Source organism: Sorex araneus, chromosome 6, assembly GCF_027595985.1.
Source record: "Sorex araneus isolate mSorAra2 chromosome 6, mSorAra2.pri, whole genome shotgun sequence".
NCBI lineage: Eukaryota > Metazoa > Chordata > Mammalia > Eulipotyphla > Soricidae > Sorex > Sorex araneus.
In genome coordinates, this window is record NC_073307.1 from 104,316,198 (window position 1) to 104,388,286 (window position 72,089).

Here is a 72,089-nt window from a genome sequence, read left to right on the forward strand (position 1 = left end):
GGGTCTCTCCACAGTAATCATCCTTAAGAAGCTTGGGATCTTCTGGTTCAATCTCAGAGAGATCTTCTTCGAAGCCTGCCTTACCCAGATGCTTTCTATTCATAGATTGACACGTGGAATCAGAAGTCCTTTTGTCAATGGCTTATGACTGGCCATCTGTAATCCACTTCCATACGGCACCATTCTCACCAACAAGGCTGTTTCTCTAATTGGTCTTGCTATATCAGCGAGGGCATTTATTTTTACCACTCGAATTGTATTTCTGACTTTGAGGTTGCCTTTCTATGGGAATCATATAATTCTTCATACCTATTGTGAACACATGAGTCTTGCTCAACTCTCATGCCAATATCAAAACCAATAGTAGCTTTTTTAAACCAGTATTCTTAGTTTATTTTTTAATACACTATCCTCACTTTAAACTGTATTACTTTTTGTTGCAAAATAGTTTTAACAAAATAGATTTAAAGAAAACACAATATGGTTATTTTAATCCCATAAATTTACCAAGACTGATTTTCTTTGTTTTGAGCCACATCCAACAGTGTGTAGAGCTGACCCTGATCCTGTTACTCTGATTCTTAAGGATCACTCCAGGCAGGTGTATGGAAACCAAGTGGGATTCTGGCGATTGAAAGCAGGTCAGCTCCCTACCCACTGTTTATCACTCTGGCCTTCAAATGGCTCATTTAAAAAATTATTTAAGCTATTAGGCAAGAAAAAGATATTAAGGGCATTCAGGTAGGAAAGGAAGAAATCAAGCTCTCACTATTCACAGATGATATGATACTATACCTAGAGAACCCTAAAACCTCTACCAAGAAACTCCTAGAAACAATAGACTTGTATAGTAAAGTTGCAGGCTATAGAATCAATACCCAAAAGTCCATGGCTTTCCTATATGCAAATAGTGAGAAAGAAGAAAGTGACATGAGAAAAGCAATCCTGTTCACAATTGCGCCTCAAAAAAATCAAGTACCTCGGAATCAGCTTAACAAAGGAGGTAAAGGACTTGTATAATGAAAACTACAAAACACTACTTCAGGAAATAAAACAGGACACGAAGAAATGGAAAGACATCCCCTGCTCATGGATTGGAAGAATTAACATTGTCAAAATGGCAATTCTCCCAAAGCATTGTACAAATTCAATGCGATCCCTATAAGGATACCCTTGACATTCTTCAAAGAAATGGAGCAAGCGCTCCTGAAATTCATATGGAACAATAAGCCCCCACGAATAGCTAAAGCAATTCTTGGGAAAAAGAAAATGGGAGGAATCAACTTCCCCAACTTCCAACTCTACTACAAAGCGGTAGTCATTAAAACAGCATGGTACTGGAACAAAGGCAGAGCTGCAGACCAATGGAACAGGGTTGAATACTCTGACATCCCCCCCCCCCCAGCAAATATATGATCATCTAATCTTTGATAAGGGAGCAAGTAATGTGAAGTGGAGCAAGGAAAGCATGTTTAACAAATTGTGCTGGCAAAATTGGACAGCTACATGCAAAAAATGGGCTTAGACCTCCACCTATCACCATGTACAAAAGTCAGATCAAAATGGATTAAAGACCTCAACATCAGACCAGAATCCCTAAGGTACATTGAAGACAAGGTCGGTAAAACCCTCCACGACATTGAAGCCAAAGGTATCTTCAAAGCTGACATGTCATTGGCCAAGCAAGTGAAAACAGAGATAAATAAATGGGACTATCTCAAACTAAGAAGCTCCTGCACCTCAAAAGAAACAGTGACCAAAATACAAAGACAATCTACAGAATGGGAAAGGATATTCACCCAATACCTATCAGATAAGGAGTTGATATCAAGGGTATATAAGGCACTGGTTGAACTCTACAAGAAGAAAACATCCAACCCCATCAGAAAATGGGGCGAAGAAATGAACAGAAACTTTCCTAAGGAAGAGATACAAATGGCCAAAAGGCATATGAAAAAGTGCTCTACATCACTAATCATCAGGGAGATGCAGATATAAACAACCATGAGATACCACCTCACACCACAGAGACTGGCACACATCCAAAAGAACAAAAGCAACCGCTGTTGGAAAGGATGTGGGGAGAAAGGGACTCTCCTTCACTGATGGTGGGAATGCCGACTGGTTCAGCCGTTTTGGAAAACAATATGGACGATTCTCAAAAAGTTAGAAATTGAGCTTCCATTTGACCAGCAATACCACTCCTGGGAATATATCCCGGAGAGACAAAAAGGTATAGTAGAGATGACATCTGCATTTCTATGTTCATTGCCGCACTGTTTACAATAGCCACAATATGGAAAAAAACAGAGTGCCCAAAAACAGATGACTCGCTAAAGAAACTCTGGTATATCTACACAATGGAATACTATGTAGCTGTCAGAAAACATGAAGTCATGAAATTTGCATATATGTAGATCAACATGGAAAGTATCATGCTGAGTGAAATGAGTCAGTAAGAAAGAGACAGACATAGAAAGATTGCACTCATATGTGGAATATAAAGTAGCTGAGAGGTACAAGCTTACAATGTTGCAATTTCTGACAGATATTTCTCTGGACTTAGTTACTGAAATACTAAAATACAGAAATCCAAAACCGTGCAGCTGCTAGTGCGGCCTCTCGACCTCTTATCTCTTTATTCTCGGCAATGGAAAACAAATTATCAAATACTTTCTTTTCAGCACATCGACTTTAGGGGGGAGAAACTCCAAATCAATAATAGTGAGTTTTTTGTTGAAATATTGAATATAATCAAAGTAAAGTGAAAGTAAAGTGAAATTTACCAGTTACACATGCGGGGTGGGGGGCTGGGGAAGTGGGGGGAAGGGAGGAGGTATACTGTGATTCTTGGTGGTGGAATATGTGCACTGGTGAAGGGATGGGTGTTCGAGCATTATATAACTGAGACTTAAACCTGAAAGCTCTGTAACTTTCCACATGGTGATTCAATAAAAGAATAATTAAATAAAAAAAGAAAATATTTATGACTATTTAACAAATTATTTCTGTAAATGATGTGACTTAATCTAAAATATAAGAATTCTCTGTAGTTAAAAAAATAAAAATAAAAAAAATATTTATTTTTTATTTATTTTTATTTTATTGAATAACCATGAGATATAGTTACAAGCTTTCATGTTTGAGTTACAATCACACAATGATCAAACACCCATCATTCCACTAGAAACCGAGAGGTTATGTTTGGTCCTTCATTTACTTTCAGCAGACATCTCCCATCCTTTTCGATTCCTCCAACCATCATTTTTATAGTGACTCCTTTTCTATTCCAGCTGCCTTCTCCCATCCCCACCCTCCACTCATGAGGCAGGCTTCCAACTATAGAGCAATCTTCCTGGCCCTTGGGTATCAGTCTCATGACATGTTATTTTATACTCCAGAAAAGAGTGCAGTCCTTCTATATCTGTCCCTCTCTTTCTGACTCATTTCACTTAGTATGATATTCTCCAGGTCTATCCACTTATAAGCACATTTCATGACTTCATTTCTCCTAACAGCTGCATTGTATTCCATTGTGTAGATGTACCAAAGTTAATCGGTTGTCTCTTCTCAGAAACTTGGGTTGTTTCCAGATTTTGGCTCTTGTGAATAGTGCTGCAATAAAGATATAGATACATATGTCATTTCTACTGTGTTTTTTGCCCCCTTGGGATATATTCCTAGAAGTGGTATTGTGATGTCATATGGAAGCTCATTTTCTAGTTTTTGAAGGACTGTCCATATTGTTTTCCAGAAAGGTTGGGCCATTCGGCATTCCCACTAACAGTGAAAGAGTATCCCTTTTTTCCTACATCCACCCCAGCACTGGTTGCTTTTGTTCTTTTGAATGTGTGCCAGTCTCTGTGGTGTGAGATGATATCTCATACTTGTTTTGATTTGCATCTTTGTGATGATTAGCAATGTGCAGCATTTGTTCATGTGCCTTTTTGCCATTTGTATTTTTTTTGAGGAAGCTTCTATTCATTTCTACTCCCCATTTTTTGATGGCTTTGGAGGTATTTTTCTTTTACAATTCTACTATTCTCTTGTATATCCTGGATATTAATCCCTTATCGGATGGGTATTTGGTAAGTATTCTTTCCCATTCTGTGGACTCTCTCTGTATTTTGATCACTGTTTCTTTTAAAGTGCAGAAACTTCCTAGTTTGATGTTGTCCCATTTGTTTATGTTTGTTTCCACTTGCTTGGTCAGTGGTGTTTCATCCATAAAGGTGCTTTTAGCTTCAACGTTATAGAGGGTTCTGCCTACATTTTCCTCTATGTACCTTATGGATTCAGGTCTGATATTGAGGTCTTTAATCCACTTTGATCTGACTTTTGTGACTGGCATTAGACAGAGTTCAGAGTTCATTTTTTTTGCAGGTAGTTATCCAGTTTTCCCAGCACCACTTGTTGAGGAGGCTTTCCTTGTTCCACTTCAAATTTCTTGCTCTTATGTCAAAGGTTAAGTGGTCATATATTTGGTAGCCTGTGGCAGAATATTCAACTCTGTTCCATTGTTCTGCGTGTCTGTTTCTAGCCTAATATCATGCTGTTTTAATTACAGTTTGAAGTTGAGAAAGGTGATGCTACCCATCTTCCCCCTCCCTCCAGAGAATCTCTTGCCCCCGTGCCTGGCTGTCTTCACTGGGACCCCTAGGAGAGAGTGGGCTTCAGTTTCCCTCCCCGCCCTGAGCAGAGCTCCCAAGCCTGAAGACCTCTGGAGCCTAGCCACAGCCATGCTCAAGGCCCCTCTCCACATGTTTGGACAAGCCTCACGCTTGAAGCAACCAGCAGAGGAACCCAGGTGTGTGGGACCCAGGGCTGAGACCTCCAAGCCTGTTCAGATCAGAACTGGGCCTCTTCCACCCAGATTCCCCATTTTCCAGTAGTTTGGTGGTCATACCAAGTTACTGCCCCTGAAGCCGTGTAATCCCACCAATGGCCAACATCCAGAGTCTATAAAACCAATCTCCCAGAAGAGAATGACGCAAAGAATCTCTTAGACCCACTGAGCACTAGCTATTTGTGAACCTAGTATAACATCTGTCTAGTAGACATGTTTTAGAAAAAGAGTGAGAATATTTATAAGGCATTTAGTATAAATCTATTTTAATTTTAAAAAGATAGCTTTATTGAAATAAAACAGAAAAAGAGCTAAGTATGAATCTGTATTTGGTTGAAATGAATTGGTAGACTGATTTGGTATAAACGTATTAATCAACTGAAAAATGTGCTGACCTCATACATATTTTCTGTATATTTATATACTATATATTTTATTATAGTTGTATATTTATATTTCTATATATTTATTTGAACAAAAATATTTATAAGTGCCCTATTCATAGTTGAATATGCTTAGGGCTTACTCCTGACTCTGTACTCAGGGATTACTCCTTATTCTACCTGGGGACCATATGTTGTGCAAGGTATTAAACATAGGTAGGTAACATGCAATCCAACTTCTCTGGTCCCTCTTAACATTTTAATTTTTTATTAAATCTATATGAAAATTATTTGCTTTACATATTTTAGTTTGGTTCCTAAAATTATTAAAATATGAGATTTCAAAATAAACTAACTTTTCATTACCCTACTCTGAGCAAATTAGAGAATATAATTCTGTTTTACCTTTATCTGTTCTACTGTATGTCTATACCAGTTGCTTGCCTAATCAAGAATTGTATATCCTTATAGAAATATTTAAAAATACTTTCAAATTTACATAATTTAAAAAAGTTTTGTTCATTTCTGTTAAACATAGTTTAGAGCAGCACTATTTATACACATGTATTAGCTCTAATATAAATAACTTTCATGGAGAATATATCTAATTACTTCTGAAGATTCCCTGTCACTTAACACAATGCATGTAATTTGTTAATAGATATATTCTGTATTAAAATATATGCTCTCTCCCCTTCATATTGAAAGAATATGTGACATTATGTAATTTTGGAACATAGTTTGATTTACCAACTTTTTCTTTAATATGTGTTTGTTTGTCTACATGTGTGTGTAAGTGTGTGTGTGTGAGTGTTTGTGTGTGTATGTGTGTTCCTTGAAGTGCCTAGGGGCCTGGAGCTAAATAAACCTACAGATTCTTTGTTTCAGATTCAGTGTTCTTTCCTGGCAAAAGGGTGCTACTGGTCCATTGTCATGACATGGAACATCTAGGATCAGACCCTGTGATGTTACAAGTGGGGCACGTGGTGGCAGGAGGCATCTTACATCTTTTATGAACCCTTAAATGATCTTCATCTACTTAACTTTTATTTTGTACTGTTTTGGAGCTACACTCATCTGTTTAGAACTTATTAAATAATAACAAATTTATTACTTTTAGTGCTACAGGGCTATTATTATTAAAAACTAAGGGTATTTTTATTTATTTTTTTTTACTTTTTTTTTTCTTTTATTAGTTCACCATGTGGAAAGTTACAAAGCTTTCAGGTTTAAGTCTCAGTTATACAATGCTCAAACACCCGTCCCTTCACCAGTGCACATATTCCACCACCAAGAATCATAATATACCTCCCCCCTTCCCCCCATCTCCCCAGCCCCCCACCCCGCATGTGTAACTGGTAAATTTCACTTTACTTTCACTTTACTTTGATTACATTCAATATTTCAATAAAAAAATTCACTATTATTGATTTGGAGTTTCTCCCCCCTAAAGTCGATCTGCTGAAAAGAAAGCATTTGGTAATTTGTTTTCCATTGCTGAGAATGAAGAGATATGAGGTCCGGAGGCCACACTAGCAGCAGCATAGAAAAACTAAGGGTATTTTTAAAACAAACTAAAAATTATAGTAAGTATACATTTACTTGGTAGTATATGAAATATTAAAACTGTTTCATATTTTAATTATTTGATATTTATTAACATAAATAAATTTAATGATCAAGATATTAGAAGGTGAAAAAGAAAGATATTTCATAATCGGTGTTTGATTTTTAATTTTAAATTGTGCAAAATTAGGGGAAATAGTCTATTCATCATTTTATTCCCAATATCTGGAGCTTATGAAAGTACACACTGAAAAATAATTACATTTGTAAAAAACCCCATGAACTGCAATAGATCTAGTAACCATGGGTACATACAAATTTTTATGTAAAATATCAGATATGTATATAGAAAATGAAATCTGGCATAAATTTTTAGATAAAACTATAGAAAACAATGAGAAAAGAGCAAATTATACTAGATTGAGGTCAGAGCAATGGGGAACTTAAACACACTTGAATATAGACGAAAGTGAACAGAGAAACATCTTTTAAACTAATTTTATGAATCTTTCGTTGACTTACATTTTCTTCAAGTATATATTAGCATTCATTACTAATGTCCTATTTTTCTACTACTTGCTTGTGTAGTAATATTTTCTTTACACTGGTATATATCTGTTTAGTTTTGACTCCACATGTGACAGGGTTAAGCATTGGTGGCACTACAACATAAAGATTAGCTAGGAGAATGTGAAAATATCGGGGAACATTTCAGCCAAAATGGTGTGTCACAAATGAAAAGAGGGCTGGTGTGTAGAAGGCAAGGATCACACATACATGTGACCCACATGTGCTAAAGGACTTGAGTCGAGCATCAGGAGAAAGGAGATGGAAGACAGAATGGAGGATTTTTCACCTAGTTGTAAACAGCTGGTAATGAATTTCCCTTGAGCTGAGATTTCTCTATTAATTTCTTTCACATGAATGCAATCACAAAATACATGGCTTATGGAGACTATTTTCTTTAATTAGCAAATTTATGTTTCATGTTATATTTTCTGACTTTCATGAGTGAATAGTTTTTTCTATGCAAATTAAATGAGTTAAAGATGAACCATTTATATTGGTTTATATAATATTATAGCATGAACCTATAGCTCATATACACCATACACGTTCAATTTGCTTTAAATGCTCCCCTAAAAATCTAGAACTACATAGAAAATACCTTATTTCAACATCTCACAAAACCACATTCAGTCTTTGTCAGATACAGATAAGACAAACTATGAAGCCATAAAAGACTGTGAAACTAGTTCTGGCATTCTGTACTCCTGACACAGACCGGAGTTAATGTTTCTGAAAGATATTATGAAAGCATATTTTCTCTCAGTTGTGCAAATATAATGGCACACATATGGACAAATAACATATTAATTTAGTGTTCTAATTGTAAATAGCACAGTGGGTAGGGTGTTTGCCTTGCAGACGGCCAACCCTGGTTCAATTCCTCCATCCCTCTAGGAGAGCTGGGCAAGCAATCGAGAGTATCCTGCCTGCACTGCAGAGCCTGGCAAGCTATCCGTGGTGTATTCGATATGCCAAAAACAGTAACAACAACTCTCACAATGGTGCCCACTCAAGCAAATCAATGAACAATGGGACAGCAGTGTTACAGTGCTACAATTGTAAATAGCATCAATTGAATAATAAGGAGCTGGATATCTGTGAACATAGAAGTTGAATACTTTGGTTACATTTTGGCAATTTCATTACATTAGGATTTTCTAAAATATATTAAATATATTAAAATATAAATATATTAAAGCTAGTTATCTCTTTATAAGAAATTACTATGCAAAAAAGGCTAATGCAATTATGAAGATTGCATTGTCTCTCTACCATCTAAAAAACAATACATTCAATATATGCTGATGACTAGATAGAAAAACTGTGCTGTAAGTGCTCAATACTGCTCCATGAGGAACAGAATCAAGAGGACAGGACAAAAACTGTCTCCCACTTGTAGTGATCAGACAGGAAGAGTAGTCTTTTTCCATTTTTGAATACTTTTGTGTTCTCTTAGACCTATATAGAGAACAGAAAGCTACTTTACCAAGCCCAGAAATTTGCATTCTACTTCGCATTCATCTGGAAACACCTTTCAGACACATCTAAAGTTAAATGTAGCCAAGTATCAAAACATTTTGTAATCCACAGAAGTTGACATAGGAAATTAAACAGACAAATCCTAGCCATAATAAACAATGTGATTTTATTAACATGAAAGTGCTTTCTTCACAAAGCTTATGAATACAGCATACACTAAAAATTAACGTAATTGAGTTATACCCTATGTGCTCATTTGCAAATGTACACCACAATTTTATGGTATATTGAATACAAATAACAAAGTTCTTAAAAATTGTTCCTCGTTAAATCTACTTTTGAACACATAGTATGGACCTCTGAGCTAGGCCTCTACTTTCACCCAGTCAAATCGATTGGCATTGCTGCTTGCATACATGCAGTAACACACACACATACTCACATACATATTGTATTGAAGTGCTTTATGAAAAGTAAGATATAAATTCATTTATTTCAATATTTCTTTTCTATGTATTCATTCAAATATCAAGGCAGGGTAAACTTTCTGTCTTGTAGATTTCAATGGGAGGTAAACATGGTATCATGTCCCATGAAACTGACTCCTGACTCTGTGCTCAAGGATCATTCCTGGCAGGACTCAGGGGACTATATAGCATGCTGGGGTTCAAACCCATGCTGGCCTCATGCAAGAAAAGTGCCTTACCCACTGTCTGTTTCTCCAGTCCTAATACCTATCACTTTAAAGGGATGTAATTTAGTGGATTGTGTGTGTACATGAAAGCGTATTATTATATGTTACAAAACTTTTCTATGATCAACCATATGGTGTACTCCAGTATACAAATATGGGGCATAATCTGAAATGGGAAATCAGAGGAAACTTAAAAAATGGTTTTGTGCAAAAATAAATTTTATTCCTTTTTAGAATGTTGTTTTCTTTACTCTTGTGTTCCTCAGATTCCCTTTAGGGTTGATTTGCAGAGTTATAATTTCCTCAGAGGATTCTAGGCCCTGGAAACCTTAGGGAGACATGCATAAATTCAATAGATTAGGATAAATTGATGCTACTGAGTAGCAGTGAAATTCTGATGACATAGATCACTATTTTGTGCTTCTTCTCATCTCTGGACCCTTGACTTCCTATTACCTTTCTGGTAAGGTTTCTTATGTTCACAGTTACCTGTAGCATGTGAACTAGTTCATCATTTCCAAGAAAAATTATCTGTCTTTGCTATTCATTAAGATGAATACTAGTACTCTAACCTTATAAGTAGTCCAGTGATATCTTTGAAAGTATGAACACGTTTCATGGTCTAAGCACAGAAATCAAGAAGTTTCTGTTTCTTATCATCAGGTAGAGAAAAAAAATTAAAGTTAGATAATTCCGCTTAACTCTGAGGTGACATATTTTACAGGTAAATTTTTGCCTTCCATGTTGGTATGAGTCAATTCTGGGCACAGCATGTAGGACGCTGAATTTGTAGATCAGCGACACTGCATGGGGCTGTGTGGGGGTCAAAGCTCACTGAGAGCCTGGAGGAGACTCACTGTTCTTTGATGTAATCTATCAGTTGTCTCTTGGTTCTCCTCAAGGCCTCCTCCGTTGCCTTTTTGCTCCATTTCTGTTCTTCCATTATTGCCGCTAAGGTATCATAGGCTACATGAGGAATAAAGGACTTCAATATTATCAACAAGTATGCATTAAACACTGTTACAATGACTAATTTTTCATGATCACAAAGCTTGTGGATTAATCTTTGTCTCTTCATTAAACAGGCAGGATTCAGGAAAAGAGAAGCAAACTCATAATAACAGCAAAATGACTTGGTTTCCAAGCAGGAGAAATAATCAATGTTCTGCAAATTTTATGGCAAAGAACAGGAATTAAATCCTATCCTACACTGCTCTATAAAATAAAATCATACCATTATAAAAAATGTAAAGATAATTTAAAGAAATTATTGTTTTCCATCAATGTCTATAGTTTTTTATTTCATATTATGAATTTAAGCAATAAGATATAAGCAAGGGTTGTAAGACGTGTGTGTTTAAGGCTACTCAGCTCAACTTTTGGTCACAGAGGATGTGTATAGGAGAGCATATTTAAGATGCTGGGAATATGTGTAGATGACATGGGAGAGGGCAGAACTTTTTATGTAAGTCATATTTTTAATTTAGAGATTAACAGTCATTCTGACTTCTGTTAAAATAGAGTAGGAATGACTTACTTAATATTACTGGAAGACAAATTTAGTTCCTGGAATGAAGGGAATTTGTAACAAAACCAACAAAATGTGTAGACATATAATATCATTGATACTAGTGGTGAGTGTTTTTAATAATAAATTTAATAATTGCTGCATAAATAGGGTCTATTTTTCTTCATGCTAATTGCTTTTAAAATTCTTTCTGTAATTTCTAATAATTAATCTACTATTCCATTCTCATTTACTTAACATTTTTTTTCCCCGTGGATGTATTTGTCATGAAATTGCTACTGAACAAATTAGAGTCATCAGTAAAACTAAAAAAAGCGTTAAATTTAGGGAAGTTATCTTAAACTCAAGAAACATCTCTGACGCTCAAAAGAAGTGAGAACAGGAGTAGCAACTCAGAAACACAGAAAGTATATGTAACAATTTAGTGATGGTGATTCTATCAGCAAGAAAACGATTCAGGAGAAAGATAGACAGAACTGATATATTCAAGAAAACGGTAGAAGAAAGACTATGACCAAATTTTATGTTTGGGAAAGAGAAAAAAGAAAAAAAATAGTATTGATTTATCAAATAAAAATTCCAAAGACCGGGGTTGGAGCAATAGCACAGCGGGTAGAGTGTTTGCCTTGCACGCGACCCGGGTTCGATTCCCAGCATCCCTTATGGTCCCCTGAGCACCGCCAGGAGTAATTCCTGAGTGCAGAGCCAGGAGTAACCCCTGTGCACTGCTAGTTGTGACCAAAAAAGCAAAAAGCAAAAAAAAAAAATTCCAGAAGACCTTTGCAACATTTGTGAGTTAAGGCAACAAAAGAGAACAAGGAAACAGTTGACTTATATAACATGATATACTATAGCATAAATTGCCTGGTAACCAGGAATTTGCACAAAATTAAAGTAAGTATGGTACGTGTATATTTCTTTGCACTGTGCCTCTATAGAAGAATTATAGTATTTTATCTATGTTTTGTCTTCTATATAGAAAAATACACATTATTTATTCCCCTAGTGTAATGTGCCTACTTTTTGGAAATATAGACACAAAAACATTTCCAAATATGGAAGACTTTTTTTTTTCATTTAACCCTACTGTCCATTTCATATAACAAGATCTATTCTGCAATCTGTAGGAATTCTAATTTTTTAGACTATACTTCCATTATGAAAAGTTTTATTTTGGGAGCTGGAGCAATAGCACAATCTGTAAGGCATTTGCCTTGCACGCGGCAGACCCGGGTTCGATTCCCCGAATCACATATGGTCCCCCACACACACTCCAGCACCGCCAGGAGTAAATCATGAGTGTGTGAGCCAGGAGTAACCTCTGTGCATCGCCGGGTATGACCCAAAAAGAAAAAAAAAAAGTTTTATTTTCAGCATTCTAGATCATATTATCTAAAATGTTAACTGTGATTTTACTATAAATTTTTAATCCTTTTATTAAATAATTAATAAATTATTATTTGTAAATAAAAATATCTCTGAAATCTATGCTGTTTTATGTGCTTCTTTAATATGATCATGACTGAGCAAAAATTATGCAGCATAACCAAAATTTGAAATAAAAGGAATTTTAGTATCATTATTAACTTGTAAATTTTGCATATAACAGAAAAGAAAGTCTATGTATTTGGGATTAAATATGCTATTTTTCTTATCTAGAACAAAATTGATTTTAAATTATATTGTACAATAGATTTTCTCTTTTATTTTTTTATTAATATTTTTATTGAATCACCATGTGGAAAATTACAAAGCTTTCAGCTTAAGTCTCAGTTTTAAAATGCTCAAACAACCATCCCTTCACCAGTGCACATATTCCAACACCAAAAACACCCCAGTATACTTCCCACCCACCAGCCTGCCCAGCCCCCAAGCCCCCCCAACCCCGCCTGTGTAACTGATAAATTTTACTTTACTTTCTCATTACTTTGGTTACATTAGGTATTTCAACAAAAAACTAACTATTTTTGTTTGGAGTTTTCCCCCTAGAATCAGGATGAAGAGATATGAAGTTTTGGATTTCTGTATTTTAATAACTAAGTCCAGGGAAATTTCTGGCAGAAACTGGATCATTGTAAGCTTGTACCTCTCATTAGTGCTCCTCATAAGCTGGCGGTCACCATGCCCTCCCCACCTCCCCTGCAAGGAAAAGGTGAGAGAAAAAAACCTTTCTCCTCCTGGGCAGGCATGGGGCTGCCCCTTAGTTCACAGTCGAAAGACATTTCTGCAAGAAGCTACCGGTACCAAAAGAAGTTTAGCTGGCCTCTGGAATCATGCTCATGCAGCTGCGGAGAGGCTGAACACGTGTGGCAACAGGGTCACATCTCGGTGGCAATGTACAATAGATTTTAGTACTTTCACAGAATCAGACTAAAATGGCGATTTTCAATTTGTAGATAATGCCTACTTATACTGAATGCTCCCAGTCCTTCAAACCCACAAATATGCTGCTTTCTTTTGTACACCAATATCCAATTGTTCATCACCTCTTAAATAATGAAATTTCTAAAACCTTTTATATTAGAAAAGACCAGACTTATTGTACAGTGCCTAGTGCATTTGCTTGCATATGGCTGACCCAGGTGTCATCCCTGGCACCCAACATAATTTTCTGGACCTTGCCAGGTATGATCCCTGAACATAAAGCTAGTATAAGCCCTGAGACAGTCAGATGGCCCCCAAACCTCACAAAGATTTTGTATTACTGACTGCAGTGTAGTTGTAGTGAATCATTTTATGCAGGTTTTAATGTGAACCAGTATTAAAGCATGCACTTTCTAAATATATCATGCCATGATCTAATAAAATTTATTACAAGAAACAGGGGCTGAGAAATGTCAGCTTCCTTCCTGTGTGCTGATACCAAAGAAAGATTTAAGAATATTTGTTATCTTTCTATTGGTAAATATACGTGGCGAGTATACTGTTTACATATTTTATGTGTCATGATATTACTATCATTCATATTATTTTGCTTTGGGTTTATTTTGTTGATATCTTAGTTGTCTCAAGGGTTTCTCTTACTAAGATATGGTTTGCTTTCATTGTTGTTCTGGGACCATGACGTACTCAGAAACATCCGGGCTTCCATGCAGGTCTGATAATTATCTCTTCTATTTCTTAAAATAAATGTTTTAGTCCTAATTTTTACTGCAGTATTAGTGGAATTTCAAGATTTACACTGATCAAAGAACTCAAGATATAGCTAAATTAAGGCTAAGTAATTTCTATCATGCAGGAAAGCTCTTCTAACAACCATATCCAGAACGCCTCACGTTCCCGTAATGCCAGTCATAAATACTTCTGATGTGGAAATCTCCACTTTCTTCCTCATTGGGATTCCAGGGATGGAGCATGCTCACCTTTGGATTTCCTTCCCAATTTGCTTCATGTACCTCATTGCCATCCTGGGGAACTGCACCATTCTTTTCTTCATAAAAACAGAGACCACGCTGCATGAACCTATGTATTATTTCCTCTCCCTGCTGGCCTTCTCTGACCTGGGACTGTCCCTCTCCTCCCTTCCAACCATGCTGAGAATCTTCTTGTTCAATGCCACTGGCATTTCTGCTGATGCCTGCTTTGCTCAAGAGTTTTTCATTCATGGATTCACAACAATGGAGTCATCAGTTCTTCTTATCATGTCTGTGGATCGTTTTATAGCCATCTACAATCCTCTGAGATATACTTCCATCCTGACCACTGGTAGAGTCGTTAAAATCTGCCTTATATTCACAATTAAAGGTATCTTATTAGTTTTCCCTTTCCCTTTCATTCTGAAGAGGCTGAAATACTGTAAGAGAAGTCTGCTGTCCCACTCCTACTGCCTCCACCAGGATGTCATGAAGCTGGCCTGTTCTGACAACAGGGTCAATATCATCTATGGAATGTGTGTGGCGCTAACAGTTACTTTAGATTTGTGCTTAATTTCTCTCTCTTACATGTTCATTCTGAAAATTGTTCTAGGAATTGCCTCACACAAGGGTCGCCTCAAGGTCTTCAACACTTGTATTTCCCACATTTGTGCTGTACTGATATTTTATGTGCCTGTAGTCGCTTTGGCAATTATTCACCGCTTTGCCAAAAATGTTTCTCCAGTTATTAAGGTATTACTAGCTGATATCTTCCTTCTGGTCCCCCCTTTAATGAATCCAATTGTGTACTCTGTGAAAAGTCAGCATATTAGAAATCTGATCCTTGCAAAATTATGTGATAAACAAGTTTGATGGGAAAATTCAGGTTTAATGGATGTCCATGTCATGTGGCAATTTCTGAACAAATGTCGAGAACTTAGTTTGACAATAAAGGGTCAGATAAAATGCAACAGTGTGTTTCATATACTCTGAAAATTCATGAAAATTTATTAATTTAAATAAGGAAACAATATTCTAAGATAGATGCTTAGTTTTGAGCTTCAAATTGATTTAAGTACTTATAACTTTGTTTCTTACTTCCTTTATCTTTTTTACATCTTTACACAGTCTATCGACACCAACTTGAATAGCAAATCCTGAACATATTTAGATAATTTCAATGTACTTTATATGTAAAGCATTCATTTTGGAACAAAAATTCATGAGTCTAGTAATTCAGGAAATGCAAACAGAGGCTAAACATGCAATTTCACACACATCCTTTGTGCACATATATGAGTTTTACATTTCAAGTAAACTGAAAAACTTGTTCTCTAATATTATGAAGTATAATTGTGAGAAGTAACCTCACATAATCTCAATAACTGAAATTAAATGAAAACATAGTTGCATAAAATATTGCATTCATTTGTTAATTTCATGTGTCTGCAATAAATTTTATAAATTATATTTATTAACTTTCATATTGAGGTTTACCTCACTCATTAAACTTACATTACATCTTTCACGACCACTATTATGGCCCTCACAGCAGTCTTATTATTTATTGTTTATATAAATTAATGCTATGGAAGAAAATTGAAGGTAGACATTATCTTTTATTTTCAGTAGGGGCTTTTAAGCTACCCAGAACATGCTAGTTATTTATTGTATACTTGTTAAAAAGCACCAACATTTTAGCCAATTTTGAATTTGTAAATTAAAAAGTACTATAATTTATTTTGAATATAAATACTACAATTATAAATACTAGAATGCTTAAACAAATACTAGAATTTCTTTAGAATGTGAAGACGTCTTCAGACCAGAGAGATAGTACAGGGGCTAAGGCACTGGACTTGAATGTTGCTGACACCATTTTGATCTCTTGAACCACATATGGTCCTCAGAGTACAACTAGGAGTAATCCCTGAGCACAGAGTCAGGATAAGTCTTGAGAACAGTTAAGGCTTACTTGGTTGACTTATTTATAAGGGTTCACAGAATATGAGAACCATGTATATGGGCCAAATACCAGTCAAAGAAAAAAGGTTGAAAAGAATGTGAAGATACCATTGAATTCTATTAGGCATAACAAAACCTTAATTAAGATTATTTCACAGTGATCATATATCTTCATGGAAATATTGTCATATACTGAATGGTATTGAAGAATACTAAAATATTTGAAATCTTTTTTGGCAGAACTCATACAAAATTTCTCCACTATATTAATTATTTACTCTATTCATGGAACCTGATATATATTTAACATATTTAAAATCTTGATACCCAGGGATATCACTAATAAAATTGGAATATTACATTCACTTTTCTACTTATGGATATCAAAATTCCTTCAAATTTTAATTATTATAAATAAAGTCATATTAAACATTATTATTGTGTTTGATTAAAAAATAAAATGAGTTATCTTGAAATGGGATTGTGTGGTCACTGTACATATGTGGTCTAGCCCAATATAATCCCCCAAAAGTGCATATGGTCCCTGGAGCATTGCTAGGTGTAACCCCTGAGCACAGAGTCAGGAGTACATCCTGAGTACTTCCATGACTGGTCAAAAAACAAACAAAAATTTCAGAAACAAGGTGGTAAAAGATGAGCAAACACAAAAAAGGACAAATAAAAAACTAGATATGTGTGTATATAAATGTGAACAATTCCATTAATACATTAATGTTTAAACAGAACAATTTAGGATAAGACAGTCTTAAGACGTTTAGATAATAGTTTAGATAATAGAGGAATCTATTCATAGAATGCTTCAAGAACTTTATTAATATTATAAAAGTGATCATGTGATAATGCTGAAAGACTGAATATTTTTACTCCCCAAACAGAAAGTAGGAAATGAATGTTGTCCAAACTGTACTGACTTTTGCTATAAATAAATATTTAGCTCACACTTATCAAAAGCCTAAGGAGCTGGAAGTGAGGGCAATTGACATGTAATTTTATCACATGATTGGAACTCTTGTAAGTGATGCCTGGGTGCTCCATTTTCCCTCCTTATACATAAAAATATGGTAAAGATCTTTTTCACTTAGAGGGGAGGAAGACCACACAGATGATACAGGGATTGTGCCATCACTAGACAGGACTGAGTACCTTACAAGTACTTGCCCTTACAAGTTTCCAGGGCTGTAAGGAATACATGGATGCTGCTTATAAGTTATCAAACTCATAGTATCCTGTTATAGTAGTCAAACAATGAGGTGATTGTAATGGAGGGTTTAATCAGGACAATATGCAAAAAGTAACACTTAAGATCTGTAACTTAGAAACAAGATATCCCAAACCTTCTAGGTTTACAGAAGTCAAGACTGTGCAAAGTTAGCACAAAGAAAGACTAAAGTGGGGGTGGAGGGATAGCACGGGGGTAGGGTGTTAGGCTTTCACGAGGCTGACCCGGGTTCGATTCCCAGCATCCCATCTGGTCCCTCGAGCACCACCAGGGGTAATTCCTGAGAGCATGAGCCAGGATTAACCCCTGTGCATCACCGGGTGTAACCTAAAAAGAAAAAAAAATGGCTAAAGTATCCAGGAATAAATCTGTATGCAAATGACTACTTGACATAGAACACGTATTCAAATCAAGCTATGTTGAAAAATAGAGCTTTAAGGAAATTTCCCTGGAAAACTTGGATTGTTATCATACAAGCAGTTGTGCTTTGATTTTGATCTTATACCATAAGCAATAAAATAACTCACAATGAATCATTAAGTTTTGTTTAAAGATAAAACTGCAAAATATCTGCATCTAACCTCATTTTACATTTTTAATAAATGTTTTAAAAATATAATAGCACTGTAGCACTGTTATCCTGTTGTTCATCGATTTGCTCGATCGGGCACCAGTAACATCTCCGTTGTGAGACTTGTTACTGTTCTTGGCATATTGAATACGCTACATGTAGCATGCCAGGCTCTGCTGTGCACGCGGGATATTCTCAGTAGCTTGCTGGGCTCTCTGATAGTGATAGAGGAATCGAACCGGGTTTGGCCTTGTGCAAGGTAAATGCCCTACCAGTTGTGCTAAAAATATAATAAAACATAAAAAACAAAATTGCCAATTGAACTTAACTAAGTTAAAAATTTGAACTTCAAAGGATGCTGCTATAAAAATGAAAAGGGAAATACAAAAACTGTATGGGAGAAAAATAAGCAGCTTACAAAAATTTATCAGTTTTGGACTGCAGCATTCTTAAATATTGTCAATTCAAGGACATAGCATTAATATTTGTATAAAATATTTGAAATGATCAGATATTTTAGTAGAAAGATATATTTTTTAATATTTATTTCTAGAGTATCATTTCTTACATTTACATGTTGTCTTAAGAAAGTGTGGAGGTCAATGTGGAGGTCTTGTCCTGCTCAGCAGGGAGAACCCTTCCTGGGGCTGAGAAGGGGATGCAGCTGAATAAACAGAAGCAAAGTCTCAAGGAGGGAGAAAAGGAGTTTATTCTAAGGCAGTTACAGTATTTACACCTCCCTGCTGGGAGGAGGTGGTATATTATGCATGCCTGGACCCTCAATAGAAATGCAGGGTGTGGCATTTAGCTAGTGATAAACAAATGGTGATAGGATAAGATCAGTAAGGTAAAATGGCTCCCTACAAGAAAGTTGCTAGAAACTTCATCCATGTAATAAGAAGGCATTTTAATAAAAAAATCATATTATAGTGAGAAGGTATACAAATATTACAGAAAAAGATAATTAACCATTATATATTTCAGGAAAATATAAACAAATAATGTAGTCATTTTGAAATTATTATTCAACTTAATTTGCATGACTAATACTGTTTTTGTTCTTATTTTCTAAGACTTAATATTAGTGTTAACAACAAACTGAAAATAAACTGTAAGTATCATAAGTGTCTTGTATCACTTGTATCACTTGTCATCCCTTTGCCCATTGATTTGCTTGAGCGGGTGCCAGTAATATCCCTATTCATCCCTGTCATGTGCTAATGTAGCCCAGTGATGTCTGCTTGCTCCAGGAACAAGAAGAACTGCAAACCGTTTGTTCAGGGTCTTGACGAAGAAGTCTATCTTGCAGGTGGGCGGCCATGGGTTCTTTTGACATCCATGGAATCTATTCGGTAACAGCTCTAGTCCAGTGGTCATCTCCAAATCACATTGTGTCTGGCCCATCTGATTTTCGACGCCTTGGCAAAGGAACCTGTGTCCCTGACTCTCAATTATCGACAGAGGCTGAAACTCCAGATTACTTCTCTCATTTGAGTGAAACATGATATTCTAAGCATAGCTCTTTTGATTCTCTTTCGGAGACCCAAATGGAGTTCTTATCCTGTTTCACAGGGTCAAGGTCTCTGAGACGTATGTTAGTGCATGAAGAACGATGGAATCGAAAAGATGTGCCTGGAGCCGGAGTTTCTTGGTCCTTTTAACAACTTCTTTGACACTCTTGAAGGCATTACACGCCACTCTCTTCCTCCTGAGCAGCTGAAGTGCCAGGTCATTCATCATGTTGAGTTCACATAACTGCTGCATTTGTAGATGTTGGTTTCATTGAGAGCAAATGAAATGTCAGGAACTAGTCCATTTCTCATGAACATTGTCTTCATGAGATTCAGCTGCAGTCCAACCTTTCCACACTCATTGTCGAAGTCAGCCAGCATTCGTGCTGCTTGGCTAATGTTTGGTGTTATAAAAACAATGTCATCAGCGAAGTGGAGGTGGTGTAGTTGCCAACTATCTTCACTCCCATTCCTTCTCATTCTGGTCGAATGACATTCTTGACTGTGGCACTAAAGAGTTTTTCATGAAAGGATATTGCCCTAAGAAATATGAAGTGGAGCAAGGAAAGCATGTTTAACAAATTGTGCTGGCAAAACTGGACAGCTACATGCAAAAAAATGGGCTTAGACCTCGACCTATCGCCATGCACAAAAGTCAGATCAAAATGGATTAAAGAGTGAAGGGACTCTCCTTCACTGCTGGTGGCAATGCCAACTGGTTCAGCCCTTTTGGAAAACAATACAGACAATTCTCAAAAAATTAGTAATTGAGCTTCCATTTGACCCAGCAATACCACTCCTGGGAATATATCCAGAGAGGCAAAAAGGTATAGTAGAGATGACATCTGCATTTCTACGTTCATTGCAGCACTGTTAACAATAGCCACAACCTGGAAAAATCCAGAGTGCCCAAAAAACAGATGACTGGTTAAAGAAATTCTGGTACATCTACACAATGGAATATATGTAGCTATCAGAAAACATGAAGTCATGAAATTTGCATATAAGTGGATCAACATGGAAAGTATCATGCTGAGTGAAATGAATCAGAAAGAGAGACAAACATAGAAAGATTGCACTCATATGTGGAATATAAAGTAGCTGAGAGGTAAAAGCTTGCAATGATGCAATTTCTGACAGATATTTCTCTGGACTTAGTTACTAAAATACAGAAATCCAAAACCGTGCAGCCACTAGTGTGGCCATTCGACCTCATATCTCTTCACCTCTTCATTCTCAGCAATGGAAAACAAATTAATCAAATGCTTCCTTTTCAGCAGGTCCGGCTTTAGGGGGGAGAAACTCCAAACAAAAATAGGGAGTTTTGTGTTGAAATATTGAATGTCATCAAAGTAAAGTGAAAGTAAAGTGAAATTTATCAGTTACACAGGCGGGGCGGGGGGCTGGGGAGGTGGGGGGGAGGTATACTGTGATTCTTGGTGGTGGAATATGTGCACTGGTGTAGGGATGGGTGTTCGAGCATTGTATAACTGAGACTTAAACCTGAAAACTTTGTAACTTTCCACATGGTGATTCAATAAAAGAATAAATTAATTTAAAAAAAGAAATGGTATTGCCCTACTGAACCCCTCTCTTTACATCAATGATCACTTCCCTGTAGAATGGTGAGATCCTGGTCGTGAATTTGTAATACAGCTCACAAAGGATCCTGATGTACTGAGTTTGATTGCCCTGTTTGGCTAGGACTTCAGTGACCACTTTAGTCTCAGCATAATCAAAGGCCTAATTTAAATCAACTAACGTTAGACAGAGCGGCATCTTGAACTTGCAAAACATCAATGAGCTTGATCACCCGTGTGGATATGGTCGATCATGCTGAATCCTTTTTGAAACCCAGCTTGCTCACTTGGTTGTTCTTCATCTAGTAATCTGCCAATGCTATTCAGGATGACTCGAGTGAATAACTTGTAGATGACAGACAACAGGCAGATTGGACGATAGTTGCCGATGTTGTGAATGTCTCCCTTCTTGTATAATAGGATGGTCCTGCTGGTTTTCTGTTGGGACGGAACCTTGCATTTAGACAGGTAGCATGTGAAGAGCAGAGCCAGTGTATTTACAAGTACCAGTGGCAGATTCTTCAGGTGCTCGGGTTTGACCTTGTCTGGACTGGGTGATGTATGCTTTGTTACCAATGAAATGGTGTGTCGGATTTCAGTAGGGAGAACCCTGGGAATGACATATCCATCCTGCAGAATTTGGAATGTGGCAGGTGGATGTGACTATTGAAGAGATTGAGTAGAAGTCGTGGATAAGCTTCTCCATTGTCCTTCTGGAAGCTGTGATAGATCCATCAGGACATCGGAGGGCAATCACCTTGGTCTTATTGTTGGCTAAGAACAGGAGGATGCTGCAAATACTTTGCCTGACTTCTGCCGCATCCGTCAACGCTGCTGATCTTCTCTCTTTGAGGTCTTCCTTTATTGCTTCTCTGCACAGCTTTGTGAGCTTGGACATTAGCTTGTGATTGGCTGAGGCTATGCCAAACCACGTTGGCAAATGAGCTGGAGTTTCCAAAGACAGGCATCTTTTTGTGGCTTTCTCTCTCTCTCTCTCTCTCTCGGCATTCCTTGAACAATTGTGGAGGTGCTGAACCAGTCAATCTTATTCCTCGTTGATATTGTCAACGAAGATATCTGCCATATTGCCGCAATAGTGCCAAAGAGCTCCCAGTTGATGCTCTTAAATAATTTTTAATAGCTATGTCACAATTCACATGTATTTAAGCAGAAACACACATAAAACAGGTTATGAAGTTGTTAACTGAAATCTAATTATATTTTAATGTTTGTATTTAGAAAGAATTGATATACATCTTATGTTAGTTTTAGGCATATAATACACTTAATTTATTGTATAATGATCATGAGAATACTAGTTAACATTAATTATCGTAGGTAGTTGGAATAAAACTTTTCATATGCCAGTTTAATAAATGGCAATGATACAACAGACCACAAATTTTCATTGTTATACACGTGTCTTCTACTTGGTTAATTTATTCCTTTTGTACATCATTAACTACTGATGCCATTACAGAATATAATTATTTGAATTATCATTTCAGCTCTTTTTTAAGTTTTTATTTATTTTTTTATTTTAAAGGATCACTGTGAGATACAGTTACAGGCTCAGAGACTATCATGATTGCATTTTAGTCAAACAATGTTCTAGTATCCATCCCTCTACCCGTTCCCATTCTCCACCACGAATGTTCCCAGAATCCCTCCCCACACCCACAACCACACCCCTTTCCACCCCCTGCCTCTGTGGCACATTCTCTCTTACTCTCTCTATTTTGGGGGGTTAGGGTTTTGAGCTCTTAAAAATATGTAAACTTTCTTTCCTTTAACAGCAAAAATAAGAACTGTAGCTTACTTTTATTCCTTAACTATGATCATCTTACCTCTTAGCCAAAAAAATTTTCCTGATTACTTAAAGTATATTGTATGTGGGTATAATGAAAATAGGGAAAACTAACATCTAAACTAAAAGGGGTATGGTGCTGCCTACAGGTCAGGCTGTACTTGTGGGGCGAGTGCATCAGCAGCCTGATGGTGCCTTCAGGTTCCTGATACCCCAAAATTGCCACTGTGCCTTTGGCCAGAGCCCAACAACTTGGGACCAAGTTTACCAAGAAACTAATGCGCCACAAGTTAGGTTTGTGGGAGCCACACCTATAAACTACCTCTGGCTCAGCTATACAAGCTCATAGCTTTCTCAGAGTTGGGATCCACTACCTCCTCCCACTTCCCTATACACATTGAAGCACTGGCAGTCACCCCCATAAATCAACTCCAGCTCCACTCTGTAAGCTCTACTACTGGCCTTGCTTCAGAGACCCCTAAATAAATCTTGAAAGAGATCAAAAGCCACAGTTAAACTCAGAGACCCATGCATGGTTGAACAGACTGAAGTAAATTGGAGGGGGCAGGTTGCCTTGTTACCACCCAAGCAGAGTCCCCTGTAGCCATTAGCTTCCACAGTCCAAAATCACTGGCATACCCCCAGCCTAACTCTACTGTCTCTAGGATGGATCTCACCAAGATCTGCCAAAAATTTTGTGATGTGAAACTGAGCGCACCAACAGCCCTGGCTCAGAGACATAGCAGTGAGTCCTGGAAGACATCACAGTTGCCAGAGATCTCTCCAGGCCCCATACCATGCCAATATCACCAGGCCACCCCAGATGGAGCAGGTGCAGCTTCCCCACCTACTACAGATGGAATCCCACTGATCAAGACATTCCACAAGCAAGGCCTTGGGTATGGGGGTTCTAGGACTAAATCTCCAGGAAGCATGGTGGCAAAGGACCTAGGTTATTCCCTCCCCGGGTCCCTGCGTGCCCAGAAGACTGGCTGTCATGCCCACAGTTTGCCTCTAGCTGCCGTCCTAGCGCACCAACAGTCTTGCCCAGAGACTCTCAATTTAATCCCAAAATGGATTAGTGCCATACAGAGATGTCTCTGGAACTCAACCATTTACAATCTAGGAATTTACATATAAAATCATGGCCACACAAGTTCTCATGATACTCAAAATAAGCAATGGAAAATAAATTATCTAGCATCTGCCACTGGCAAGTAGGCTTGAATGGTGGTGGGAAAATTGGAGGAAAACATAATACCCCAAATTTGTGAGAGAGTGTTGGGGAGATTGTCTGCCATAGAGGCAGGGTAAGGACTGGGATGTGGGGTGGGGGATACTGGGGACATTGGTGATGGAGAGTGTGCACTGGTGGAGGGATGAGTGTTCCATCATATGGCTGAATCTCAAACATGAAGGCATTACAACTCTATCTCATGGTAATACAATCAAATTAAAAAGTAATGTGGAGTTCATGCCCAATTAAATCAGCTTAATCATTGGCTGAACAAATACCAGTAGCACTGTAGCACTGTCCTCCCATTATCCAGCGATTTGCTAGAGCAGGCACCAGTAATTCCTAAATTATTAAAAAAGTCAAAAAAGAGAAAATAGGGAAAAATTTATGGTTATATAAGAATTATTAATCCTAAAAGTACCTTGTCTTGACATTTACATTAAAGTTCACAGAAATGTGATTCCCATAATTTAACTATTTGATAATTAGTGGTATTTATTTTATTCATTTCAGAATATTCACTATTCTATTACAAATTTGCTAAATTATAGATGAAAAACTCAAGGACATTTCACTGAGTGTATGTTGCAAACAATACTTACTTTATTTTATCTTCTTTTCAAATATTTACAATTTCTCTCTCTCCAAGTTATCTATTTCTTTCTCATATTATACTGTTTCCCAAATTATTTATCACAGACACAAAGAACATCCTTCTTGAATTACTTTTTGAATAATTAATATCTATATAATATCCATCCTGTTATCACTGAACCTAATATTAATCATAATTCCTACTGTTCCTTTGGAAATTTGTAGTGATGCAAAAATATAGAAAGTTATTGACAAAGATTAATTATGTGAAATTTTTGCACATTCCATTCCACAAATTCTCTCAAAGTCTTCTCATTGACTACTTAACATCCTCACTTTAGACAATGACTTTCTTGTATAATCTAAATGAGAAAGACAAAAGTGCTGATTTGTATGGGTTCTTAATCTTCTTTAGGTTTAAAACATTACAGTTTGATGTGAGGCCCTTCAGACTAACTAATAACTATGTGTATGTGTAACTATGTGTAAGGGCCATGAGTGATGCGTTTCCAAGCATGATGTCCTGTCTCAATGACACTCAGTTCCACCCTACATCCTTGATTCTGGGAATTTCAGCACTGAACACCACGCATCTGGACTGGCATTCCCTTTTGGGTTCTGTACATGATACACTGTGGACAATTCATTATTCACTATTTACTTCAGGCTAAGAGCAGCCTATAGTGACCGATAGTTTACTTTCTGGCCATGTTGGCTACCACTGACTTGGGTCTACCCACAGCTATCATCTCTAACATGCCTGGGATCTTCTGAATCAACCACAGAATGATCTTCTTAGAAGCCTGCCTTACTCAGAAGTTTTTCATTCACAGATTGACCCTTATGGAATCAGCAGTCCTTGTGGCAATGGCTCATGACTGCTATGTGGCCATGTATAATCCACTTTGATACAGCACCATTCTCACCAGTAAGGTTGTTGCTCTAATTGGTCTTGATGTATCAGAGAGAGCATTTGTTTTTACCACTCTATTTGTATTTCTGATTTTGATGTTGCCTTTCTGTGGGAATCATGTCATTCCCCATACCTACTGTGAACACATGGTCTTGCTTGACTTTCTTGTGCTAGTAGCACTGCAGCACTGCTGTCCCATTGTTCATCGATTTGCTCAGGCAGGCACCAGTAATGTCTCCCTTATGAGACTTGTTGTTACTGTTTTTGGCATATTGAATGGGGCACGGGTAGCTTGCCAGGCTCTGCCTTGAGGGTGCAATACTCTCTGTATCTTGCCCGGCTCTTTGAGAGGTATGGAGGAATTGAACCCGGGTCAGCGGCATGCAAGGCAAACACCCTACCTGCTGTGCTATCGCTCCAGCCCCTTGTGCCAGTATCAAAATCAATATTATCTATGGCTTATGTGTGATTTGGAACCTAGTGTTTAACATCATAACCATTGTCATGTTCTATGTCAAAATACTACATGCTGTTTCCCGTATTCCTTTTAATGAAACCTGACCCAAGTCCCTTAGCATACGTGTGTGTGATCCTTGCCTTCTACATACCAGTCCTCTTTTCATTTATGACACACCATTTTGGCCGAAATGTCCCCCACTATATTCACATTCTCCTGGCTAATCGTTATGTTGTGCCATCAATGCTTAACTCTGTCATATATGGAGTCAGAACTAAAATCTATATACCATTATAAAGAAAATATTGTTGCAGAAGCAAATAGTAGAAAAGGTGGACATTAGTAATTAATGCAAATATATACTTGTATAAAACTCAAGTCAATAAAAGACTCATATCGAAAAATCTGAATTATTCAGACAGTTTTATAATTTTAAATTATTTAAGTTTTTATCTTCAAAATGAAGTAGCAAGGATGTTGTATTCCCAGTATAAAGGTAAGTATATAAAAGAAAATACAATATTATATATTAACATCACTGTTATATAGGTATAAATAGCATTCAAAAGTTGAAATATAAACAACTTATGTCTCATCCTAATAAATTAAAGTGTGCAAACAAATACATAATTTAACTTTGTATTTGCATACAAATGCATAATTTAACTTTGTTTTATTTTTTGTGGGGGAGAGTGCTGGGACCTATTCCTTGCTCTCCATCAGGCATCATTTCACGGCAGTTCTCAGGAGATTATATATGGTACCAAGTACTAAACATGATCAGTCTCATGGAAGCCACATAATCTACTGTATGTATTTTATCTCTGCCCAATAAGTACATCTTTTAGCAGGCAATTATATATGAAACTAAGAGCAAAAATATCAGATCTTTGTATCTATGTATGTATCAAAAATGTATCAAATAAAAAACATTATGAAACAACAGATGATTTGATTATTAATATATCCAGTCATGTGAGATCTTTTTAATATTTCAGCAACAACAATCGGTTCTTAGGTAACTCACACATATTAAAAAAATAAGTGACTTACTCATCATCAGACAACTATTATGTAATAAATATTTTAAATGAATGATTTAGTCAAAACAAATTCCTTAATCTTTTTACTATCATTTAATATAAACAGAAAGAGAAATTTAGATATCAGTATCTTACTATATTACTTAAAATACTATATAACTTTTTAAAACTATATAAAGCAGTGAGTATAATTGCTAACTTAGAAATGTGAATAAAATATGAGTAACCACTAACATAAAATGAATAAAATTATTTAAAAAATTAGAGTTCCTAAAATATGAGAATTCAGATAATATACATATAAGATCAATGTACCTAAAAAACAAAATATAGAAAGCATTTCCGGATACCATCTATACAGGTTTTAACTACCAGACTTAGAATTACTTGGGATCTAAAATATTCTTCTCTCTCAGGAGATTATCCCAAGGTTTCTCAGGGGACTTATGTCTTCTGCATAAAATGTCTGTCTTGAGTGACCCTGGATATGAAGGCCTGTGTGATGCTCTCAGAGGCAGAAGATTGTCTTTGAGCAGGTAGATAGATTGCATTTTTATATTATGAGCTTTCCAACAAGAAAAAAACAAATGTAGTAAAGCAAAGTGGACGTTGAGAAGAATTTCCTGAAGTAACATTAGGCAGTAACAGTTATAGATATATCATAGATAAAAGTGCACATCTTCCTTTATTTCAGCGACAGTGAGAAAGCCACCACCCAGGCACTGTTCAGTGTTCTTAACTGTGAATATGAGCAGAGGTGAGTATCAGAGTTCAGAATTATGAAAATCAAGGTGGTATACAGAACAAGTAAAATTGTTGTGATATCTTAGTTGTAAGTTTTGAACTCCGAATTCAAAAATTACTCTTGTTCATTTTTTCCTTCTCTGTATCACTGTATCACTGTCATCCCGTTGGCTTATCAATTTGCTCTAGTGGGCACCAGAAATGTCTCCATTGTGAGGCTTGTTGTTACTGTTTTTGGCATATCAAATATGCTAATGGTAGCTTGCCAGGATCTGCCGTGCAGGAGAGACACTCTCAGTAGATTGCCGGGCTCTCTGAGAGGGGCAGAGGAATCGAACCCGGGTTGGCCGAATGCAAAGCAAATGCTCTACCCACTGTGCTAACACTACAGCCATACTTTGCTTTCTCTTCATATTGCATAAATTTTTTCCTTAGTGTGTAATTTCAGTAAAGATATTTTTCTTAACTGTGCTTGAGGACAAGATTCTATAACAATGATAGCATTTCTCACATTTGAGGAATTAAAATAGGAGAATTTGAGTTCTAGAATTTCACTGTGTTTGAACAGAGTCAAATCTAACATTCTGGCCTAGGATTCAGAATAAAATTCATGTAATTTATGTATTTATTCAAGGGAAAGTCTTTCACAAATAGGTGCCAATGAAGGGATATGGGAAGTTTTATTATATGTTTTCTACTAAATGTACAAAATACACTTTTAATATCATGCATACTCGAAACAACTTCTCATCCAATTAGATAAATTTTAATTTTGACTGGATGGTAGGAATTTATATTGCATGCTTCATCATTAGGCTATTGATAAGCTGCTTTATTTTATTAATAAAATAAACAGTAACACCAAGTCTTACAATAGAATGCAAAATTGGCAGATTCTTATAATATTATTTTTATTACTAGGAATCCAAAATCAAGATATTTTTTGATGCATAGCATGCAACACATACTCTTTTATTAATTAAAATTAAAGAAGCAGGAAACAGAATGTTTTGGTACTATAATTATCTCAGTACTTTTAGGTAAATTTTAAAAAAATATTCATAGTGGTTGAAGATATAGTACTGTGGGAAGGGTGATTTCCTTGCACATGGCTAATCTGATTTTGATCCCTGGTGCCACATATATGGTTCCTTAAACATTTCTAGGAGTGGAACCTGAGTGCAAGCCAATAGTAAGCACTGAGTATAGCAGGGTCTGGCCCCAAACAAACAAACAAAATACATCGTTTGACTCTCCTAAATTCATGAAAGACTGGCAAAAATAAATCTGTGTTTGTCTAGGTTTAAAGGATGTGTTTTGGAATGCCAAATATATTTTCCTCATAACAAATGAATGGATTCTGAATAGATATAAAAAAAAAAACAGCACAAGGAGGGTTGGATTTGACATAGAATGGATGGCAATTAGCATTTTAAGTCTAGAAAGACCTAAATTACCATATAAATGACATGTCCTTCAAATAAAATTGCATCTTTATAATCTTTGAGAAGGAAGCAGGGGTAGGAAGGAGGTGCCGCTTCACCTCTAAGATGAACATCCCATTAATGACAGTGAGTATCAACAGCCCTCTACTGAGACTTTGGACACCAACCGTACCCAAGCACATAAAAATTAATGCAATAAAGTTTGTCAGCTTTAGAAATTAGATGTAGGATGTTTTTATGTTTGAATATGTCATCTATTTTTAACCCTAAATTAGAACTATTATGATGATGTCAGAATCAGAGATAAAAAGAACTGCCTTTTCCTCTGACCATTAAGAGGATTTTGATCAGAAAGCTTCAAAACTTTCTGAGATATTTCTGAGATCCTAAAGTACTCTCAGTTATTGAAATTTCCTCTTTGCTCTACTAATAATTTGATTTTACACTAAGAATTTGCTTATAAGATAGTATCCTCTGCATAATAGCAAATAGGGGTGGAGATGTTATTTTAGATAAAATAACAGGCCTCACTTTCTACATTTTATTTTATGTTTTTAATTAATTTTTGTTTGCTTTTTTTTTGGCTATACCATGCTCAGGGCTTACTCCTGGCTCTGTGCTCAAGGATCATTCCTGCCAGAGATGGGACCACATAATGTGTCTCCATCCAAGCTGGATTGGTTGCATGCAAGGCAAATCAGCTACCTAGGCTGTGCTATAGCTTCAGTTCCACTTTTTATCTTTCAGTTACAATTCCCTTTCTTAGCCAATCATGCTCCTGAAACTTATTTACCTTTATTTTATGCACTCTACAAAGATTCAACATATTTTCATTGTTTTGTTCAAATCTAGAAGGCTTTCTTTCCCTGTCTCACCTCTTCCTGGTCCTGGAATCACACTTAGATTTTCCCCACTGTCTTTTATTAGGTACTTCATGTTCAGACTGTTCACCTTTTCCTTTTGTTCTAAAAGAATACACACACAGAGACATACACACACATTTTTAAAGTTTGACTACTAAAAACCATGAGTCATACAGGAAAATTTTAAAGCATTAACAGTAATAATATTTTTCTAAATGTATATAATTATTTCCATACTTTTCTTAATCTTTAAATAATTACATTTTCATTGGAAGCTGTTTCTTATAAAAATTACCATGACTACAATGTTATTCATGATTGAATCTCAGTTATGCACTGCTCTAACACCAGTGTCTTCACCAGTGTCTGCTTCTGTCCACCAATATCTCCAGTTTCCTCGCACTCAACATCCTGCCTCTAAGACAGGCACTTTTTTATTTTTAATTTTAGGTACTGTGGATTGTGTACTCAGAGGGTTTCAAAGTTCCTTCTTTTGGGGGCTGTGGAGCACAATACCTTTGGGTGCTCAAGGGTCATACCTGACTCTGTGTTTAAGTACCATGCTTGGCAGTGTTTGGGGAATCGTAGGCGATGCAGTGCGTTAAACTAGGGTTATAGCTGTCACCTCATTCATACTAGGCAAGCACCTTAACTTCTGTACCACCTCTCTTGCCATTTAGGAAAAGCAATACTCTCCAAATAAAATTTGCTAATTGGGAGAGAAACACACATTTAAATTCTAATTGCTCAACTTATGTTGAATCTATTTTGAAATACGTTTCTTAGACCCACTGAACACTAGCTGTTTGTGAATCTAGTATAAGATCTGTGTGGTAGACCTATTTTAGGAAATAAGTGAGAATATTTATAAAACATTTAGTATAAATCTATTTTTATCTTTACGAAGAAAGAGAGCTTTATTGAAATAAAACAGAAAAAGAGCTAAATATGAATCTGTATTGAATATTATGCACTCTAAAGATAATACTATATATATTCCCAGTTTGCTAGGCCTCTGACTTCATAAAACAAGTTTGAATCCCAATACTGAATAATAAAATAAATGTCGAATGTGTTACAAAATACATTTGATTCTATAAGAACATGAAACTCTTGTATTATTTGCCAAATAATGAAAGTCTAAAAATTTTCTGAGAAGAAATTACAGAACATATGATAGAAAAAATCATTAGGATGCTTGATAGTTGTCAAATTTTTCATTACTCAGAGTAAATTTTATCATCAATTAATATCAAATAAAGAATATATCATAATTGACATTTAACTTAAAAGTTTCTTGTATGGATAAGAAGGAAGATACTAGGAGTTAAAACTAAATAACACTCATAGTAATAGTCACTAAAGATATTTAGTCTTAACATAGATACTTTTAATATTCTCCTTTCTTTCTTTCTTTCTTTCTTTCTTTCTTTCTTTCTTTCTTTCTTTCTTTCTTTCTTTCTTTCTTTCTTTCTTTCTTTCTTTCTTTCTTTCTTTCCCTCCTTCCCTCCTTCCCTCCTTCCCTCCTTCCCTCCTTCCCTCCTTCCCTCCTTCCCTCCTTCCCTCCTTCCCTCCTTCCTTCCCTCCTTCCCTCCTTCCTTCCTTCCTTCCTTCCTTCCTTCCTTCCTTCCTTCCTTCCTTCCTTCCTTCCTTCCTTCCTTTCTTTCTCTTTCTTCTCTCTTTCTTTCTTTCTTTCTTTCTTTCTTTCTTTCTTTCTTTCTTTCTTTCTTTCTTTCTTTCTTTCTTTCTTTCTTTCTTTCTTTCTCTCTCTCTCTCTTCTCTCTTTCCTTCCTCTTTCTCTCTTTTCTTTCTTTCTCTTTTCTTTCTTTTTTTCTTCAACTTCATTAGAACCTCCAACACAATATATAATATAATTAACATTATAGCACAGTGGATAGGACGTTTTCCTTGCACGCGGCTGAACAGGGTTCAATTCCTCCACCCCTCTCAGAGAACCCAGCAAGCTACTGAGAATATCCCACCCACATGGGAGAGCCTGGGAAGCTTCCCGTTGCGTATTCGATATGCCAAAAGCAGTAACAACAAGTCTCACATTGGAGACGTTACTGGTACCTACTCAAGCAAATCTATGAATAACGGATGACAGTGCTACAGTGCTACAGACATTCTCTTTATTCCTAATCCTATGATCCTAAAATTAAAGTTCAGTGTTTAACTATTTGTTATGATATTAGCTATAGGTTTTTAATAGAATTTTTAATCAATTTTATAGAATCCAACCTCAAAAACACCTTTCTAGTCTTTTGAAATAATCTTGGCAATATTATGTTTGAGTTCTAAATTTTATAACCAGTTATAAATAAAAAAATATTTTTTTCACATACTTTAAAATTATCTCTTTATATGGTTAATCAAAGTTTTAAATTTATGTGAAAGGGAAAAAAATCTTGGTAAACAACATATCTAGCATATTTAAGACCTGAGTTAAATACCCAGCACCACATGCTCTCCAATGCAGTGCTACAAGTAATTCCTACCAAACAGAAGGATATAAAGTCTAATAATAAATTCAGCCACCACACCACAAAATCCAGTAACATTTGATACATATATACTTGTGTATATGTATACAGTGTTACTGAAGAAGTTATGAAAAGTAAACCTTGAAAGAGGGTATGATGTAAGGCAGATGAGTCTCATAAATTGATAACTTCTTGATTATCTTATACAAATTTTCGTCCAATTACAAATCCTCACCCATTTTTTCCTTAACATTATTGAATCTTATTTTTCATATTTTGCTCAAACAAGTAACCAAAGTATCTTGAAATTGTTAACCCTATGCAGGTTACTGGTATTATTTTATCTGACACTATAATATATAGATGAACATTTTATGATAGAAATATGAAGATTATTTATCACTATGCCAAATCACAAGAAAATCTGAGTTTTGCCTTCTATAATCTCTGGTGGATTATTAAATATGATAAGCTTTAATTTAAATATATCTGAGGTTAATTTTTTTTTTTTGGACTGGAGCGATAGCATAGTGGGCAGGGTGTTTGTCTTGCACACAGCTGACCCGGGTTTGATTCCTCTGTCCCTCTCAGAGAGCCCAGGAAGCTACCGAGAGTATCTTACCCACACAGCAGAGCCTGGCAAGCTACCTATGGCATATTTCATATGCCAAAAACAGTAACAACAGGTCTCACGATGGAGATGCTACTGGTGCCTGCTCGAGCAAATCTATGAACAATAGGAAGACAGGGGCCTGAGCGATAGCACAGCGGGTAGGGCGTTTGCCTTGCACGCGGCCGACCCGGGTTTGATCCCCGGCATCCCATATGGTTCCCCATGCACCGCCAGGAGTAATTCCTGAGTGCAAAGCCAGGAGTAACCACTGAGCATCGCTGGGTGTGACCCAAAAAGCAAAAAAAAAAAAAAAAAACCAATAGGAAGACAGTGCTACAGTGCTAATGTTTTTGAAATTCACTTCTATTATGTTTGTAAGACTTTACTAGCCATTCCTATATATGTGTATGCATATATAAATATGTAGTGATTCACCTGCCGTATATTCCCTTATGTCTCCCCAGAAATACTGAAGAACTCATTGTTTTATAAACGTCTCCACCAGGATGTCTTCTGTCAATGACACTAGCTCATATCCCTCTGCATTCCTCCTGCTGGGCATACCTGGTCTGGAAGATTTCCATGTCTGGATTGCATTCCCTTTCTTTGTTGTTTACTTAGTAGCCTTTGTGGGGAATATCACAATTATGTTCGTGATCAAGACGGAACAAAGTCTTCATCAACCCATGTTCTATTTTCTGGCTCTTCTTTCTTTTATCGATCTAGGCCTCTCTACTTCGACCATCCCCAAGATGCTCGGCATATTCTGGTTCAACCTTAGGGAGATCAGCTTTGAAGGCTGCCTCATCCAAATGTTTTTTATCCACACCTACACGGGTATGGAATCTGTTGTACTCCTGGCCATGGCAATTGACCGCTTTGTTGCCATCTGTTACCCACTGAGATATACCACTATTCTCACCAACAAAGTGGTAGCCCTCATGGCCTCTTTTGTAGTAGGGAGACCGGTGCTTCTTGTTATTCCCTTCTGCCCTCTTCTTAAACGACTGCCTTTCTGTGGACACTACATTATACCACATACCTACTGTGAACATATGGGAATCGCCCGGCTTGCCTGTGCTAACATAAGAGTCAACATCATCTATGGTTTATTTACCATTGCTGCGCTCATCTTTGACTTAATCCTTATTGCCCTTTCTTATGTTCAGATACTTCGAGCTGTGTTCCGACTTCCTTCTAGAGATGCCAGACTCAAAGCACTTAGCACGTGTGGTTCACATGTCTGTGTTATTTTAGCTTTTTACACACCTGCATTTTTCTCCTTTATGACTCACCGGTTTGGTAAAAATGTTCCTCGCTACATCCATATCCTTCTTGCCAATTTATATGTGGTTGTCCCTCCATCTTTAAACCCAGTCATTTATGGGGTTCGGACAAAGCAAATCAGGGATCGAGTTGTGAGAATATTTATTAAAAAAGAGTGATCTAAATGTATCCAGTAGTCTATACCATTTGTAAGGATAAACATTGGCTTTTATATCTCTTGATGTGTCCAAAGCTAAGGTTACATAAAACTCAGTTAGTTATATCTTCAGCCTCTGATAGACACTCCTAAAATCACATTCAAGGATTCATTTATGGAACTTTCTCCTTAGCTCTCAGGTATACTGCCTGTTGTTACTGAAGATGGCAGAAGTTTGTAGAACTAAGTAAAAGATGCAATGTATTTATAAATGTGTAGGGACAGGATGTTCTCTATCTCAACCATAAAAGTATGTACAGTTTGATAAAAAGAAAGATTCTGAGGACTAAAGTAATAATATAACAGGTAGGGTGTTTGCTTAGCACATACTTGACTCAGGTTTAATCTTCAGCACTTCCTATGGTTCCATGAATACTGCCAGAAATGATCAGAGGGTAGAGCTAGGTGTAAACACTTTGGTGTAAGCTCCCCGAATATAGCACTGTAGCACTGTCATCCCATTGCTCATCAATTTGCTCTAGTGGGCACTTGTAACATCTCCATTGTGAGACTTGTTGTTACTGTTTTTGGCATATTGAATACACCATGGGTAGCTTGCCAGCCTCTGCAGTGTGGGCGGGATACTTTTGGTAGCTTGCTGGGCTCTCCGAGAGGGACAGGGATAGAAGAATCAAACCTGGGTTTGCCATGTGCAAGACAAATGCCCTACCCGCTGTGCTATCGCTCCTGCCCCCCACCCAAATATAAATAAATAAAATTTAAAAATTCACAATGGAAAATTCTGGTGGAATAGAATTTTACACAAATTGGTCCATGCACCAATATTTTGAATCTATCTTTTACATAGTATAATCAATACTATTTTAGTTAGGTGATATTTTTAATTTTATTCAGATGATTATTGCAATCTGTAATATTACTCAATTTATCTTTGAAAAAATTAAAATCATTCTAAGTTGCCAACTTAATAATTAAACCAATGCCATAGACAGACATTCATAAATTTTAAATTAGTTATCTAATTCCCTCATGAACTTAGTAACAAAAACTGCTATCAAGAGGAAAATATGTACACATTATACACTTCATGAACAAATTGTCAATAAAAATATTATACTAAGCATATATATCATATATATATGAGAAAAATGGATACCAATAATTTAGTAGAAGTGGATAATACATCTTAATGAGCTCTTAATCAAATTATATAGATTAAAATTGACATATGAAACATCCTCAATGCTATTGACAATTAAAAATGTAAGTGTTCACCATATTTAAATAATCATCATATTCAGCAAACTATTGTGAGGTCCATATTGCAAAGCTATTTATTTGTTTATTCATAGCAGTTTTAAAGTGGAAACTATAGAAGTTCTTTCTTAACCTCTTGAACTCTCCAAAGAGTTCCTCATGTTCTCAACATCCCTTTAAAGAGTGATTTTTTTGTTATAATTGATGAAGCCATTTTGGCAAATAATTGTCACAATGTACATGATCTGACTTTCAGTATTGAGCAGCCCATTAATGTGTACCAATGTATCTGCTCTTTTTCCAGTAACACAATGTCTTATTGACAATGTCTTATTTTTAGTAAGTCTTGAAGTTGTATCTTCTAAAACTTTCATCATCTTATTTTTTAACTATTTAAAATATTTTCTTTTATATGCAAACTAATTAAAATTAGTTTTATAAATAAATTTATAATTTCCTTCTGGGATCTTCATTTGGATTATAGTAAATTTATGCATTATATTTGGTGTATCTAACACCTCAACTCTACACTCTTCTAATCTGTGAGCAGGTGATAATTTATTCATTTCTTTGATAATTTTCTTCATGAAGTTTTATAGTTTTCTTAAAACATTGTACACACTTAAAAAATCATATTTGGTCATCTTCAGTTTCTAGAATAAACTGCATTACATTTGATATCAAGATCCACTTTTCCATTGCCTTATAGAAAGTGATTGATCATGTACATTCACCTGTGTCCTGGAACATTACCATCAATTTCTTATTACTACTATATCAGTTTAATTATGCAGGTTTATGATCATGGAATATTTTTGTACACAATAATTTAGCTATCACTGTCACTGTCATCCCGTTGCTCATCGATTTGCTTGAGTGGGCACCAGTAACGTCTCCATTGTGAGACTTGTTTGTTACTGTTTTTGGCATGTTGAATACGCCATGGGTAGCTTGCCAGGCTCTGCCATGTGGGCGAGATTCTCCCGGTAGCTTGCTGGACTCTCTGAGAGGGGCAGAGAAATTGAACTCGGGTCTGTTGCATGCAAGGCAAACACCCTACCACTATGCTATTGCTCCAGCTGTAAACAAAAATATTTTATTTTAGCTGTGAACAAAAAATACTCATCAAAATTATTTGATAAACAAACATTTCCACATGATTTCCACATAATACTTATTCCATATTCTAACTAAACTGCCTAGTGTATACCATATGCAGATGAATCTTAATATACTCAGTAAGAGACAAATAAACCAGAAGATAGGAATTATACTGTATTATTGCATCTATACAATTTCTCTGGGCAAAATCTTGTTGATGAAGCCTTGGAAACAGGGTATATTACAGAAAAAAGAATAAAAAATTTATTGAAGCAACATATATGAAATATTATGTGTCTTACAATGACAATTTTCACAGTTGATAGCCCAGCGGGTAGGGAGTTTGCCTTCCACGCGGAAGACCCGGGTTCGATTCCTCTGCCCCTTTTGGAGAGCTAGGCAAGGTACTGAGAGTATCTCGCCCACATGGCAGAGCCTGGCAAGCTCCCTGTGGTGTAATCGATATGCCAAAAACAGTAACAAGTCTCACAATGGAGACGTTACTGGTGCCCGCTTGAGCAAATCGATGAGCAAGGGGATGACAGTGACAGTGATAGTAATATATATCAAACTATTTTAAATTTTACCTTTAAAAAGTGTTCACATTGCTGTATACTAGATATGAATAAAGTTTTGAAGATATTTTTAAATACTCCTCCAAGAATTGTCGCATTCTTACTCTTAAAACAAAGACATTAGAATTGCCTGGTTCTCTTACATGACAGAGCCTTTAAGTATTTTCTCTTATTATTCTCTCCTTAGCATAACTTCCTCTGCTTAAAATAGTTTTCAGAGATTACTTTGTTATGTCCTTTGTTATCCTCAAATATTTATTCACATATCATTAATAAAATGATACTTTTCCTAAGAATCCTAATTTAAAATATGGTTTTTTTGCCATGTAATCAATACCCTCTCAGTCCTCTTCCATTAACTTTTCCCAGTAGTATTGACTCCAACTGTTAGACAATATTTTTGGACAAAATTTTAAATGAATAACGTAGTCTAATATCGCCAAACTATAATGAGTCTCCTATAGTCAACCTCTCCTATAGATTATAACCAAAACAAGTTGAAATAGCAAATTTAAATTTGAAGAATACTTGTATCATATAGAATCTCATTATGATTCTTCCTATATTCTTTTCTTTCATTGATTAGATTGCAAGAAACAGTTTTTGCAATCAAGAAGCAATGCAAGACGTTCTCCATATTTTACAAGCCAGAATATCAGAGAAAGGTCACTATTTGGTGGAAAAAAAACCAAACAGAAATACCCTTCTTGTTTTCTATTAGACTTGATTGATGGTTATGATCCAGTACAGAATAACAATCAACCAAAACTCCAAAAGAGTTTGATCTTTCTGCCCTTATTTATACAAAGTCAAGAAAAGTATTAAGTGGTAAAGCTTTAGATGAGATGGTTATTGGAATTAATATTCTTCTAGGCACAATATTAATGGACACAAATATAAACCTATCTTTATATTAATGGACACAAATTTTAAACCTGTTTTTAGCCAACTATTATAATATACAACAGAATAAACTTAAGAAGACTAAGCAAAATAATTGAAAATTCAACTACAACATAAACTATCTCAATATTTCAAAATAAGTGACATAACCATTGGTCAGACTCAAAGTTTTCTTTACAACTACCACAGGAAGCAAAATTTGTGGTCTGAACCTAATAAAATTAATCATGTGGCAAAACAGAAAAAGAATTGCAAGATACAACAAATGATATAAACAGGATCAAAATTTAAATGCTGACAACAAAATACAAAATAAAAACAAGCAAGCACATTACTTGGGAGTGAACATTCTTGAAATGTGTGAAAAATAGAAGTCATTAATAAAGAAATAGAAAGTAAAAAAAGAAGACAAACGTAATTTTACAACTTTGTCTTATATGAAATTCATTTGATGAATCAATGGCAGAATCTAAATAGTGGCAAAAGAGACAACTTTACCAAATTTAAAAAATGTCTGTGCCTAAAAAACAGGCTTGGGTGGGCTTTATGTTTAAGGTAGAAAATCAGAGAATATTGGTGTAAAGAAATTTAAACTGGTGGTGGATCGGTGTTGGAACATTGTAGTCTTGAAACTCTACTATGAATAACTTTGTTTGTGATGGTGCCTCAATAAAAAAAAAAAAAGCACAGGGGCGGGAGCGACAGCACAGTGGGTAGGGCATTTGCCTTGCCCGCGGCCGACCCAGGTTCAATTTCCAGCATCCCATATGGTCCCCTGAGCACCGCCAGGGGTAATTCCTGAGTGCAGAGCCAGGAGTGACCCCTGTGCATTGCCAGGTGTGACTCAAAAACAAAAAACAAAAAAAAAAGCACATACAATCTGAAGAACAAAAAATTTTTTAAAAAATTTAAACATTTTTATAAAGATTCATAGAACCTTGGATATGTGGAAATCACATAAAAATTTCTAATTTTAATGTAACTGTAATATGAGGAGCATAAAATAATAACAAGTACAAATGCCCAGGAGTTTGATCCCTGGTGCCACATATGGTCCTCTGAGTACCACCAGGAGTGATCCCTGAGTGCAGAGCCAGGAGTAATCCTTGAGCTCCACCAGGTGTGACCCAAAAAACAAAATAATGAAATTTAAAAATATAATATTGAGTAGAGAAATATCTTTGAAAAAATAATATTAAGATGTTTTCAAGTTTACAAAAAGATACAGCTTCAGAGATTTGTACCATTGTGTGTACTGTTTGTGGATAAACATAGAATCTTTATATACTTATATACTTACCTATATCCCTTGGATTTCTCTGCAATAGTTTTATTTGTTTGTAAGATACAGTGATGCTTAAATGGTGTTATCAACGTTAGTGTAATGAGCATAGATGAAAGTGGCTCTTTCTCATATTTTCCTTGAGTTGTGAGAAACAGTGTATCCCAAACACATGAGACGTATAATAAGACATATATCTATTCCTAAAAATTTAAATTGAGTTCAATTAAATAGCATATAAAATAGCATATAAAATAATAGTGAAAGAAAAGCTGTTGATGTCAGAATTAAATATCATGCTATATACACCTATATACACACCTATAGTATGCAATACTATAGTATAGTGCATATTAATAATAATTAGAATAATTAAAAAAATTATCATGAGAATGAGTAAAGGTAAAAATTAAGGGAATGATATTTTAATGTATTAAATTTATTTAAAATGAATAAATAATTTTTATAAAAAAAACTTATTTCAAAAGTGTAAGTGTGTCCTGGATGGTAAGATCTTGAATTTGTAACCAGCAAGCCTTCTGAAAATAAAATTCTGCCATATTAGTTTTTGTTGAAGAAAAGTTATACATGAGAAAAAAATCAGAATATCACTAGTGAAGGAACAATAGCAGAGATTACAATTGCTTGTTTCAATTTTAGGCTCATTTTCCCAAGGTATTTAAATTATTAAGAACATAAAATCAAATGTTGTAGCAGATTTTTTGTTTTTATGCATGCAGATATACAACTGACAATGTAATATTCAGGGGCTCACATAATATTCAGTAATTGTGAAATTCTGATATTTTCCTTAAAAAGGTATAATATTATTCTAAAGTCTAAGTTGATTGTGAAAGGCAAAATCTTGTATGTATATATATATATGTTATGCACATAGATATACATATATACATATACATATGTACACTTTTATCTACAGCACTGCCCACAATTTTACTCAGATTAGACATATGCAATTTTACACCCAATAGGCTATTTGACAATTCCTATTACTGTCTGTTATCAATATTCAGTAGGAACCAATCAAGTTGCTGCCAAACCTCCTGTAGACCCTATTTAGCCTTTTCAGCAAATCTCAATTTGTCTGAATATCATAATAGTGGTACAGTTGGAAAACCATACTTTGGAGTAGTATTGCTCAACCTCTCCCAACCATGACCCCTTTCTTATTTAATTTCCTTATTGTCCACTCCATGCTGTGAGTTGTCCCCGCTCCATAGCCTAGTCGTGTCCCTCCTCCCATTAATGCAATTTTCATCTGTGGCTACCTTGAAATTCCCTGACCATAGGACTGTTAGATGAGAAATGCTGCTGTAGAGCATGACCTAAATATATATATATATATACATATATATATATATAGAGAGAGAGAGCTAAATTGGTAAATAAAATAAAATTCAATGCTAAAGTTATTTTAATCAAAAAATTGGCAGTGCAAAGAGAGATAAGAAAAGCTGTGACAAATAAAATTTATGGAAAACAAATATCAAAATGTTATTCTGAAGTTCATCTACATATTGATTATATTAAGTGGAATTAGTTTAAAAATACTACGTTTTTATTTTATTTTATTTTATTTTTAGTTTTGGAGACACATCCAGCTGTGCTCAGGACTTACTCTTGACTCTTCACTTGGAGATTACTCCTGGTGGGACTCTGGGAACTATAGAGGGATTGCTGCCAGGGATTGAATCTAGGCTGTCCTTACCCATGCCTTACCCATGGTACTTACTATCTCTCTGACCCCCTAAAGTTATCAAATAAAAATAGGGAATGAGATAATGCAGGATAAAAAGCAAACATACATTAACTACTACATAAAATTACTTTGAATATAAATAATAGATCCTGGAGCGATAGCATAGCAGGTAGGGCATTTGCCTTGCACATGGCCAACCCAGGTTCGATTCCTCATCCCCCTCAGAGAGCCCGGCAAGCTACCAAGAGTATCCTGCCTGCACAACAGAGCCTGGCAAACTCCCTGTGGCATATTTGATATGCCAAAAAAAGTAACAAGTCTCACAATGGAGATGTTACTGGTGCCTGCTTGAGCAAATCCATGAACAATGGGATGACAGTGCTACAGTGATAAATAATAGAGTATCTTAAAAAGATGGAAAATATATACCAAGAAAACAGTATTTACAAGAGGCTCCTGGTACTTAATTTACATGACAAAAGTATAATTCTTATTTAGGCATAGGGTCAAGGATAAGTATTAGCACTATACAAGGATGGGATAGTGGATTCTCTAAGGATTAGTAACTGTATAAATTCAGATCCTACATGGCAGAGCCCGGAAAGCTACCTGTGGCTTATCCAATATGAAAAACACAGTAACAACAAATCTCACAATGGAGACGTTACTGGTGCCCACTCAAGCAAATTGATGAGCAATGGGATGACAGTGACAGTGACAATAAGTTCAGATGCCATTAAGTACACAACTTCAAATTAGTTGGAAAAAAACAATAGATTTGAAATGAAATATATCCAAACCATAGCTATATTAAATACAATTATAATTATTTTGTTGTCAAAATGGAAAAGAAAGAAAAAATCAGTAATAACATGGCTTGGGATGAAGTACAGATTGAACTTAAATATATAGCACTAAATATTAGTAAAAGGTCTACTATAACAATACTTATTAAAATAAAATAAGCAATTTTGCTGTTAGTTTACTGCAATATCTTTTCTTTCCAGATCCGGTGAATGTTTAATAAATTGTAGATAATTGTTAAAATCAATGTTTTATTTAACTTTCTCAGTTTAGGACATAATTTTTCTTCACCTTCTACAAGTTTGAATGATATTTAAGATTTTATCTGCAATATGAAGAATCAATTCACAGTACATGTTTATTTTCAAAGGCAGTTCTAAAATTCATGTTCCTCATTACTTACAAAGTGAAAGTCATGTGACTGACCAGATAATTTTTTTACCTTTTCCCCACTTCTTACCAAGTTCCTATGGGGTGAGAATAAAAATTGTTCTTAATTACTATTACAATATTCCATTAAAAAGGCCAATAAGAAATATATTTTTCCTTGCGTTATTTTTTGGTTAATCTTATAAAATAATCCATTATGAAACACGGAGAAAAAAAACTAAAAGAAACAATTGAAACTCAAATAATATCAACATTGCAGTGCACTTAAATATCCTAGAAATGGTGCCAATCTGAGGTAATTACCTTAATATTAACATCATTGCTACACATGTTTTACATATTCTCCGGTTAGAAAAATAGTATACAACTTCCATTTAATGAAAGCAGTAAGAGACATAAATGAAATTCAAATTCTGGTTTGCTGATTCTAGAATCTTAGAATTTAATACCATAGAATTGTAAGAGAATAGTTATAGTTAAAAAGAAAGAGGGAGGCAGAGTTCTCAGTTGTTTTTAGCGATAAATAATTGTAAAACACATTCCCGAATCTGTTTAGTTCTCACTCCATAGATGATAGGATTCAACATAGGAGGCACTAATAAGTACATGTTCGCCAGCAGGATATGGGTGTGACGTGGTATCTGCCTGCTGAAACGATGGGTGAGGAAGGAGAAAAGAGCAGGGATATAGAAGGTGAGGATGACACAAACATGGGATCCACAAGTGCTGAGGGTCTTCAATCTGGCATCTTTAGACGGGAGAGCAAATACAGCACGGAATATATGTACATAAGACAAAGAGATGCATGTTACATCCGTTCCAACAATAAACATGATGACCGCCAAACTGTAAAAACTATTGATAGTGACGTCAGCACATGCCAGTTTCACCACAGCCATGTGCTCACAGTATGTGTGGGAAACTACATTCGTACGGCAATACGGCCACATCCCAACCAAGAAGGGATGTGGTGTCATTAGCACTAACCCACGTAGAAGTGCCACTAAGCCAATCTGAATCACCACAGAATTTGTAAGAATAGAAGTGTGTCTCAGAGGATTGCAAATTGCCACATACCGGTCAAGGGCCATGGCCACCAGAAGCCCTGACTCCACTGCAGAGAAGGCGTGGATGAAAAACATCTGAGTGAGGCAGGCATGGAAGTTGATTTCGTGAGAGCTGAACCAGAATATACCCAACATCTTGGGAAGAGTGGAAGTGGATAAGATGAGGTCTGTAACAGCCAACATGGAAAGAAAATAGAACATGGGTTCATGGAGAACAGTCTCAGTTTTGATGATAAAAAGGATGAGTATGTTTCCCATAAGGGCAACAACATACATTAGGCTGAAAGGGATCGATATCCAAATGTGTAAATCTTCTAGACCAGGTACACCCACCAAGATAAAGGTACTGGGGTTGGTGAATACAGTATAGTTAAAGCCAAACATGATGATATTGGCTATTCAAGGTTTTTTTTTTCTTTCCTTATCTTCTTTATTTCTGGACAGATACTCTGAAACATATGCAAAAGAATTACTCAGTTCCGAAATGCACCTAAGCAAATGTCTCCATGTTTCAAGTCATCTTTTCTTAAATTAAAATGATCACATACCACACTGCCAGTTGTTAATCTCATTCGGGACCAGTTGAAGAATAAACCATGTTCTTTAATTCAAAACTTCCAAAGTGTTCTGCTGATTCTAACTTTTCCCTGTTTGTCAGTGAGATCCACACAACAAATTTCCTGATAAACAACACAGGATCCTCATGGTAAAAAGTGAAGAAAAAAATTTAACCCCTTTTTATTAATAAAATTGCCCTCAATTGTACGACTCCATAAAATTTATAATGTTGGAAATTTTTTACAAGGGGTAAATTCAAAATAGATATTTGTGAAGGAAATGCATGAAGGGAAAATAAACTTTCCACAATTCTTGATTGACAATACTTTTAAAATATTTGACCATAAAGATAACATAATTATTTAAATAGTCCAAAACAGTAACTTAATAGATACAACTATAAACTATATATCTGAAGTTTCTTGAACTCAGGAAAATTAGTTATGCTTTCACAGTATCTCCAGTATATAGATAGCATTCAATATTTAATGGTAAATATGACATTTAATATTTCTATAATGCATTATGTATAAATCTATTTTTTCCAAGTAAAATAATGAAGGTGTGGCAGGAGAAAAGATTTATCTGTTTTATTTCAAAACCACACTTTTGTTTCACATAACATGTAATCAAAATAAAAACAAATTCAAATATTTTTATAGTCATTATCATGAGTTTCACAACGTACTCACAAATGATAAAAACAAATATTTCAAAGTTTTACAAATGTGATTTATAGCTTTATTGACATGTTTTAGATATAATCCATTAAAAAAATCCAGAACTTTCTAATGTAATATTGCAGTTGATGCCAAGATGTTCATTATGCAAGTGTCAGTTTGTTATTTCTTAATAAATTAACCCCAATCCGGAAATGTTATTTGCATATACTTATTTTTCAAGGAGTATGCCAGATTACTGTCTACTAAGACTTCTATAGAATGCGTAAGGAACACTTCAAGAGCATTTGGTCCTAACCTAATATGTAGCCAGTTTTTATATTGATTTACTGTTAACAACAAGACAGTCAGGGATGTCTGGCTTGTATTCAGGGGAAGCACATTGTCTTGCTCTGACAGAGAAGTCTCAAGAATTTCACAATAGAAGAAAGTTATGTGAATTCAGGCTAGCTATGAGAATTCTATATATTTTTTCACTCTTAAAATCATTAACACGCCTTGATACATGTTTTAAAATGAATTTACATTACTTTGTAATATTTATTCCTCAGACCTGGAAAGCTGTTGTTTTCAACACCATGCTATGGTACCTTCATCATTGCCTTTCTTATTTTCCAGGCTTGAGCAAACACCGATGAGCTGTTATATTCTTCTAGATAAAATGTGTTGTGTTGAGTTAATGCCAGGTTTTCAGAGATTTGAGTCTTTCCCTGAGTGAAAGGATCACTGTAGGCTTTATAATCCCCTTGGAGATGTTCCTACTGTTTAAACTCTGCAGTAGGTACTTTATCACCTCTGGGAAATGTAAATGATGCCTGGGGGAGTAAACATTTTAGTTAATATATGTAAGAAGATTGGTAAAACAATGTTTCAATGAAAACGAAGAATAAAAAAAATCAAAGTCCATGACTCTGACAACAGAGTCATTTGATATTTAGAACATTATTCGATATTTAGAACATACTCATATAGGGGACTTGGGTGAGATGGTATCACAGGAATAAAGCAGAAAACTGAAGCTTTCTGATCATTTAGCTTAATAGGCATGACATGTTCCTCTCTTAAATACCCGTTCATATAATTTACAAATATCTGTATACATTTATATGCATTTATACATATGAAAATGATGTATAAATTCCTAAAACTTAACACTTGAAAAAAATCAAGAGATATTATAAATATTAAAGCAAGTGATATTATATTCAATATGATGTTAAATATTAAGTATAAACTGTATTAAATATTGACTATACAAAATATTAACTATCAAAATATTAAACATGAATATGAATATTAAATGCAAATATTAAAATGCACATATCTCAGACATTGATTCATTTCTGTATATGTTTGATACATTTTCATGTGGTTGAAAACAATGTATTTAACAAATGTATATTAAATTTCTACCTTGTACCTAAATTCATGTTTAATCCTTCAGAAAAGAGCATTGCATATATATCGAGGGGTAGAGGATAATACAGTGAGTACGGTGTTTGCCTTGCATGAGCTCAATCAGGTTCGGCCTACTGAGGTTCAATCCTTGGTATCCCATATGGTCCCCCAAGTAATGCCAGGAGTGATTCCTGAGTACAGAGCCAGAAATAACCACTGATCACCACTAGGTATGACCCAAAAAGCCACACTCACAAACAAAAAGAGCATTGTATATCACACCTTCACTCTACTCAATAATCTCACCCATTAGTGAAGGGAATCATTATAATTCCTGCTACAGAGGAATTAAATAATATACCATTTTAATGAATGTATTTACTGCCCTCAATTGAATCATCACATGAATCCCTTATGAAGAGCTAATGTTAAATAGATAAAAGTAATATAGAGAGCGGCACATATATTATGTGAAGAGATAAAGTAAAAATAATATAAAATGTTATAAATGGAAAATAAAATATATTCATATGGAAATAAACTAACCATGTTCAAGGGACAGAAATGGTTTTGTGTATGTAGGAAATCAATCCTAAATAAGAGGAATGAAGAGACTTTTCATTAGAAACTTAATTAAAAACTTTTTTATTTAATTTGGGCCATAGAAATAGTACAGTACATAGGGTGCTTGCCTTGCATGCAGATGCAGGTTTGATGCCAACCATCCTATATGGTCCTTTAAGCATCAGCAAGTAGATTCCTGAGGGCATAACTAAGAGTAACCCCTGAACATCACTCATACTGGCTCAAAAGCTAAAACATAGAAAACAAACAAACAAAGAAACATTAAAAAAACTAAAGAACCATGGTTTAGGTATTCTTTTATTCAAAGATCTTATAGAGTAATTTAGTATTTTAACTTTATGCAAATGTGAAACCAAAAAAAAAGATTTTCAGGAAATGATAAGAGATATGAATTCCACTTTAGGTGAATAATTTGATGTATAGAAGTAATATTATTCTAATATGTGTTATTTGGAATATCACCTTGAACTGATAAAATGGCCAGTTATGTCTAAGCTTTTGTATACTTTGTTAGGGACATAAGTTTATTATTAGAAAATTGTGATTCCTGGGGCCGGAGCGATAGCACAGTGGGTAGGGCGTTTGCCTTGCACGCGGCCGACCTGGGTTCGATCCCCGGCATCCCATATGGTCCCCCAAGCATCGCCAGGAGTAATTCCTGAGTGCAAAGCCAGGAGTAACCCCTGAGCATCGCTGGGTGTGACCCAAAAAGAAAAAAAAAAGAAAATTGTGATTCCTTTGTTTCTTAAATTAAATGAACATTTGTGGTATTACATACACACAAACACACATACACACACTGTTCTCTCTCAAAATCCTTCTAGAATATACTTGTTTTACTAAGAAAATTCTTACACTAACTTCATCAGTAGAGACAAATTTTAAATGGCTTTGGCTATTTGACCCTCACCTGTACTCATGGAACATTCTTCCAATTCTCCCAGACCCTCTGCTTGCTCCTCCTCCTTTCCAGGAGAGGTTAACCTGACTGATATTCCTAGGACCATTTTGGAACTGGGATCCTTTCCCTTCCATCTGAGTTCTGGCAACCTCCATGCCTGACTTCCATCATCTCAGTAGGTCCACTTCCGCATCTCCTGACTGTGTATGAGCATACTCTCTACTTATCACACAACAAAACAGCTCTTCTCATCACACCTTATGCTGCTCATACACATACATACCTCCTGCCATAGGTAAATTAGAGTAGGGAAGAACAACAGAAACACTCCACCTAACCCAGGGGTCCTAACAATAGATATTCACCCTCACCATAGTAGAGCACAAGAAACACAATGCAGAAGCTTCATGGAAGCTCACCAGCCTAGTGAGTAAAACAATAACACAGAAGCCTTTACCCATAGTAATCAGCTCTGCAGACTCTCAGAGAATGGCTTCAGTAACACCATCTTCAAGTGTTTAGTGGGATCAAAGAAAGTTTCAGGCATACAATATTCCAACATCCATCCCTTCACAGTGCACATTTCCCACCACTAATGTGTCCATTTTTTTCTTCTACCCCCACACTCATCCCCCAGCCTGCCTCTAATGCACTTTTCTTTAATTAAAAAACAAAAAACCAAAAAAACTCTCCTATATGGTATACAGAGAAGCACAGTAGTAGGACAACAAATAACTAAAGTAATTGAACTGAACACTTATTTTTCCTGTAGAACTGAGTTTACAGCTTGCCCTTCAATCCCTTACTCTTCCTTAAACACTATCTCACTCATTTATTTCTAAGTCTCTTTGCTTACTTCTCCACTCTGGAAAAGTCAGTGTATACTCCTACTCCTCTTTCTCTTCCCTCATATCTTTCTAAGTAGATTTCAATAAAAACTATCTTACGTCACACACAAAAAAAACCCAGGACATATATCATAAATAGGGGATACATATATCATATATAGGGATAGGAGCAGTGATGGAGGGAATCAGATACTCTTTTGGTGGGTTAGGTGTTAGAATTATGTATACATGGAAAGTACAACTAATTGTGTTATAAATACTGATAACTCAAAGTGGTTAAAAAAAGAACATGCTTTCAAGTATTTGAAAATATTTTATGATACTAATGTATATGTATATTTGTAATCATTACTCTCTTAATTACATTTTAATTCTTATGAGAATAAGATTAATATATATATCATTATACATATATATATGTCAATATATATATGCTAGCTATCTTCCATACTGGAAGCATATATTTTAATAGAGAAAAAATGTTAATTTCATAAAATAAAATGCTATTTACTGATCTTTTAAATTACACATGTTGTACAAAAGATAGTACGTAATAAAGTTTAAAATAGTGTCAGCTCCTATGTCATTATTTAAATAATAAGCAATTATTTAAATAGTAAACACTGAAAAGTTTTCATCTATTCTTGGTACACTTAAGACTGCCACCAGATTTTCCCTGGATATCACTAAAATACCCAGAAATAATCATTTAATGTTATGCACATATTTCTATTTAAAATATATTAACACAAATTCTGTTTTTATTGTGGACTCTGGATATAACAGTAAGTAGAATCATACTTTTGTTATTAATTTTAATGGTCATAAATATTCCACACTCTAGTTCACAAATAGAATATACCCTTCATAAACAACATAAAACTTCAAAATCCAGTTATAATTGCCTGTTATTCATAGTAGATTCATGCTTCTATTCAAATATTTATTAAGTCTTTAATTATCATGTAACTATGAAGAAGTTTCTTTATTATAACTAATACACAAAGTGGTGTCAATAAAAACTATGACAAATAACATGTTCATCATAACTAAATAACCAGAAATACATATGGACCAATATTATTGCTCTAGAATTCATATAACTAAATACAATGATTGGTCACTTGTGTTTAATATCAGATTATTTTGTATGCTGATTTAGTTATTTAAAATACTTAAATTAGTCTTAAATAAATATAAATTGTAAAAAAAAACAAACTAGATTTTCAGATTACTGATAATGTCAGTAAAAGTAAAATAGCTCTGATCATTACTGTTGTCCAGTAATAGATGGATAACTCCAGTTATACTTATCTGTCTTAAAACATAGTAGAAACACAAAGATCAAAATTAGTGAGGAGGAAAATTTAGCAATTTAAATAGGCCAAGAAATGCTCAAAATACTAAAACAGTTATAGTCATTTATGTAATATTATAAATGTATTATATATCTTTGAAAGACAGAATTCTATTATATAAGGGGAGGGTAAAAAATTGTTTGACTGGCTAAAGTAGACTGATAATGTTTGATATACTTTGTAGTTCACTGATAAGTTCTTTTCACAATTTTTTTTTATTTGTTCTGACTCAAAAGTCACTGGATGATACCAAGGCCTGCAAAGACAATTGATTTTACCTTAGATTTTTTTGAGGCTACCAAATGAGTTAATGAGATTGGCCACAGAATTAAAAAAAGAAATAGCCTTTCTTATGTATGTATATATTGCTGTTGCTTCTTGGTCACACTGCTGTACTCAGGGTTTACTCCTGACTTTCTGCTCTGAGATCACTCCTGATGGTGCTCTGTGGATCATGGAAAGTTCCAGTCATCAAACAACCGTTAACTAGGTAGAAGGCAAGAGCCTTTTGTTTTTGTACTGCTTTTTTGGCCCCCATCTTAATCAATAAATTTTGTTTTTTAAGACTCTCCACACCATTCCCCTAAGAAGCTACAGCAATTTGCATTCCCATTCAATAATACCATTCCTAAGTGTTCATCTTAGGAACTAAAAGACATTAACTAAAATATATGTATAAAATACTGCATATGTATATTTCCAGAATCATTAATTTTAATAGCCAAAATATAAAATCAATTTAAATGTCATTTGCAGATGAATTAAGTTGCTGTTTACCTACATAATGAAATACAACTCAGATATTAAAACAGATATTGTGCCTCTTGAGACAACATTGATGAAACTTGAGTCATTAAGCTAAATAAATGAAGTCAAGAAGTGAAAGGCAATTTCTGGATATTTTCACTCATTTGTGTAAAATAAATAACCAAATCAAACAAACCAGGCAAACACAATAAAAAATAAGAATTAGATTATGTGAAAATATTAGTGATTACGAGAGAGAGAGAGAGAGAGAGAGAGAGAGAGAGAGAGAGAGAGAGAGAGAGAGAGAAAAGTGGGAAGAATTGTTGCAGAGAATTATTTTCCTAGAGGGAAGAAGGCACTGAAAAATTGTTGAGTGCAGTGAGATTTAGACATATTTAGAGGTGGGGACAGCAGTCTTGCCATTTTACAGGTTCAAAGCAAGAGAAAATTAAAAACAAATTTGATTAAATATTAAAACAAAAGAGAAAAAAGTAAGAAATGAAATGTTGTAGGGGAATTTTAAAAGTTCTAATGTGTCCCTGAGAATCTACAAGGTACGTACACTCTCAGGATTTTTTTTAAAAATCAAAAGAAAGTAAAGGAAAGGGGACTCAAAATAAAAATATAGCAAGATTTTTTTTAAATGTACACAAAGTAAAACCATTACTTACAAGACAATGACTCGATACCAGGTATTATGAATATCTTAAAAAGTCTAATGAATAAAAATAAAACTTCATAATTATCTAAGCATTATAAATTAACAAATAGAAAACAAGTAGTGACTTTTAAAAAGCAATAACTAAAAGCTATGAAATAGAAAAGTACAATAAATGAAAAGTAACGTTTAATATAGATGCTCAAAAGCAGATTTTCTCTAGCAAGAAAAAAATAGTAAATTTGTATGAAGATAAATGAAGTCTATGCAATTGAAAAAACAGGGAAAATGTGAAATAGTTAACATAATAAAAATAAAGAATATCAGAAATCAGCAGGTAACAAGAAAATAAACAAGCCAAAAAACCAGAAAACTGATAAAACAAGTCCCAGAATAAAAGTACAGACAAAATCAACCTTTATAAAAGAGATTGAAAAAAAAGGTGCCAAAAGCTGATCGAAATATTCAATAGTCACATAAAAATCCAGTTAGTTATCACTTATCATAGTTCAACTTTTGAAACCCAAACACAAAATATCAAGAGCAGCATGATGTATTTTCAAACACATTTTATTGTTAAGAATTTTAGGAATCTCTCCCGAATTCTCTGGGTTTTAATGCCATAAATAATAGGATTCATCATGGGTGGAATAAGAAGATAGATGTTGGCTACTAAAATGTGAACATGTGGAGCAACGTGGTGGCCAAACCTGTGAGTGAGAAAAGAGAAAAATGCTGGTGTATAAAACGCCAAGATGACCCACACATGGGAGACACAGGTACTTAAGGTCTTGAGGCGGGCTGCTTTTGATGGAAGACAAAAGACAGTGCGTAAAATAAGGACATAGGAACAGATGATCAATATGAAATCCAAGCCCCCAGTCAGAAATGCTACGCTTAGGCTATAGGATCTACGGACCTTCGTCTCACTGCAAACTAGCTTTATCAGAGCCATAAACTCGCAATAAGTATGGGAGATGATATTTGTTTTGCAGTAAGAAAGCCACCTCAGTAAAAAGGGGTGTGGACTTAGGAGTACAGCACCTCTGAAAGCAACAGCCAAACCCAAACCCAAGATCACTGTGGAAGTTAAGATAGTAGAATGTCTTAGCGGGAGGCAGATGGCTATGTAGCGGTCAAACGCCATGGCCAAAATAAATCCAGATTCCATAATAGACAGAGAATGGATAAAATACATTTGAGTGAGGCAGGCTTCGAAGTAGATCTCTCTATCATTGAACCAGAAAAGGCTGAGTATCTTGGGAAGCGTTGAAGAAGTAAGCATCAAATCAACCACAGAGAGCATGCATAGAAAGAGGTACATAGGTTCATGCAGTTTGTGGTCTGTCTTGATAATTATTAAAAGGCCAACATTTCCTATCAGTGACAGTAGGTATACCAGGCAGAAAGGGATGGAAATCCATATGTGGCAAGCTTCCAATCCTGGAATGCCAAGTAGTAGGAAGGTGGTAGGTTGAAGACTGGATCTATTTTGAGTTAGCATTATCAAAATCGCAGCTATTCCATGATCCTGTCAAAATTAAAAATCATAATTAAAATATATGACTATTTTTACTTTATTATAGATATGAAGTGCTATTGGCACCAAATAACATAATTTGCTATAATGTGATTTCCTTGATATAATCTTGCAATGCATAAATTACATAAAATATGCTTTTGAGGTAAGAGCAATTAGTGGAAAAGTTTATTTCTATCAATCATCTATCTTTATATTGCTTGATCTATCTAATCTACACTTGTTAGCCTCTTCTTTTTTTCAGAGAGTATTTTCTATTTTGTAAAACACACTTAGTAGCAATAGTATTATGGAAGTAGTACCTAGTATATTGTTGATTATAGGGATATGCTTTTTCTATCTTCTGAGACAGTAAAAAGAACAATAGAATCATGCCAAAATGTATTAAATATGAAATTTCTATACTTAATATCTTTCAGCTCCTTTGCAATGAAAAGTCTTCATATGTAAGGAAAGAAAATCTTGAAAAATACTAAACAACTGGGTCCAGTAACTAAGAAAGTAAAATAAAGATGATTGAACTAAACTAGATTTATAATGAAAAATGATGCATCATTTTTAAAAAAGGAAGGATCTTATCTTCATAGAATTAGATCAATTGAATTGCAAGAAATTACTTTTGAAAGACTATCCAATAACAAAATGAATACACTAGGAGAATATGAAGATGTGTGAATCATCATGCACAAAATTGCACAAATCTTTAGTAACCTAAACACCATATTCAGCAACATAATATACTTAACTAATTTGGGTTTTAAGAGCCAAAATTAAATACAATGTTGAGTCCCATATAAGAGCTCACCAGAAAAAACAACCTTGAAATATATGACTAATTGTTTTGGAAATATAGTCTAACCATACTAAGTTTAAAACTTGTAGCTCATTGTTTTGATTCAAATATAAGCATGCAAAGTTTATACATGATGGAACATTTTTTCAGTTTGAATAAAACTAAAATGGAAAAAAATAAGACCTAGTTTGAATAAAACTAAGTAGAAAAATAAGGTTTTGACCTACTTAATTCAAAATTACATTGTAGATTAAGGTTTTAAAAAATTTGTGAACAAGTTATACATCTCAGCTTAGATATTGAGTTCACACTCTTCTACATTATTTTGCCATTTAGGTAGTGGAACCATCACTCCAATATCCCTAAATTCTAGTTTTATTTGCTTAAATCTGGTCTAGAACTTGTATCCCAGGTTCCATCATTCATTCTAGCCATAGCACTTAATCCTCCCTTCTCATTTCAGCTATAACCCTTGCCTATAGCTGGGTTTTCTTACCTCTACAATGATTTGGTCTCATTGCTCAGTCCCAGGCATAGCTTAATATTAGCTGAAGGGCATCATACACAATTATATTTTTTGTCCTGAGGGATTAGAGGCCTGTAAAGAATGAATATGACTTTCTCTCATGAGAATATGACCTTAATGGCACAATTTTACTAATCTCTCCTGGCACATCCAAGCAGAATTTAGTTTTTAAATGGGAATTATGTTTATAATGTTTACACCACCTGAGTCCTGAGCTTAGAAACCACTGAAAGATGATCTCTGGAATCGAGGTCTCATATATTTTATTTACTGTATATCTTGGTATTAATGATAGTCACTTTATATGAATTAATGCATTATTTTTCCTCACATCTATTATTAGAATAACATATTGTGAAAGGATAGCAGGATATCATGGACGCATATGTTTATGAATTAATCAGGATAACAACATTCAGATTACCCTAAGTCTTAAGTAGGTACCTAAAAAAAAAAAAGCAATGAAAGCTCCAGGAAATTTCTTAATCTTCCTGTGCCTGAACTATTTGATAGAGTACAGTATTATCATTATTATCATATGCAAAGAACATCATTATTTATTTCCTTGGGATGTTATGCAAAGACTAGATACATATTTCTTGCAAAAGAGTTTTTGCTCCTCTCACTCTTCCTTCTTACTTCTGAATTTTAGGAGGGATAGACTTTATGAACTGTAATTTTCCAAATTGCAGATCATCTGAATGAATTTGTGCTAGATTTATTGAATGACAATACTAGTCAAGAATATAAAATACAGAAAAAAAGTTATATTTGTTCTTGATTTTCATTCTCTTTAATTGTTTTTACTACAGCGCCTTGTGGACTGACAGAGGACCATATACTATCGACATCACCTAAGAGACTCAAATATCTTAGGTATAATTAAATTATCTTTTTTTCTTTTGGCCTAGAATTGTTATGACATTCCATAGTTTTTAATTTGGGGGAGTTTCAACTGATAACTGTCTAGATTTTCAAGTTACACAATTTACCTAAATAATTAATGGTAGTAAAGATGTTTTAAATATCTTTATTAAGCACTTTATTTTTGTGTTAAAATCATTATATTAATTTACTACTATAAGTATTATATCAAACATAAATATTTGTCTTGTTTTTTTTTATTTTTGCTTTTTGGGTCACACCTGGGTGATGCACAGGGGTTACTCCTAGCTCTACACTCAGGAATTACTCCTGGCGGTGCTGGGGGACCATATGGGATGCCGAGAATTGAACCTGGGTTGGCTGCGTGCAAGGCAAATGCCCTACCCGCTGTACTATCACTCCAGCCCCATGCTTTTTGTTTTTCAATTAGATAGTTTTTATCCTTTGTTATTGAAACACCTTGATTTATAATCACTGTCACTGTCATCCCGTTCTTTGTCGATTTACTCGAGCGGGCACCAGTAACATCTCTAATCCTCCCAGCCCTGAGATTTTAGCAGGCTCTCCTTACTCATGTTTCCCAACAATTAGAGGCTCTTTCAGGGTAAGAGAGATGAGACCTATTGTAACTGATTTTGCCATATCGCAAACACCACGGGTAGCTTGCCAGGCTCTGATACTGTTAATAATAGTTTTATGATATGCTTTTAACACCATGCCCACCACCAGAGTGTTCTTCATCAATGTTCCAGAGACCCTTGCCCCAGTTACATTCACTTTTGTAGATCAATTCTCCAATTCTATGCCCTGGATCATTTTTTTCCTCTCCCTTACAAGTTCTTTATATCATATATATGAGAGAATATGTTCCATATTTAGCTCTTTCCTTGTTACTGCTGGCACCTCATAATAATATATGGGCTAATGATTTTGTCAATTGGTTGATATTAAGGAATGATAAACCTTGCTTTCCTACATAATTCTTTTTAGATTTAGCAAAGGGACAAGAAAAATAAGTCACTGATCTCAACATAAGATCATATATGAAAAACCCACAGAAAACACCGTACATAGCAGTGATACATTTTATATTCTCTGATCAATAATAAAATACAAGTCCATTATTTTGCCACTTGCATTAAACACAGAACTGAAGCCCTACTTAAATTAATTAGAAAAGACAAAGAAATAAAGGGCATATTCAAATCTGGGAAGATAACCAGAGAGATAATAGGGATAAGATGCTTGCCTTGCATGCAGCTGACCTAGTTCAATCCCTGGCAACTCATAGGTTCCCCTGAGTACAGCCAGAAATGATCACTACACTGAGTCAGGTGGAAACACCTAGCACCTCTGGGTATGTCAAAAACAAGAAAACAAGCATAGAAAAAACAACACACACAAATATTGGGGAATCACACAAAATTACCTTTGCTTACAGATGGCATGATTTTGTAAATATAAAATTATGAAAATCACAATCATACCTGCTAATATAATTTGAGATAGCTTGTAGAGGAAAAATCAATAAACAAAATCAGTTATAATATATATATATTTATTTGGCTTTTTGGGTCACACCTGGGGATGCACGAAGGTTACTCCTGGCTCATGCACTCAGGAATTACTCCTGGCAGTTCTCAGGGGGCCATATGGGATGCTGGGAATCGAACCCAGGTCTGCCATGTGCAAGGCAAACACCTTACCCACTGTGCTATTGCTCCAGCCCCAGTAATATATATTTTTAATATGAATGATATAAAACATGAATGATATAAAATAGTTTGTTTATGAATTGAGATGTAACTTTTTACATGTTTAACTGTATAAAAATAAAAAGAAAAGGCGCGGGCGAGGGAAGGGATGCCTCACCGCACCGAGCCAGGCACAGGGCCTAGGGCAGCAGCACTGTCTCTCCCACCACCCGAGTTCGGTAGCCTCTGGCCGCTTCCCCCACCCGGGGGAGGTTGATGGCGAAGATGTGGCAGGCGAAGGAAGGAACGGAGCCATGATGGTTGGTCTCAATTGCAGTTTATTCCAATCTTCTCTCTATACACTCTCCCCGACCTATACACTTTCCGCCCCCATACACTTCCCCCCCTCACCTTCTCTCCGAACCCCTTTTATTGATCATGGCCCTTCCAAAGGGCGCAATACATTGACGTCACCAAAGGCACCAAAAGATCTTACAGGAAGAACGTTGAGGCAACATAATTCTCTTATATCTGCAGGCCATTAATCTAGCCCCCCCCCCCCCCAGAAAGAAGATACAAAACCAAAACCCGAAGCCTTCTTTGGGCTGAAAGCACTCAGATTTACATCCCAAAGACCAGGCTGGGCTGCAGCAAGAAATCTACATGTCAATTACAAACTAGACAGCACCTGAAATTTACATCCCAAAGACTAGGCTGGGCCAGAGCCTGGAATCTACAATGTCAAGTCAAGCCTGGCTAGCACCTTAGATCTGCCAGTCAAAGATCAGCTAGGTTTCTGTGACAAAAGGTTTCTGTGACAAAACTCCAGAAGGCAGCTGGAAAAGGGGAAATATTCCAACATTTAACTATGGGGCAACTGGGGTTGAAGAGATAGTATAGCTGGCATGGTGCTTGCTTTGCAGGCAGCTGATCCATATTTGATTCCTGGCACCCCATATGGTTATGTCCATTAGGAGTGATCTCTGAGCACAGAGTGAAGAGTATGCCTTGAGCCCACCTGGGTGTGGCCTAAAAACCTAAAACAAGTAAACTATAGTTATGGTTTCCTAAGGTTAATTGGTAACAAGAAATTCTTAGAAGCACTTGCAAAAACAAAACAAAACAGAAACCCAACATCAGTATTGAGTCTTCCTTAAAAACTGAAAATAGAGCTGGAGAAGAGTGCAGAGGTAAGATACTTGCCTTGCACATGAAAAACTCTGATTTAGTCTCTGGAACTACCAGAAATAATCCATGAGTACAGAGCTAGGTGAGGGTCCACACAATCACTCCCCCCCTCTACCCCACAACTGAAAAAGAGCTAAAAATAAAGATTCAATATAACCCAGGGTTTTTACGTCTTGGTGTCTATCATTAGACACACAAAAAGTCGATTTTAAAAGATGCATCCATACCTATATAAATGGTGGTAGTTTGTACAAAAGTTAGGGGATAGGAGCAACCAAATATCCAACAATAGGTGAATGTATAAAGAAGACTTGGTACATATATACAATGGACTCCTATGAAAATGTGTAAGAAAAGATAGAATTCTTGAAGCTTGCTTCAATTTGAATGGAAGTGAAAGAGCAGGTTAAAAAAAAATAAGTCAGAAGAAGGGTAACTATTTGATGATCTCACATATTTGTGGTATATAGAGAAACAAAGCAAGGAAATAGACAATAAAAAAACAGTGAAAACCTTTGACACCAGATTGCAAAACTGAGATACCAAGAAGGGGAAGGGAAGGTGTGAGTAAACGAATACATGAACTCGAGGGACATTATTGGAGATTACTGGGTACTTTGATAATAGTGAGATGTGGTAAATGTATGCCCATACCATAAACCTTAATACTATTGTAAACATGTTACTTTAACTACAATAATAAAACTATATTTAAAAATAACAAGTTTTTATAATCTTTGACAGTTCTAAAACAGAGTAGCAATATATTTTGAACTATATTTTAAAAAAATAATAAAAATGTAACTTGTATAGGAACACTGGCAGTAAATAATGAAGCGACATAAATTCTCAGTGTTAATGCTATTAATACAACTATTTAAAACTTAAATTCAAATCTATGTCTTCCTATTGGGTTCCAAGATATGAATCAATGAATGAACGAAGTCAACTCATTCTACATGGTAGCTCAGTAATATGATGATGTTTACTACTAAATATAAAGACAGAAACTCATAACTTTCAATTTTAGTTTTCTCAAAACCTAGCAGATTGCATAGTTTTTGGAATGATAACATTTTTGGGAAAGTTATCATTTCTTTTCTTTTCTAGGAAATAAGCAGCCTTAGCACTGATTCATGCTTGTTTCTAGGCTTTTATTTTTCACCTGGTGGAGGGATTCTCCCAGGCACTGCTCAAGATGAACAGAAACTAATCATGGTAATAATCTGTCAACTAGGTCAGGTGGCTAAATGCAAGGACATGAGAATGCAGTGTTTATTGGGTCTAGGGTCAATCAGGTTCATTTTGATAATTCTCTATAATCACCAGAGTCAAACCTGACTATGCCTCAGGGGCTAAGGCTACATCCAATGATACCAGGTGACATGAGAAGAGAGGGGAGAATGTGATGCCAGGTGTTGAGTGTGGAGTCATGTCCCAAACCTGCTGCTGTCTCCAAACTGCTGTTTCTTTGTTTTTATGGGACGTTCAATTTTTAGTTCAAAATTATAGTGTGTACACTATTAATTCTATGTCTTTATTCATATAAATAACTTTTCAAGTTGGTTTTAATTGAAAATGATTCCAATAAATATCACCCATTCTAAGAAATCACAGTCCCATGCATCAAAATTATTTTAAATTGCTGTCTATATGCTGCTCATGATTTAATTCTTTGGAAAATGTTTTGTTTTATCCATTTGCCTTTTTCTTCCCTTACTATACACACTTTATAAATAAACTCCAAAACAAAAACACATAATTGGGAAAAGAAGAACAATGTGTTCCATAATATTTATTTCATGAACTGGCTGAAATAACTTTAAATAGAAAATCTGAAATTTACAAATACAAAGAAAAAAATTGTCAGATAGTTAGCGTGATTCAGGTTATGAAAATAAGATGAGTTTGTTCCCGCTAATTCTTGAATCATTAATTTTATTGCTGTGACGACAATCAAGTCACTTTGACCATTAGCGTTCTAAGAACATGCTCCCGTATTTTCTTGGTCCTTACTCCATACACAATGGGGTTAAGAAAAGGGGGCACCAAAAGATACATATTTGCAATAAAGATATGGATATGAGCAGGTATATTTTTTCCAAAACGGTGAGTGAAAATGGAAAAACCAGCTGTGGAGTAGAAGACAAGAATGACACAGACATGAGATCCACATGTACCCAAAGCTTTAAAGCTGGCTTCTCGGGATGGTAGGCGGAATACAGAACGAAGGATAAAAGCATAAGAAATAGCAATAAGAATGGCATCGCAGGAGCCAATAATTGAAGCCATACTGAGGCTATATCTTTTGGTGGCTCCTATGTCCTTACAGGCCAGTTTCACTACAGCCATGAATTCACAGTATGTGTGTGCAATGACACGTGTTCTGCAGTAAGGCAGCTGTTTTAGTAAGATAGGGTGTGGGGTAAAGAATGCTACACCACGTATCACCACAATGATACCAATTATGATGATGCGGTTGAGGGTGAGAATGGTGGTGTGGCGCAGTGGGTGACAAATGGCCACATAACGATCTAAGGCCATTGCCAGAAAGAAGCCGGACTCCAAAGCAGTGAAACTATGGATAAAGAACATTTGGGTCAGGCAGGCATCAAAGGCAATGTCATGAGCTCCAAGCCAGAAGAGACACAACATGCGGGGCAGCGTTGATGTTGAGAGGACCAGGTCGGTGACAGATAACATACACAAAAAGAGAAACATAGGCTCGTGGAGGCTGCGCTCTGCCCTAACCACAGCCAGGATAGTCATGTTCCCCACCACGGCAACCACATACATGGAACAGAAGGGAATCCCAATCCAGACATGAAGATGCTCCAGTCCTGGGATGCCCAGCAACAAGAAGGTGAGCGGAGATGGGCGAGAAATGTTGAGAGCAGGCATCTTTGCTTTTATCAATATGTTTGAAGATAAAGTTGATATGCAAACATGGTCACGTCCTGAAACTGAAAAATATAAATATTTTGACCAGAAGAGCCGCATGATATGTTGCTTAAAAAATTAAAATTAGGGGCTGGAGCGATAGTACAGCGGGTAGGGCATTTGCCTTGCACGATTCCCCGCATCCCATATGGTCCCCTGAGCACCGCCAGGGGTAATTACTGAGTGCAGAGCCAGGAGTAACCCCTGTGCATCACCGGGTATGACCCAAAAAAAAAAATTAAAATTAATATCTAAAGTATTAAAATTTACTTTTGCTTTATTGATAAAATTAGTAATAGCACAACAAATTACAGCATTCAAAGTACAGAAAGACAATACCTGTATTAACTCATATTCTCTCGGGGAATTTTTCGGCTCATTTTGTTCTTTTATTTCCAGTAAAATATTTAATCTAACATGAAATTTCTGCTTAGCTCAACAAATATTTACTCAGTTGTATCGTAACACTAAAAGTAACCAAGCAAAAGAAACTCTGTGAAAATATCAGGGAGACAGTGGAAGGATGCTTACATTAGGCAGTAGTTTCTAAAAATCACATTGTCATTTACTGAGGAAATAAAAATAAATGGTTTCTGTTTAAATCTAGATATGATACTAATTTTCTGACATTACTTTTTTTTCTGACATAACTTTTGAGGTAGAATTACATCTATCATTTTCATCTGCAAATTGTCATAATTAATTGAAAAATAAGGTATTTTGACTTTATTTTTTCAATTGTTTCTACAATTTATCTCGCATTTATTTTTTAACCAAGAAAGATATATTTCAAAGGACCACATATTTATTATTATTAAATGTCACTTACTTCTTTCCAGGCAATCATGTTTCATATTTACTAAAATAAGTTTATCACAGTGAAAAAATTCTTGAAGAATGAAAATATGACTTTTAAGTTATTTTCCTTGAAACAAGTAAATATATTTCAAAATATATTTTATAAGGTAAAAACTACCTAAAGTGGAATGAAGGATAAATTACATGAAAATGAGACAAGGAATAATGCTGAGCTTTGTAAACTGACAAAAGCCTTATTAAATAAATGACACTAAAATGGAAATGTGAATATGGTGACTTAGATCCAGAGACTTGATTACTTGATTATAGACATAGGAAAATACACAAAATGCCTCTCTTTCCCTCCCTCTCTCCCTCCCTCCCTCCCTCCCTTCCTCCTTCTCCCCCTCTCTCCTTCCCTCTCTCTCCCCCACTCCTCTCTTCACACAAAAACCAGTGGGAAAATAAAGTAATAAAAAGTTCAGTTAGAAAAGTAAATTATGATTTGATATGTGATAAATGAAATTATATTGTTCTTGTGACTAAAAGATTTTTTCAAGATGAGATTCTATGGCTTAAATAGGGATCCCAAAGAACTTATGTGTAACAACATACCAAAAAGAAATTTTGTAGTCTCTTCTCAAGTCAGTTATGTTCATCACATCATCCTTGAACAGTGCCCATTTAATGTAAAATTGCAATAAATATCAGTTTATCTAGTGTACACACTCATAAACATATAGTCCTAAATACTTCTACCTATAGACAACATGATATAATTTTTTGGCATCATATTTTTGAAAGTACAAACCTGTTCATTAAGGAGATTATAAACTATTCATTAAAAGATATTCAGGGATCTATCAAAATATTCTTGCAATATAAAATTTTCTCAAAATGAGAGAAAACCCACACTTCTATGATATCCTTAAAAAAGATCTTTGCTTTCTAAAATCTTTCCTTTTCTTTATTTCATCCATAGGGAATAAAAATATTTGCTCTTCTTTAAATGATAAGCACCATTGATTCTAGACTACTTGAAAAATAAAAGATGCAGTTGAAAAAATGTGGTCTCCCATGTTCTTAAAGTTTTCTTTCTATAACTCAGATTATCTCTTTCCATACCACACTAGTTTTATAACAATCTTAATTAACTTTTAAAGAAATGTATTCAGATCCCCAAAGCAACCTGAACATGCAGTTTATATACATAGTAGCTTCAACATGGTAATCCCAGAGGATAAACAGGAATAACACAGGTCCTGATGGGAGAAGGTGGAGTATATTATGTAATTGGTAAAGATTGAAAATCTTCCTAATTTCATATTAATTATCCAGTTCCCTTAGGTTTATTTATAGCTGCAGTTGTCATCATCCCTTTATGTTTTGATATAATTTTGCGGCCATTTAAGTTCAAACTTTTGGAAAATGAATAGGTACAGAGTTCTTTAGTTCCTTTAATACATAAATTCTACTGCCGTTTCATGTTTGGAAATAAACCTAGCAGTTAAGAGCAAAGTGTGATTATGTATTTAAACTATTAGAAAACTAAAGTATTCTACACTTAGTAAGTCAACTCTTCAAAAATAGAGAAAAAAATTCTCAAATAAACACAAGCTGAGGGGTGTCATCACCATTAGATTTGTTTGACAAAAAATGCTAAAGAGGGGGTAGAGATAGAGTTTAATAAACTAAGTTAATGTTTTGCATGTGGGAGGTCTGAGTTTAATCTCTGTCACCACATGATGTCCTGGGTGTGACACATTCCCAAGTATTGCCAGCAGTGGTAAATAAAAAAAAAAAAAAGGAAATGAAAGAAAGAAATGGTAAAGAATTTCACTAATGTTAAAATTATACGAAGCTATGGAGTAACTCAAACTTGTAACAAAATATATAAATTAAATATTAGTGTACATATGCATATGTACATATATATAATTAGAAATATATACCATATACAGAAATAGCAAATAATGGTAAATATAGTCAGTAATGGGCTGAGCCATAGCACAGCAGGTGGGGTGTTTGCCTTGCACTCAGGGAGCTGTGAACTGAGTCCCGGTGAACTCAGGACTCAGGGAAGAATTGTTCTTTGCAGAGAAGTCAGTCTTAACCTTGGTACAATCATTCCAGGTCAGTTGCTCTCCATCCCAGAAAAGAATTGCAGAAGGAAGTGAAATACTGAAGCATAAGAGTTTTTGTTGACAGAAATTTATTTAGAAAGATATGAGGGGAGGGTGAGAGAGAAATATATATTCAACAGAGAACATGACATGAAAGAGTCAGCAGGCCTAAAAAGAGTTTTGGGATGAGCTTATATATCTGCAAACAGTCTTGACCTAGAGTTGTCTGGATACATAAAGTTAATTTGGGCGTATCTTTCTTAATCTTATCAGTAACTTCTATAGCTTCCCTTTTTCTGAAATGGGTCCACCCTTATCTGGATGGAGCCCCAAAAGTCTACATATGGGTGGGGCCTCCATTTCCAAAGAGCTAAAACTTAGTTATTGTGTCCAAGAAGAATGTTCAACATTCATGGTTTTAATTACCTGAGGGGAAGTAAAGTCTTTTAATCACATTTTGGTTTTATTATTTTCTGAAAATTCATTGCCATATCCCTCCCCTTATTCATGTGCCTACCTTACTACCTCCCAAGAACACTCACTTTAATCTTTTAGTGACATCCTTTTTTTTTTTTTTTTTTTTTTTACATTTTGGGTCACACAGCAATGCACATGGGTCACTCCCAGCTCTGCACTCAGGAACAACCCCTGGCGATGCTCAGGGGACCATATGGGATGCTGGGAATTGAACCTGGGTTGGCTGCGTGCAAGGCAAACACCCTACCTGCTGAGCATTAGCATTTGCCTTGCACACTGCTGACCCAGGTTTGATTCCTCTGCCCGGCAAGCTACAGAGAGTATCTCGCCCGAACGACAGAGCCTGGCAAGCTACCTGTGGTGTATTCAATATGCCAAAAACAGTAACAAGTCTCAAAAATGGAGATGTTACTGGTGTCCACTCGAGCAAATCGATGAGCAATGGGATGACAGTGACAGTGAAATCCTTTGGTTTTGGCAAAGTACAAAGAGTGTCCTTTATCTTACCCTTGGTGATGAAGTAAAATAGTGAATATATTTATTCACCTTGTTCAGAGCACTATGGTCAGTGGCTGGGCAAAGGGAAAACTCTTCTTTCCGGGTCCCCAGCAGAGTCTCCCACAAGGTGCGCCGCTGGAAGCACTTTCTTGTCTACACCCGTGAGCCTGAGTGATAGTGGTGGCTGCCAAGTCCCTGCTGGGCTGGGCTGTGGCTGTAGGCACAAATTGAGAGTTATCCTGGCTTTTGTTGAGATTTGACTGAGCTGACAGGTTGTTATTAGAGCTGCTGCTATTACAAAACCACAAGTAAAAGTTCCTGATGAAGGGTTGGGCCATCCCAAAAGGGGTGTGGATGAAGGGATAGCATGGACACTGGCATGTCCAGTGGGGCACATGTGTGTGTGACATTTCTTGAAACTTAAATGCTAAGGGATTGGCCTGAGAGCCAGTGGCCCCATGTTGCCAATTTCAAAAAGGAACTGTAGTTTGGAGTTGGCTCTTTTCTCCAAAATGGTCATGGATTGGTCTCGCTTGTGTGCTTAAGACTTTGGGTTTGATCCCTATCACCAGGAAGAAGAGCACATAACTTAGAATAAAGCCAATTTAAATTGTATGATGCAAAAAAAAAAAACATTTTAGAAACTATGTGCCCTGTTCAAAATTGTGTTTTTGTCAAAACATACAAATAAAATACTGTAAAAATATTCCAAGTTTTTGTTTGTTTGTTTGGGGGCCACACCAGCAATGCTCAATTACTCCTGACTCTGCATTCAGGAATTACTCTTGGCAGTGCTCAGCGACTGTATGGGATGCCAGGGATAGAAACTTGTTGGAGCCTATGCAAGGCAAACATCCAATCTGCTGTGCTATAGCCCTGGCCCAGTGCTCAAGTCGTGAGATCTAGGAGGACCTGAAATTACTAACCTCATACCAAGTTTGATGTGCTTCTTCTTTGCATCACATTGGTTGCTGGGACAACCTAGGAGAGTTGGTTGGGTTTTTGTCTGAGGTGAAGGAGAGATCACACCAAAGGATGGAGAACGGGAGGCTACTCTTGTTACTGGAGATGAGGGGAGGGTGGCTCCCAGCTATGCTCCCAGTGATGGTACAGGGGATCCATTTGCCCTCTTTTCTGGGGGGTATAAGATGTTGGACCACATCTGGTTGCTGTGGAGGAGACCCTACCTATCTATGCACTCTAGCCTGTCCCCACCCAATTCTCATGCCCTTTGAGCCATCTCAAATTTTTATTCCTTGGACTATCAGAGATGGTGAATAGTACAGTGATAAAGTGCTTATCTTGCAGGCATCCTCAGTTTTATCATCCTCTCATTGATTGCCCAGGACAGATGTACAGAGCAAGGAGTATACCCAGGTAGGGGGCATACCCAGGTGTATGCCCCCCACCGAAAAAAATTAAATTAAGTGTGGATAAGAAGAATAGTACAGAGACTAATCCAAGTAAGCCATCAATAAGCCCTGCACACTTCTGGGTGTGTCCCCCAACACACTAACCCCCCCCAAAAAAAAACTAAGAAAATAAATTTAGTAATATTATCATAGTGAAAGAAATAATTAGTAAAAAGTATATGTTTTCTAAAATAAGAATTCTTTGGTGAGAGCCAAGAGGTTGATGTGATGAAGACTGAATAGATGTAGGAAGATGGTGTCATAAGGATCCTTGAAGCTTGAACATTGAAATTGAGACCAGGATGATGAAATGAACAATTTAAGAGGCAGATTATAAGGAAAAGGTAGTAGACTGTGATGTACACAAATCCTAAAGAAGAATTGACTTGATATTGAGGCAGGGTTGATGCTTGAAAGTAATACAAGAGCATTTATTGCAAAATAGCTACATATAATAATTATTGAAAATAATAAAATAATATGCACTGTAATACTGTCATTGTTGTCCCATTGTTCATCAATTTGCTCGAGCAGGCACGAGTAAGGTCTCCATTGTGAGACTTGTTGTTACTGCTTTTGGCACATCAAATACGCCATGGGTAGCTTGCCAGGCTCTGCAGTGAGGGCAGGATATTCTCAGTACCTTGCTAAGGCTACTCCAAGGCTCTCCAAAGGGACAGAAAAATCGAATCTGGGTCGGCCGCATGCAAGGCAAATTCCCTACCCGCTGTGCTATTGCTCCAGCCCCAATAAAAGTGCAGTAGGCCTCGAATGCTGGGGGAAAAGGCAGCTCAGATAGAGAAGAGAACACCAAGAAGAGAATGTTGGGAACACCCATTTGGATTGAGAGATGAAAGCTAAAAGGAGATTATGATCTGAACATGAAGGCCACTCAATACCTCTATTGCAAACTACAACACCCAAAAGGAGGGACAACAAAAGGGAATGCCCTGCCGCAGAGGCAAGGTGGGGTGGTATGGGATGGGGTGGGGTGGTGTGAGGGATACTGGGATAATTGGTGGAGGAGAATGGGCACTGGTGGAGGGATGTAACCGATCACTGTATGACTGAAATGCAAACATGAAAGTTCATAAGTTTGTAACTGTACCTTACAGTGATTGACTAATAAAAAAAAGTACAGTAGGTAGTGCGTCAGTCTCATAATCTGAATAAAATAATATATAGATACAAAATAGAAAATGCAAATCAGGGTTTTCTTAATCTTATACCACTTTAATATGCTTTAGATGACTCATGTGCCTGTGGAAACCTCCAATTATCAAGTTGAGCAACTTTGATCCCCAAGTACCAAAGTCCCTTAATGCTCTATTAATGAATACAGTTCCCTCAGGATTCCATAACTTAAAAATATATTTTGTCACAGATACATTAGCTGGTAAGCTCCTATAATCTCTAGGAAAATATATCCAGGTTGGCCACTGACTCTGTGGGAAGAAGCAAAGCTATGAAAGTCAATTATGTCATTGGGAAACTGATAAGACCTACAGATTTGTGTAAGTATCTTATCTGGGTGGAGAACAAAACGTGTAGAGGAGACAATAGCTAACTTACATATTGAAAGTGGAGAAATAGGGGGCTGGAGTGATAGCACAGCGGGTAGGGCGTTTGCCTTGCACGCGGCCGACCCGGGTTCGATTCCCAGCATCCCATATGGTCCCCTGAGCACCGCCAGGGGTAATTCCTGAGTGCAGAGCCAGGAGTGACCCTTGTGCATCGCCAGGTGTGACCCAAAAAGGAAAAAAAAAAAAAAAAGAAAGTGGAGAAATAAAGTTTTGATTTCATTTTCTTGAGGATAATAGATCTGAATGGATTGAATAAATAGTTGAATTTTGTAGGAAACCTAGCACTGTGTGACAAAGTAACATGAAATAAAGTTTGGGTGTGTAGGACAGGGACTAGAAGAAATTAAAACACACAAAAAATCTCTTATTTTTTTCACATGAGCAAGAGAAATGTGTGAAGATTTCACATACTGCTAAGGTTGTTACATAAGGGCAGAGGGATTTGCCTGGGTTTGGTAAACATGTATAAAGAAGAGACAGACTAGAAGTAACATAAGTATATTGGTGGTAGTATGGGAAACATTTGGTGGTGGGGGGGATAGAGTAGTCTAGCAAAGGCCCCCTAAAAGGATGCCCAACTTAATCTTCATCTCAAAGGCCAGGTGCCCAAAGACTTCTGTGCCCAAGAAGCTCTGAGGACCCCACAGTTCTGAGAACTGACCTAGGCACTCCTGCCTTGGCCCAGAACGATATACATTACATTCTATGCCTTTGCCACCCAAATTCCTAGAATTGGCACATTCTCCCTGCTTGGGATATTCTAAGATTATTTCATGTACATTTTCTCTGAGCTGGAGTGATAGCACAGCGGTAGGGCGTTTGCCTTTCATGCGGCTGACCTGGGTTCAATTCCTCCACCCCTCTCGGACAGCCTGGCAAGCTATGGAGAGGAGAGTATTGCACCCGCACGGCAGAGCCTGGCAAGCTACCCGTGGTGTATTCGATATGCCAAAAACAGTACCAATAAGTCTCACAATGAGAGATGTTACTGGTGCCTGCTCGAACAAATTGATGAGCAATGAATGGGATGACAGTGACATTTTCTCTATATGATTAACAGAATGTTTTATAGTTGATCCAAGTTATTATATGCATTTCTAATTTATTTTATGTGATCAGCTTAGGATATTACATTTACAACTTACCCAAAATTCCGTGTCTCTCTCCAGCTCACCCCTTTCCAGGACTATGGAAATCTACAGAAAGCAGAAATTTGCCACCCAAAGCACCCCAAATTGTACCATAAAAGGTGTTCCCTAAGAATGCAAGACAGGTCTCTTCTTTCAGAAGCCTTCATTTCACTAGTCTATTCTCTTTCAACAAACACACTTTGTTCTGCTTAAACCAGCTTGTAAATTCCGTTACTGACACACAGCTTGGACCCAGTGCAGTCTGGGTTTGAGCACCTCCTTCTGACCCTTCATTTTGATACTCTAATGTGGGGCTTTGAAAGATGTTTCTACACTATCCTATTCTTTCACCTGCAGATAGGACCTCATGGGGTCAGCTATAGAACTGACAAACCTCTGTCAGGGTGGTTCTGGCAGGCTTAGAAGTTCTGTCTAATCTGTGGGCTTCTCCTTCAGCTAGAAGGTTCTGAAAGTATTAAGAGTCTCTCTGTCTCTGTCTATCTCTTTCTATCTCTGTCTCTGTCTCTCTCTCTCTCTTTCTCTTCTTCCAAGGACAAGAAGGAATCTATTGGAATGCTTAAGGAACAAATGATGGATCATTCTGTGGGCCCATCTCTAAGCCATGAATGGTGCCAGAGCATTTTTCTCTCTCTTCCACTTCTGGCTTTTTGTGCACTATTTTCTCTCCCTTCTTCATCCTTCTTCCTGGATGAGAGAAGAAACAGTGTAACCAGTCCCTGATGTTGGCCAGGAGTAATCCCTGAGGGCAGAGCCAGTAGTTAGATCTGGGTAGTGTTGGGTGTGGATCGTAAAACACTATGTACTTTGTTGATTTTTTAAAAAAATGGTCAAATAGAGAGGTATGAAGCTAATATTGATTTGTTTTTGAGATAAATTATTAAAATATTTGGCATAAGATATTTGTAGTTTCAAATAATTTTAGTAAAGAAAAAGTAGTTAAATATTGTTTTTAATTAAATTATATAAGATTTTAAAATCGTAAAAATATAGCTTTATTTTGTGTGTGTTTATTAGTCAAAATTAGTCTTATTTTATAAAAGGAAAAAGAAAAATAACTGGGCTGGTCTTACAAAGTTTAAGTTCATTAACATTCTACAATATCATAAATGTTAATACTATTATAATCATTTAACCTTAACTGAAAGAAAATAATTTTAAAAAAGATCTTTTAGTAAGATGTTAGGGGACTAGAGTAAAATGTGCTGAATAAGGTAGTGTTGCATACTTACAATTATTTAAAAAAATCGCATCTTTATATAATTTCAGTTGATCTATAACAAATAAATAATGATGCTATTGACTCACTTTTTCTTTCAGGGCTTCTTACTAGAAATATATAGACAATTTATCGACGTATTTGTAAGTTTGAACCTTTGACTTCTATCTCAGAAAGTTTTTTTTTTTTTGCTTTTTGGGTCACACCTGGCAATGCACAGGGGTTACTCCTGGCTATGCACTCAGGAATCACCCCTGGCGGTGCTCAGAGGACCATATGGGATGCTGGGAATCGAACCCGGGTTGGCCGCGTGCAAGGCAAATGCCCTACCCGCTATACTATCACTCCAGCCCCATATCTCAGAAAGTATTTGTTGTTGTGTTTTGTTTTTTTCTTTTTTTAATTACATATTTATTTATTTTAATTTATTTTATTCTTTAATTAGGAGTCTCCATGAGTGTACAGATACAGATTCACACATTTTCGGGCTTGTTTTTCCCTCATACAATGTTCACAAACACATCCCTCCACCAGTGCCCATACTCCACCACCAATAAACCCAAGTATCCCTCCCACCCCCCAATCCTATCTCCCCCCCATCCCACCCTGTCTCTGTGGCAGGGTATTCACTTTTGATCTCTCTCTCTCTCTCCAATTGGGTGTTGTGGTTTGCAATAGGGGCATTGAGTGACCATCGTGTTCAGTCTCTAGACTACTTTCAGCGTGCATCTCCCTTCCCACGCAGGATCTCCAACCACATTTCACTTGGTGTTCCCTTCTCTATCTGAACTGCCTTTTTCCCCAGCATGTGAGACCAGCTTCCAAGCCATGGAGCCAACCTACTGATACTTACTTCTACTATTCTTGGATATTGGTCTCCTACTCTGTTATTTTATATTCCATAAATGAGTGCAATTTTTCTATGTCTGTCTCTTTTTCTGACTTATTTCACTTAGCATGGTACTTTCCATGTTGATCTACTTATATACAAAGTTCATGACTTCATTTTTTCTAACAGCTGCATAGTATTCCATTGTATAGATGTACCAGGGTTTCTTTAACCAGTCATCTGTTCTTGGCCACTAGGTTTTTTTTTTTTTTTTTTTTTTTGCTTTTTGGGTCACACCCAGCAATGCTCAGGGGTTACTCCTGGCTTTGCACTCAGGAAGTACTCCTGGCGGTGCTTGGGGGACCTTATGGGATGCCAGGGATCGAACCTGGGTTGGCCACGTGCAAGGCGAACGCCCTATCCACTGTGCTATCACTCCTACCCGGGCATTCAGGTTTTTTCCAGATTCTGACTATTGTAAATAGTGCTGCAATGAACATATAAGTGCAGATGTCATTTCAGCTATACTTTTTTGCTTCTCTGGGGTATATTCCCAGTAGTGGTATTGCTGGGTCAAATGGGAGCTCAATTTCTAATTTTTTGAGAAGCGTCCATATTGTTTTCCAGAAGGGCTGAACCAGTCGGCATTCCCACCAGCAGTGTAGAAGGGTCCCT

General features: G+C 36.0%; 5 protein-coding genes and 2 pseudogenes across 5 annotated transcripts; 4 read left to right on the forward strand and 3 right to left on the reverse strand.

Moving 5' to 3' along the window:
• The window catches only part of LOC101556481 (olfactory receptor 52E2-like), a 600-nt pseudogene extending 236 nt beyond the window's left edge, over positions 1-364 (forward strand).
• A 13,986-nt stretch (positions 365-14,350) lies between these two features.
• On the forward strand, positions 14,351-15,292 carry LOC101554254 (olfactory receptor 51A4-like). Its single transcript, XM_004618236.1, has one exon. It carries the CDS (start codon positions 14,351-14,353, stop codon positions 15,290-15,292), a length of 942 nt encoding a protein of 313 aa, XP_004618293.1.
• Positions 15,293-25,442: 10,150 nt separating this feature from the next.
• On the forward strand, positions 25,443-26,644 carry LOC101556744 (olfactory receptor 52E2-like; annotated as a pseudogene).
• A 7,347-nt stretch (positions 26,645-33,991) lies between these two features.
• On the forward strand, positions 33,992-34,930 carry LOC101554514 (olfactory receptor 52E4-like). Its single transcript, XM_004618237.1, has one exon. It carries the CDS (start codon positions 33,992-33,994, stop codon positions 34,928-34,930), a length of 939 nt encoding a protein of 312 aa, XP_004618294.1.
• Positions 34,931-43,464: 8,534 nt separating this feature from the next.
• LOC101557012 (olfactory receptor 52E2-like) lies at positions 43,465-44,412 on the reverse strand. The gene has a single exon (XM_004618318.2). It carries the CDS (start codon positions 44,410-44,412, stop codon positions 43,465-43,467), a length of 948 nt encoding a protein of 315 aa, XP_004618375.2.
• Positions 44,413-52,320: 7,908 nt separating this feature from the next.
• Positions 52,321-53,265, reverse strand: LOC101557292 (olfactory receptor 52K2-like). The gene has a single exon (XM_004618319.2). It carries the CDS (start codon positions 53,263-53,265, stop codon positions 52,321-52,323), a length of 945 nt encoding a protein of 314 aa, XP_004618376.2.
• Positions 53,266-60,343: 7,078 nt separating this feature from the next.
• OLFR605 (olfactory receptor 52D1) lies at positions 60,344-61,288 on the reverse strand. The gene has a single exon (XM_004618320.2). It carries the CDS (start codon positions 61,286-61,288, stop codon positions 60,344-60,346), a length of 945 nt encoding a protein of 314 aa, XP_004618377.1.
• Positions 61,289-72,089: the final 10,801 nt, after the last annotated feature.

Coding starts and splice junctions, on each gene's coding strand:
- LOC101554254 (XM_004618236.1), top strand. CDS start 14,351: ATGCCAGTCATAAATACTTCTGATGTGGAAATCTCCACTTTCTTCCTC.
- LOC101554514 (XM_004618237.1), top strand. CDS start 33,992: ATGTCTTCTGTCAATGACACTAGCTCATATCCCTCTGCATTCCTCCTG.
- LOC101557012 (XM_004618318.2), bottom strand. CDS start 44,412: ATGTTTGGCTTTAACTATACTGTATTCACCAACCCCAGTACCTTTATC.
- LOC101557292 (XM_004618319.2), bottom strand. CDS start 53,265: ATGCTAACTCAAAATAGATCCAGTCTTCAACCTACCACCTTCCTACTA.
- OLFR605 (XM_004618320.2), bottom strand. CDS start 61,288: ATGCCTGCTCTCAACATTTCTCGCCCATCTCCGCTCACCTTCTTGTTG.